The 72,089-nt window shown below is 38.4% G+C and overlaps 1 protein-coding gene, 1 non-coding gene and 2 pseudogenes across 2 annotated transcripts; all 4 read right to left on the bottom strand.

Annotated features, from left to right (window-relative positions):
- Window positions 1-20,902: 20,902 nt before the first annotated feature.
- Window positions 20,903-35,247, bottom strand: TMCO5A (transmembrane and coiled-coil domains 5A). Its single transcript, XM_044229741.1, is given in 13 exon segments — window positions 20,903-21,101; window positions 24,498-24,538; window positions 26,565-26,622; window positions 27,733-27,797; window positions 28,234-28,293; window positions 28,679-28,735; window positions 32,133-32,204; window positions 33,021-33,071; window positions 33,467-33,590; window positions 34,012-34,161; window positions 35,009-35,033; window positions 35,036-35,127; window positions 35,213-35,247. Coding segments are annotated over 13 exon segments (1,029 nt in total).
- Window positions 24,020-24,120, bottom strand: LOC122894754. The gene has a single exon (XR_006381825.1). It is a non-coding gene; the product is annotated as a small nucleolar RNA U13 (small nucleolar RNA).
- Window positions 35,248-49,243: 13,996 nt separating the features above from the next.
- Window positions 49,244-50,547, bottom strand: LOC122892993 (annotated as a pseudogene).
- Window positions 50,548-52,966: 2,419 nt separating this feature from the next.
- Window positions 52,967-55,033, bottom strand: LOC122894591 (annotated as a pseudogene).
- Window positions 55,034-72,089: the final 17,056 nt, after the last annotated feature.

Consider the following 72,089-nt stretch of genomic DNA (forward strand, 5'->3'; position numbering starts at 1 on the left):
GGTGTTGGCAGGGCTGCACTTCCTCTGGAGTCTCTAGGGAAAAATCCTATCCTTGCCTCTTCCAGTTTCTGGTGGCTGTTGACATTCCTTGGCATGTGATCCTATTACTCCAGTCTTAAGGCCAGCACCTTCAAATCTCTCTCAGCTTCATTTCCACATTGGCTTTACTTGAGTGTGTGTGTGTGTGTGTGTGTGTGTGTGAAGAGTCTCTCTGACTCCCTCTCATAGGGATACTTGTGTTTGCATTTAGGGCCCCCTCAAATAACCCAGGTAATCTCCCCATCTCAAGCTCCTTAACACATCTTCAAAGATGCTTGTTCCATATAAGGTAACATCTCTAGGTTCCAAATTTTCAGATGTGAATATCTTTTCGGAGAGCCATTTTTCAGCCTACTACAAATAGCTGATGTTTAAAAACCCTTATTATGTACCAGATACCATGGTAAACAATTTACCTGTATTTTTAATTACATGCACTTCATTACTGTGTACTATTACTCCTCAGTTATACACAACGAAACTGAGTCTCAGAGAGTTTGAGTGACTTGACTCAGGTCACACAGCTAGTAATGCGGTGAAGCCAGGGTGAACCCAAGAAGTCTGACCTCAGAGCTTCTACATGTGACTGCTCAGCTGGATTGTCTCCTCTAACTAATTAGAAGATGGTATATCTGTTTCACTGCGTATAATATATGCAATAAGCTCCTAGTAACAGTGTGTCTTTTGATATCTTTATAATTTCCAAGTTAAGATAAAAACCTTTTAGGGGTACCTGGGTGGCTCAGTGGGTTGAGCTGTTGCCTTCGGCTCAGGTCATGACCTCGGGGTCCTGGGATCGAGTCCCGCTTCGGGCTCTCTGCTCAGCAGGGAGCCTGCTTCCTCCTCTCTCTCTGCCTGCCTCTCTGCCTACTTGTGATCTCTCTCTGTCAAATAAATAAATAAAATCTTAAAAAAAAAAAGATAAAAACCTTTTAGCTATTTTTAAGAAGAGACATTTGAACTGGGAAGAATTTCTGTAACATTTAGACTCAATATCCTGTTGCCTAGAGCAGACAGACCACGTAAATAGCCTTTCTTACAGAATGGATCCTGGATAGGTTCTGTTCCTCTTTGGGTGTGCCACATTTACATAAGCCTGGTCTCTGGTGTGGGAGTCTGGAAGAGCCAAGCTGGGCTCTTACCTGCAAGGCTCTCCAGGAGAACTGATTGCTTTGAACACTTAGAGGCACTTCTCCATAATTTGTTTTGGATGGATTTATTTTATCTTTCCTGGGAGAGTGGGTCTAGAGATGAAATATGAATGGAGGTAGAAAAGAAGTGAGTCTTATATCAATCAAAGTTCGAAATGAGAATGTGTTTAATGGATTCCAGATTAAGTTCTATTCGGCATTTGCTATGCTATTTCTCTAACAGTTTGCTGATTTTCTATGTATGACCTGGTTGTCTAAAAATTCAGCTCACACAGAAACTTCAGCCCTGTGTAGGTTTAAACTTTAAGTTTATGAATCTCTTCCATATGTTTCTTTATGGAAACAGATTCCAAGTTTAAGGAAGTAACAGTGTCAGAGGCCTTAGAGCTATTTCCTGAGCTTTTGTTTTTATTGCCACTGCATTAATGATGGCAGGGCCATCCATGCCCCAATGTGACATGCCTGAGCAGGTGTGCAGATGGCTAAAGGGCTGGGGAGATGGGACTCAGATGGCAGATGGTGATGCCTTGTCAGACTTCCAACTACACTTTGAACATTCTGTCCCTCCTCCGACATGCATCACTTCAGATGGCAACCTCATTTGGAGGTGAATTGTTCTTTGCGGTTTTTTTTTTTTTTCATGTTGGAATTGACCTCATGCCTGGCACTGTGTGAAATGCATTGGCCTAGTTTCTGCCCCAGAGAGGACAGAGGCTTATTGATATTTAGTGTATGCTTTGTCGTATTGATTTTAGAAAATAAAGCCTGAAGAGATCTTTTGATTTTATCAAGATTACCCAGTTACTGGCACTGTTGTATTTACCTTAAAGCAGTATCTCTCCAAGGACAGATGCTTCATGTATAAAGGAATTCCTCAGTCAGATTAGTTAGGATGATTTGTGGAAGAAAGCATTTTGAGGAGAGATGAGGTGAGAAAATATTGATTTTCATCCCTCCCCCACTTTTATAGTCAACACTCACACCTAATCTCTTCAACCCACCTCTGAATTTAGCCCTGGTAGATGTTTCTGGAATGTGAACAGCTTCCTACCTTGAGCTGGCTTTCTTCTTTGCCCAGGGGCTTTCTTTAGCACTCTGGGAAGTTCTGGGCTCCCAGCAGGTACAACCTGGAAGTATAGGACTGTTCATACCTTCAGGACAACTCTTAACCATTGAGAGGCTGGAGTTAATAGGTAAATGCCTAAGTCTCCCCACTCTCTGTGGAATGTTCTGAAGTCACATCATAGTTTCCTAGAGAGTTTCCAGCAGAACTGAGCTCCAGTTGTTCACTGCAGTAACTTGTTCACTAACATAAGTGATAAGGATTTTCTCATTTCCCTATCTCAGTTTTCCCTGTCTCATTTGTGTTTTCTCTTTTTGCCTCTTATGTAAACTGCCTTTACCTGAGTTCTTGTCTGAGAGTCTGTTTTTGGAAGAACCCTTCCTTTGAGTAGTCCTAATGCATAGGTTTGAGAAGTCCTAGAGTAGAGGAATTAACTTAATCCTGTTCCCTACTTACAATTTCATGGGCTTTTTGTTGTTGTTTTCTTAACTATGAAGTTTTAAGTATCTCATGTTCTTTACAGTAGAATTCCTGAATGACTCTGGTTCTTGGAGTATCTGAGAGAGGTATTTCATAAGAGTATCCCATGAAGGAGCCCACGGATTTGCCTTTTACAGCACATTTTTGTCTTTAGGTGGATACCCTTATCAAAAACCTCAAGGTCACAGCTCTGGAAGGGATCTTGGAGTCTAATTGCCTCATTCTGTCACTGGAGAAACTAAGATCTACAGTGATTCACTGTCAGCTAGTTCAGCCATCTGAGATTTTGTAAGGAGTGTGTAGAGAAAGAGGTTTAGGAAACTGTGGCTCACAGGTAAAACTCAGCCTGCTACCTTTTTTGTGTGTGTGTATCAGGCAAGCTAAGAATAGTTACTACATTTTTAAATGGTTGAAAAAAATTTTTTAGAGAACATTTCAGGACATGTGAAAATTAATATGAAATTCTTATTTCAGTGCCCACAAATAAAGTTTTATTGGGACACAGTCACACCCATTTATGTATTGTCCGCAGCTGCTTTTATGCTACAATGACCGAGTTGAGTAGTTGTGACAGAGGCTGTATGATCTGCAAGCCTGAGATATTTACTTTCGGGTCTTTTACAGGAAAAGTTTTCCTGTCCTTGCTTTACAAGGACACAAGACAAGATGAAGGGAAGTGCATAGCCAATATATATATATTAGCATCAGTTCGTAGAGTGTAACAGATAAGTCATTGAGTTGGGAGTAGTGCATGACAGTCCTATTCCTTGCAGCATTGCTAACAAGCTTCACTGGATTTTGGATAAATGACATTATGTCTTTAAATATCAATTTCCTCATTTATGAAATGGAGGGACTGGACTGAAGCCCTTTAAAACTCCCTTAAGATTGAACTGTGTTTTCTTAGGTTCTGTATTTGTCTGTGTGGCATCCATTAATCACAGGTATGCAAAAATCATGTTACAAACTCCCCAACCGATCCCAAGTCCACACCTCCAACCACCTCCTTTATTATCTAATTCTCATATCCCAGGGCAATATTTTCCTGCTCTAGTCAGTCTGGGCCAGGTAGCAGACAACTAGAGGACCACTCCTTATAGTCCAGAAGCTGCCAGCATTGCTCAAAGTAGCCAGTCCTAAGCTACTTTCCCTTTCCCGCCTTGCCTTTTCCGTGGAAAACACAACCAAGGCTCTAGGTCATGTTTCCCCCACTTCCTGCTTCTGTCTCCTGATCCACTCTGGTGCTTCCCCATGTGTCCCTGTAGTGTGCCTTTCTTTCATTTCCAGGGGAACCATGAGTATCAATAAACTCCTTCAGTGGCCTTGACTTCATTCTCTTGTCACTTAGTCACCTTTATAAATTAAGACTTGGGTGCACGTCGCTTAAGCACAAATAATTTATGAATCTGTGCAGTTATCTCAGAGTTCAGTGAATATAATTCAAGAATGTGATTTGTTCCTGATGTTCAATCCAAGCCAAATCCCCTTGATTGCAGCTCATTTCTATCACTCCTCATCTGTGAGAAAGCAAACACAGGCTGCATCCTTGCCACACAGGGAGCCTTTGACTATTTCTAAAGTTCATATAACTTGTTAGTAAGTCTTGTGGTTTGCCTCCTCATAAAATCAAGAGCTGAGAGTCAGGAAAACTTTCTCATCCCATCATTACGGTTTTTCAGTTGTCTCTCTCTCTCACACTGCTCTGAGTCCCTGGAACCTCTGTGTGTTCTACTTAGCCCAGTATGAGTTGTGCTGTGTTAATTTTTCTCTAGATATTACCTTTAATTCTGTCTCTTATGAACATATTCTTTTTTTTTTTTTTTTAAAGATTTTATTTATTTATTTGACAGAGAGAGATCACAAGTAGGCAGAGAGGCAGGCAGAGAGAGAGAGAGAGGAGGAAGCAGGCTCCCTGCTGAGCAGAGAACCTGATGCGGGGCTCGATCCCAGGATCCTGAGATCATGACCTGAGCCGAAGGCAGCGGCTTAACCCACTGAGCCACCCAGGCGCCCCACGTATGACCATATTCTTTTCAGAAAACTGTCTTTTGGACTTCCCCACACTGTTGGCATCATCTTCCTTTTAAGAATTTTCTCTCCATGTGCCCCTTATCAAGTTCAGTTATGATTTACAGGGCATGGGCATAGCACTGATGAGACCAGGTTTGATACGGTAGGAGTGATGGGGACTGTGGTAAACAAATGGCCATATAAGTCTACACTTAACTGTTATTTCTCAGTTTTGAGCAGTTATTGTCACATGAGAATCTTGTCTAGTGATGACAAACTTGTGTTGACAAAACTTTTAATTCTTTTTAAAAGATTTTACTTATTTATTTGGTAGAGAAAGAGAGGGAGAGCACAGAGGGAGAGTGAGAGGTAGAAGCAGACTTTAGGCTCCATCCTAGGACCCTGAGATCACGACCTGAGCTGAAGGCAGATGCTCAACTGACTGAGCCACCCAGGTGTCCCAAAACTTTTAATTTTTTAAAAGAATCCTACAATCTAGACTTTAGATGGCATGTCCAGGATTTTAGATATTTACAACGAAGGTAAATTTTTAAACACTGTAAGAGGAACAAAAATGCAACTGTAAATTAAGCCTATGAACCATTGCTTTGTTATGTCTGATCTATGATAAATGGAAAAATTCCTCCAGACTCATTCTTGCTTGTACCCCAAGTCATTCCTTGGCTCTAGAGCTCACGGCTGTCGAACTCTTTGACTTTTGTTAACATGTAGTTGTCCCATACGCTCTCTTCTCAGGATCTAGCTTCTTGCTATTCCAAGGGTAAATTAGCCAGTCTAATGAACTTATTCATTCTACTGGGAATTTTTCCTGGGGTCTTTCCTTCCTTCTCTTCTTAGATATTTATTTTATGAACAAAGTTATAGGGATAAGATGCTTAGCAGTTCTTGTTTGAAGTTGGGGATTTAAACATGAGAAAGGGTCACAAGTTCCTGGCAGGTCAGAGGGGGATATTTACATACAATGGCAAGTGTCACCTTGTGCTGTCTCCCAAATCATAAGTGGTAGCAAGCTGCCAGCCTGTAGGACCATGTCTGAAAACCTTCTGGACGTGTGTCATTGTACTCATTGGTTGTCATTGTTATCAGTGTCAGGTAAGGACTGCCTTACAGAGGACCATTAACAAACTTAGTCAGTTCTCCCTTTCTAAAGTTGAGAGTGTTTTTTGGGGTTGACAGGTAGCTGTGTTTTTAAAATTGTTTTTCTATACACCTGGTAATTGGTTCCATTTGGCATCTTCGATGTTGCCTGAGCAGAGTTTAGCATACTTAATGAGATTCCCCTGAGCTTTTGAAACATTTAAATGAAACATTTAGATTCCACAAGAAGAGGCAGCTGGTGAGACTTGGTCATATGATCAAGGCGGAGAGCATATTTTTGGGTTTAGAAGTCAAAAACAGATTTTGATCTTCTCTGCCCATTGGCCTGGAAGGCACCCACACTGAACCTGTCTTTCATTCAGTGACAAACGAAATGTCTCCTGCTCCCATCTTCTTTGACTTTAGCAGCACTTACAAGAACCCAGTGAAGAGACTTAGATGGCTAGTTGACCAGCTCTCCCCAGGCCACCCCAGATTCCTCTCAGGAATAATAAGCTTCTGCGCCAGGATTGCACACACATCCAACAGCCCAGCGTGAGTCATTCTCCCCCGCCCCATCAGTAAAGATTGAATCAGCGAGTTGAAAAGAATGGTGGTTTGGTTCCACTCGTTTCCTCTGGGAAGCAGGGTGGAGATGAAGATTAGGACAAACTATTGGAGATGCTTATTTGCAGAATTAATGTGTAGTCGCTTAGACAAGTGATGTATTGATCACAGTGAATATAGCTTTGTCACTAATGAGAGGAAAATGGACTGTTTTTATTTCGTTTTTGGGCAATGTTTTTGCGGCTAGCACCACCATGTGGATGAAGTAGATAAAGCTTGCTTAACAGGCCAGTCTTCTACCTCTGAAAATTTGATTTTGGTATCTTGCCTGTTTTTTGCCTTTCTTCATTTCTTTCTTTCTTTCTTGAAGTGTGGTACATTCAATGTTGTATTAGTTTCAGGTGCACAAGAATGATTCAACATTTATATTATGAAGTGATCACTATGCTAAATCTACCCACCAGCTCTTGCCCATTTCTTACATCTTTTCTGAGTCTTCATAGAGTAGAATTGTTATAAAAATATTTTTTGTAGCTGTGTCCTACTCTGCTGGGTTTTTAAGGACCTTGTGGTTCTACAAAATGACTGAACTACAGCCAGGAAGATGACAGTGGGAGATCCATAGAGTAGCTTTGTATTGGGCAGAGGTAAATTAGAGACCTTGTTTTCGATTAGCTACTGGGCTTTCAAGTGGAAGTTTCTGATTTGGACTCTGAGAAACACCAGAGCCATTCCTGAAGCAATTTTCTGATCTGTATTGCTTAAGAGATACAGGCTGAATCAGAGGAAAGGAAGAGAAATGAAATCTGGTTGTAGGATGTAAAAGAATTTTACCAAACCACAAGGTTTGCTTTCTGTGGGGTGGGAAAGTGAGATGGAGTTTTTTTCTGACTTTTGGAAAGAAGAGAGTCATGTAGAGATTCTCCGTTGACTGTGGCTTTGAGTCTTAACAACATGGTGGAGGAGTGGTTGGCAAAGATAGGAGATAGAAATTTACTTCCATAGTGTTTACTTCCATGCTTCCTTTCCTGTATAGCTGGCATCAAGATCTCTGGTGAGGGGCAGGTCTTGCTTCTCCTTGAGGTACTGGTTGGTTCTTCATTTCTAAATTGACTAGGATGTTAGGAGTAGGCTGTCACAGGTGGAGGTTGGGAGAGCTGTTGCTTTTTTTTTTTTTTTTTTAAAGATTTTATTTATTTATTTGAGAGAGAGAGACAGTGAGAGAGAGCACGAGCGAGGAGAAGGTCAGAGAGCGAAGCAGACTCCCTATGGAGCTGGGAGCCTGATGCGGGACTCTATCCCGGGACTCCAGGATCATGCCCTGAGCCGAAGGCAGTCGTCCAACCAACTGAGCCACCCAGGCGTCCCAGAGCTGTTGCTTTTAAAGATTTAGCACCATTTAGCACCTAATAGATCACTTTTCTAGCCTTATTCTTTCTTTTGCATTGTCCCCTGACCTTGAAAGGAGGAAATATTACCAGCACTTAGAAGATGAAGCTGTGGTTGTAGAAGTTGGAGGAGTAAAAAACAAATCAGGGTGTGCTAACATTTCCTCTCTATGATGAGCTACTAAAGTGATTGGAAAATGTATAGAACAGTCCTTGCTACCTACCACTTACTGTTGCCTTTATACATCCCTTTTTACCCCCTTCCCATAATCAGCCTGGCTCCTACAGCTCTGGATATTTATATGTCTGGGATTTCAGATTAGAAGAGCTTCTTGTGGTTGAATATGGGCTGCTGATGTCAATCTGGAAGGAGTTTCTAGGGTTGAGTTGTGGAAATCTCCTTTGTAGAAGGCCTTTTATCAAACTTAAGTGCCACAGGAAAATAGGTGGGCTAGCTGATCTGTGAAATGCAGAGTTTGGATTAGATTAGAATTAGAGCAGAGATAAAAGAAAAAAGTAGAGAAAACCAATAAGACCAAAAGTTAGTTCTTCAAAAAGGTCAACAAAATTGACAAACCTTTAGCTTTTTAAAAAAAAAAAAAAAAAAAAAAAAAGAGCTAAATAACTAAAATCAGAAATGAAAGTGCGGGCATTAACACTGATGCTATAGAAATAAAAATTATAAGAGAGTACTATGAACAGTTGTATGGCAACAAATTGGTAGCTTAGATGAAATGGACAAATCCTAGAAACACAAAAATCTGCCAAATCAGATCGTGAAGAAGAAACCTGTGTAAGCAGACTGAATCAGTAATTAAAAATCTCCAAACAAAGAAAAGCTCTGGACTTGACGGCTTCAAAAGTTAGTTTAACACACATGTAAGGAAGCACTAATGTTACTCTTCATCAGATTTTTCCAAAAAATTGAAGAGTAGGGAATGCTGTCTAACTCATGTTATGAGGCCAATATTTCCCAGATGATAAAGCCAGACAAAGATAATACAAGAAAAGAAAGCTATAGATCAAGTTCCTTTATGAACATTGATGTAAAAATTCTCAAGAAAATACTGGCAAATCTGGGGTGCCTGGGCGGCTCAGTCCTTCAGCACCTACCTTTGGCTTAGATCATAGTCCCGAGGTCCTGGGATCGAGTCCCACATCGGGCTCCCTATGCACGGGGAAGCTTTCTTCTCCCTCTCCTACTCCCCCTGCTTGTGTTCCCTCCCTTACCGTGTCTCTCTCTGTCAAATAAATAAATAAAATCTTAAAAAAAAAAAGGTGGCAAATCAAATTTAGCAGCATAGTAAAAGAATTATGCACCATGACCAAATGGAACTTCCTGGAATGCAAATGTGATTCAACATATGAAAATTGATCAACATAATACAATACATCAAGAGAATGAAGGAAGAGCCACATAGTCATCTCGACTGATACAGAAAAAAACATTTGACAAAATTCAGCGTCCTGTCATAGGGCAACATTCAAAAAACTAGAAATAGAAAGAAACTACAAAATTGAAAGCCATGTATGAAAAACTGACAGCAAACATCATACTGTGAGGTAAAAGAATGAAGGTTTTTCTCTGAAAATCAGAAATGAGACAAGAATGTGGCTTTTACCATTTCCGTTCAATATAGTACTGAAAATTTTAGCCAGAGCAATTGGACATGAAAAGAAATAAAATATATCAAATGGGAAAGGAAGAAGTAAAATTATCTCTGTTCACAGATTATATGATCTTATATATAGAAAACTCTAAAGATAACACACACACATCCCTTTTAGAACTAATAAATTTAACAAAATAACAGGATACAAAATCAACACACAATAATCAGTTGCATTTCTAGACATTAAAAGGAACAGTTTGGAAGGGAAGTTAGGAAGCCATTTACAATAGCTTCAAAATGGTTCAAATCAGCTTAACAAAGGAGGTGAAAGACTTACACAATGAAAACTACAGAACATTGCTGAAAGAAATTAAAGGAGATGTAAATCAGTGGGAAGATATCTCCTGTTCATGAATCGAAAGACTGAATTTTATTAAGATTCCAGTGTTACCCAAAGGGAGCTACAACTTCAATGCAATCCCTACCAAAATCCCAATGATTTTTTCCCCAGAAATACAAAAACCCATCCTAAAATTCATATGGAATCTCAAGGGACAATGGCTAGCTGAAACAATCTTGACAAAGAACAAAGTTGAAGTTCTCAGACTTCTTGATGTAAACCTTACTGCAAAGCTATGCTAATTAAAACGGTGTGGTACTGGCATATAGACAGGCATATAGACCAATGGATCTAATGGAGAGCCCAGAAATAAATACTTGCACATACACTCAACTAATTTTCAACAAAGATATTGAGACCGTTCAATGGGAAAAGTTCAGTCTTTTCAACAAATGTTGCTGAGAAAACTGGATACCCACATGCAAAAGAATGAAATTAGACCTTTACTTAACATGATATACAAAAATTAACTCAAAATGGATGAAAGAGGGCGCCTGGGTGGCTCAGTGGATTATGCTGCTGCCTTCAGCTCAGGTCATGATCTCAGGGTCCTGGGATCGAGAACCGCATCAGGCTCTCTGCTCAGCGGGGAGCCTGCTTCCCTCTCTCTCTCTCTGCCTGCCTCTCTGCCTACTTGTGATCTCTATCTGTCAAATAAATAAATAAAATATTTAAAAAAAAAAAAAAAGGATGAAAGACCTAAACGTAAGAGTTAAAACTATAAAACTTTTAGAAGAAAATATAGTAGAAAAGCTTCACAACATTGGATTTGCATTGATTTCTTAGATATGCAAACATATCTATCTATCTATCTGTCTATCTATATAAATATATATAGATATGCAAATATACCAAATACATAGGAAACAAAAAACCAAATTGGATTTCATGAAAATTAAAAAAATTTGTACATCAAAGACACTACTAACAGTATTAACAGACAATATTAATAGAATAGAAAAAATATTTGTTGTTTGTCCGTCTAATATCTATTAAAGAACTAATATCCAGAATATAGAGAATTTATAAAACTCAACAGAAAATCGAAGTCTGATTCAAAAATAGGCAAAAGACTTGAATAGATGTTTTCCCAAAGAAGATATACAAATGGCCAATAAGCACATGCAAAGATGCTCAACATAGCTAATTTTTAGGGAATTACATATTAAAATAAAAAAAAATTGCAATGATTAGGATGGCTAGTATATAAAAATACTAACAGAAAATAAGAGTTGGGAAGGATGTGAAGAAACTGGAACCCTTGTACACTCTTGGTGGGAATCTAAAATGGTACAATGGCTGTGGAAAATATTATGGCATTTCTTTAGAATTAAAAATAGAATTACTATATGATCCAGCAATTTCACTTCTGGGTGTATATCCGAAAGAATTGAAAGCAGGGTCTGGAAAAGATTTGTACACCCATGTTCATAGCAGCATTATTCACCATAGCTAAAATGTGGAAGTGAACCAAGTATCCATTGACAGATGGATTAGCAAAATGTGGTGTATGCAACAATAGAATATTTTTAGCTTTACAAGGTAGTTATTTTGACAAATGCTACAATACAGATGAACTTTGAGAGCATTATGCTAAATGAAATAAGCCAGTCACAAAAAGACATGATTCCAGTTATATGAGGTAACTAAATGTTTTATTTTTGATAACTGAGTTTCTGTGATTCTCTGAGTTTTGCCATCTAATACTAGTTATCTGTATAAATTGAGGCAAATCACTTAACTTCTCTGGGACTCAATTGTCTTGGTTGCGTTTTCTAGCCCTCAAACTCTACAAATTTTGGAAGCTGAAGAATTATAAAGGCACATTACTTTTTATTGATTCGTTCTTTGGTTAGAAAAGAACCAACCAACACATGTTCTTGCTACAGAGAATATAGTAAAATTTTGTTTAAGTTTGGGAAGATTAATATGAACTAGTGAGAAATTGAGTTTCAGTATGCATTTTATTTTATTTATTTTCTTAAGAAATTAAAAAAATAAAAATAAATAAATAAATAAATAGAAACAAAATAATAAATAAATAAGTAAAAATAAATTTTAAAAAATAAAAGAAATTAAAAAAAATCTCTACACTCAGTATGGGGCTCAAACTTAGCAATCCCAAGATCAATAGTCAAATGCTTTACCAGCTGAGCCAGCCAGGTGCCTCTCAGGACATAAATTTAAATAAATGCAGTCTCAAAAACAATTTGATTTTGGAGGGGGGATCATAGGGTAGTTGGATTGAGACCATGTTTTAATTAATATATAAGAATGAGCAAGTCAGGGGTGCATTCTGCTCAGGTCATGATCCCAGGGTCCTGGGATCGAGCCCTGTATCAGGCTCTCTGCTCAGTGGGGAGTCTGCTTCCTCCTCTCTCTCCGACTGCCTCTCTGCCTACTTGTGATCTTTATCTGTCAAATAAATAAATAAAATCTTTAAAAATAAAAAAGAATGAGCAAGTCAAAACTTCAGTTAGTACACATCTGAATGAACATAGATTCTAATTTAAGGATACCCAAGGTAATATGGGTTATTATTCTGCCTTGAAATTCATGATTTCATGAGTCTTTGTGATGTCTGTAAAGGTGACATTTACTTGATTATTTTCTTAAAAATAGAATGAAAAGGAATTTTTTAAATTTCTAAAAAATATTTCTTTATTCTGGTAGAGTACAGCATTTTCTGTATGTATCCACAGAACTCTAAAAAAAATTTAGTATATTGCTAGAACTCCTATAGAAGCTTACAAATATTATGTACTTTGGATGAAAGAAGATAGGAAAAAATATAAAACTTTGGTTCATTTGTATCTTCTATATATACATACATACCACATTTTCTTAATCCATTCACTTGTCAATGAATATTTAGGTTGTTTCCGTATCTTGGCTATTGTAAATAATGCTGCAGTGATCATTGGGAGTTCAGATATCTATTTCAATTTTAGTATATGTGCTGCTGAAGTGAGCACCAGATATCTATTTCAAATGGTGATTTTATTTCCTTGGTTATATACCCAGAAGTAGGATTGCTGGTAGTTCTAGTTTTTGTTTGTTTGTGTGTTTTTGGAGAATCTCCATACTGTTTTCCATGGTGGCTGTATCAGTTTATATTCCCATCAATAGTGTAGTAATGTTCCACTTTGTCTACATTCTGACCAATATTAATCTTTTAATTTTTTGATAAATCCATCTAGTAAGTATGAGGTGATAACTTCCTATGGTTTTGATTTTCATTTCCCTGATTATAATTGATGCTGAGCATCTTTTTATACACCTGTTGGTCATTTGTATGTCTTCTTTGGAGGAGAGTCTATTTAGGTCCTTTACCATTTTTAAATTGGGTTATTTGTACTTTTTGTTATTGAGTTGTAACTATTCCTTATATATTTTGGATATTAACCTCTTATTAGATATACTGTTTATAAAAATTTTCCTATTCTGAATGTTGCCTTTTCAATTTTTAAAAATACATTTTATTTTTTGAAGATTATTTATTTGAGAGAGAGACAATAAATAAATAAAATAAATAAATAAATAAATAAATAAATAATTTATTTGAGAGCGATAGTGAGAGAGCATGAGCAAGGAGTAGAGGGAGAAACAGGCTCCCCGCTGAGGACCCTGGGATCATGACCTGAGCTGAAGGTAGAGGCTTAATCAGCTGAGCCACCCAGCAGTCTCTAACAGTTGCCTCTTGAAAAGATAAAGTTGACAAACCTTTAGCTAGACTAAGAAAAGAAAAGACTCAAATATTAACAGAAAAGAAAGGACATTACAACTGATACCATAGAAACACAAAAGGTGTTAAGAAACTACTATAAATGATTACATGCCAATAAATCGGATAATAGAAAAAATGGATAAATTCCTAGAAATACACAATATACTAAGACTAAGTCATGAAGAAATAGAAAATTTGTACAGACTAATAAGGAAGGAAGTTGAATCAATAATCAAAACTCTCCCAACAAAGAAATGAGCAGGACCTGATGGCTTCACTGGTGAATTCTACCACACATTTAAAGAAGAATTTATACCAGTCCATCTTCCAAAAAATTGAAGAGGGGTGAACACTACAACTCATTTTATAAGACCAGTATTACTGTGATATAAAAGCCAGACAAGGACACTATAAAAAACAAAACAAAACAAAATTAGAGGCCAAATACCTGGTGAACATAGATGCAAAAATCTTTGACAAAATACTAGCAGACCAAATTCAGCAAGACTTTAAAAGGATCATACACTATGATCAACTGGGGTTTACCCAGGATTGCAGGTTTGTTTCAATGTATGAAAATCAGTAAATGTGACACACCACATTAGCAAAATGAAAGATAAAAACCATATTATCATCTCAATAAATGCAGAAAAAGCATTGACAAAATTCAACATTCATTCATGATAAAAAAAACTCTCATCTAAGTGGGTACAGAAGGAATATATGTCAATATAATAAAGGCCATGTATGACAAACCCACAACTCACATTATACACAGTGGTGATGAGCCGAAAGCTTTTCTAAGATTATGAACAAGAAAAACATGTCTACTTTTACTACTTTTATTCACCATAGTACTGAAAGTCTTTGCCAGAATAATTAGGCAGGAAAAAGAAATGAAGGAATTCAAATCAGAAAGGTTTAAGTAACATTGTCTCTGTTTGCAGAGGATATGATCTTAAAGATAGAAAACTCTAAAGACTCCACCGAAAAACACGTCAAAACTATTAAATTCAGTAAAATAGCAGTATACAAAATCAACATACAAAAATCAGTTGTGTTTTTATGCACTAACAATGAATTATTGAAAAAAAGAAATTAAGATAATGATCCAATTTGTAATAGCATCAAAGAATAAAATACTTTGGAATAAATTTAACCAAGGAGCTGAAAGATCTTTATACTGACAACTATAAAACACCAGTGAAAGAAACTGAAGAAGACACAAATAAATGGAAATATATCCTGTTTTTATGGTTTGGAATAATTAATATTCAAAACAATCTACAGACTCAGTGCATTTGTTATCAAAATTCCAATGGCATTTTTCATAGAAATAGAAAAAGCAATCCTCAAATTTGCTTGGAACCTCATAGGATACCAAATAGCTCAAACAAACTTGATCAGGAACAACAAAGCTGAAGGCATCACACTTCCTGGTTTCAAGCTATATTATAATAAGCTGTATTATTGCAGCTTTGGCCGTAGTAGTCAGAACAGCATGGTATTGACATAAAAGCAGATGTACAGATCAGTGGAGTAGAATAGAGAACCCAGAATTGATCCCGTACATATATGGGCAACTGATTTTCAGCAAAGATCCCAAGACTGCACAGTGGAGAAAGGATAATCTCTTCAAAATGTGGTCTTGGAATACTGGATATCCATGGGAAAAACAATGAAATTGGATCCCTATTTTATACTATATATTAAAAAACCCCAACAACTCAAAATGGATAAACTAAAAAGACTCAACTCTAAGACCTGAAACCATAAAACTTCTAGAAGAAAACATAGGGAAAGAACTCCTTGACATTGGGCCCTTTGGAGAGAACTAAGAGGAAAGAAGAGATGCAGAAATTTCTTCTATAATCCAGACACCACCAGGAACCATCCTCTGGCACTAGCTAAGATTGCCTTTCCTGCCATCTTCCATAGTCCATGTACTACTGTTTTTTTGTTCTTTTCCTGAGGATTTCTGCAAATCTTTTCTACTTACTTTTCCATTCTGTAACTTATGGCTATTTCTTTTTTTAAATAAAGATTTTATTTGTTTATTAGAGACAGCATGCAGAGAGGGAGAAGCAGACTCCCTGCTGAATAGAGAGCCTGATGCAGGGCTCGATCCCTCATGACCCGAGCCGAAAGCAGGCACTTAACTGACTGAGCCACCCAGGTGACCCTTTATGGCTGTTTCTAAAGCTCTGATCCAGCATTGACTCAAACTTGAGTCAAACATAATTGCTTTTCTCTCCAAATCACTTGTAAGAGTCCACAAAAGGCAACTTGTGGAGGCAAGTATCTACAATCATGTGTGGTAGATTTTAATGGTGACTGAAGTAAGCATGTGGGAGCATACATTGCAGGGCCAGTTAGGAAATCATCTAAAATTGGGTATTAGCTTTTCTGGTTTTCTGAAAGTTTCATGCCCATTTCCATGAACTTGGAGTTTTGGGTATCTTCATGTTATTCAGCTTTCTCTCCTTCTTCTTCCAGATGTGACAAAAATTCCTTGTATTTTATTATTATAAAGAGCATTTCAGCTCTAGCACTTATCACTCCCCCACAAGTCACACTTTGCATAACTGAAGATCTATTAAGGTGCTCTGCTAAAAAAAGGTTTGTATATTTCAAGTGTTACCCTTTCTTTTCTCCACTTCTCTATTGATTTTTATAGGAGCAGGGGGAGAAATATGGAGGCTTATTTCCCCAGAGTTAAGAATTATGACTTTACCTTAGAAGACAGGAGGGTACAGTTGGTTTTGTTTTTAAATAACAATTGCAACAGAATCTCCATTATGTTAGTGCCCCCCCCCCCAAGAGTTGGGAAATGCTAGTTTATTAGAAGGGCCACTGAAGGAAGACATGAGAGACTAGGTTCTTATCCTGGTTCTGTCATTAACTAGTTGTGTGATTTAGGGGAGAGTACCCCACTGGGCCTGAAAGAGAAGTCTCTAAATTCCCTGCCAATTCTATGAATCTCTGAGTTGTCTGAGAGTCTTCCTGGTGTCTAATTCTTCTGTAATTGCAACCATGGTTGGAATTTCCCCCCTGACAGGTGGGTGAACATCCCACCACTCTGGACCCTGCCCCACCCCTGGCTAGCTGTGTGGGTCAATGTTTGAGGTCAGAAACAATTGAATTTTTTATAGGTTAACCTTGGAACCAGATGCAGGCAAAGATTCTGATTTTTTCAACTCAGAACTTTAGTTGTTATATTTGCTCTCAGAACCGGCTTCCTTATTTGTGTACCTGGCATAATGTCTACCTTGGAAAATCATGTTTAATAATGCAAGTGAAACATGTAGTAAAGTGCCTGACATATAATATGCCCTCAGTAAATGGAATTAATTATTTTTAAAGATTTTATTTACTTATTTAGAGAGAGAAAGAGAGCGTACTAAGGAGTGGGAGGAGCAGATGGAGAGAGAGAGAGAATCTCAAGCAGATGCCACACTGAGCATGGAGCCCATCTGGGGGCTCGATCTCATGACCCTGAGATTATGATCTAAACCAAAATCAAGAGTCGGTTGCTTAACTGATTGAGCCAGGTGCCCCAGTAAATGGAACTGATGATCATTAACATCATATCTGTTACAAAGGGGCTGGGCGAGTATCTTGGCACTTTCTGGGTTTGCTGATACATCTTAGTGTGTACTCTGGTCACTATACAGATTGACTCCCAAACTTTGGTTTTGCTAAGTGGTAAATATAATCTGAGTGGGAGAGCTGAATGGCTCTCAGCAGCATTTTTTTTTTTTTTTTTAAAAGGTTGTATGAAGGAAGAGGAAGGCAGATTGATTGAAGAGTTGGGAAGGGGAAGATTTTTGAAACTGGAAAATAAGCATGACCAAAAGGGAATTTGATTCAGTTTCTGAAGAGTGATGAGCAACAGGCATCCTTTACCTCTGTCTCTATGAATTTTTTTTAAAATTGAAGTATAATTAACATACAGTGTTATAGTTGTTTCAGATGTCCAGTTTACTGATTCAACATTTCTTTTTTTTTTTTTTTTTAAATATTTTATTTATTTATTTATTTGACAGACAGAGATCACAAGTAGGCAGAGAGGCAGGCAGAGATAGAGGGGAAAGCAGGCTCCTCACCGAGCAGAGAGTCTGATGTGGGGCTAGATCCTAGGACCCTGGGATCATGACCTGAACCAAAGGCAGAGGCTTTAACCCACTGAGCAACCCAGGCGCCCCCTGATTCAACATTTCTATACATTACTCAGTGCTCATCACAAGTGTGCCCTTAATGTCCTTTATTTATTTCACCCATCCATGAATCTTAAATTTGTGTGTTTTTATAGCACTCCTAGAAGTGGCACTGTGGAGTGAGATCTGTTTTGGGGATCTATCAAAGTGTGGAATCCTGCTTCATGGATCTTCATGAATCTGCCTCTTCATAGGCAGAGATTATGTAAGGAAATCCCTTCACTCAAGACAAACCTTCTGAAGATTTTCGGCAGATTACAATTGTAGGTAGTGCTTCAGCTCTTGGGATCGGGTACTATATCTATGCTGCTGATGTTCAAACATGGCTGGCTATGGTCTATGAACCAGTGAAAAATGGGACAGATTTGCCATTTATCCTGCATCTTCCTCTGTCTGGTCTCATCCATACTTTTCCTTTGCAAAGAGAGGACTTTTGAGATCCTCCATACCGGGGAACAGTGCCCTCTGCTGTTCCTGGGGGAACTGTGCAGGCGTGGTGAAATCGTGAGGGAAGAGGTCTGTTGCAGAGCCAAAGCAAGCTGCTCCGTTTTTCCGCACGGATTTGGACAGCTGCTACACCTAGAGCAAGTCTCCGTGGTAAAAACTCAGCAGGAGAAGCAACAGCAGCTTTCCTCCCCTGTACTTGTTTCTAGGCAGCCCCCGACCCCACATTACATATGAATGCCCCCTTCCCATTTTCACTTCAAACACGGAAGAGTTTCTATTAGTTTTGCTCTTTAATAGAAAGAACTTTTAAAACAGTGATTTTAACGATTGAAACTTGCCTTTGAAAGAACTCTACTTTCCAGTATTATAAAATAAATAAGTTGATACCACTTTAAGAAAGCATAGTTGATTGCTGTGATGAAATAAAGGCATATACCATATAAACTAGCAGTTCATGGGAAAAAGTTTATAACAGTAGGGGATCAACATATTTTTCTTTCTTCCTTTCTTTTTTCTTCCTCTTTCCCTTTTCTCCTCCTCCCTTCCCTCCTCCCTCCTTTCTAATAAAGTTGTCGAAGATACCACAGAATCTCCTACAGTAAAGATATTACATGATGAAAACTGTTTTGCTGAATTTCTCTACCTTCTGAGAACAGTGTGTTTTTTTTTTTTTTTTTTTTTTGGCTGACCTCTGAGCAGACATTTGTTCTGTGAATCCTCTCAGCTACTATCTTCTGGGTATAACGGCAAACAACAGTCAACATTTACTTTTACTTAAACAACAAACAGGGAAATTCTGTGGACTTCAAGCTGGCGTTAGGGGTTTATGCCCTGTATAGTAACTTTTGAGCTGTTTTTTCAGCATTATTCCACTTGGCTACAGCAAAGAAAATTCAGTGAACAATGAAATCTATATGAAAAAAAAGTTTAAAAAATTTTTCTTAAGATAAATGACTCTGAACCACAATGTGGAGAGTACTGTTGTTGTTTTTTCCATGATTCTGAGTTTCAAATTCACGAGTTTAGAAGGTATGGATTTCTTGCTTTATCATGTGGTGGGACACTGTAAATGGGAGCTGGCCCAACCTTATCTTTCCCTTCTGCCAAGAATGAAATCCAGGTTAATGTGGTATAGGCCGTCCAGCAGGAAGAAACTGCTAGCTTCCACTGGATCCCAAAATTCCATTGCCATTCACTGGAGGGATAACTGGTGCATGCAATGTAGATCTTTATTGACATGGTGGAAGGTAACTCCATTTATGGTGGTAGGTAAATAACTCAGAGATGTTTGTACTGTCAGATTACAAGTGTTTTATATTTTACTGTAATAATTGCCAGGAGAAAGGTTTTTTTGTTTTGTTTTCTGAAGTCTGGGATTAAGAAGTAATTTATGATTCTAGGTGACTTGTCAAGAAAGAGAGTTGCTCAATTTTATGGTATTTCTATTGGTTACTTCTATTTAAAACATCCATCTAGGGTAGAAGATGCTTTAGGTCTTTCGATAGAGAATGGCTTTGCTGACACATGGTTTATTTGGTGCTTGGCCTGTCATTCTTCCTCTCAGGCTAGCATAATCCTTGGATCTGATGGTACCTTCTACTGGGCATAGGCATGGGGAATTAATTCCTCCTTTTTTTTTTTTTCCTGTTGTGGGACTCATCATGTATGCACCTGACTTATCTTTTTCTTCTTTTTACCTTCTTTATCTTTATATCCCCAACACTACACAGCAGTAGGGATTTAATTTCTTTTTCTTCATTTTCTCTTTTACTTTCCCTCTGTTCTTAAATCTTGAGCAGTATGAACTCATCATTTTGAGGAACAGTTATTTTGGAATGTATATGTATAGAGATGTTGCCCAACCAAACCAGTTAAGACCAAATTAGAAAACCTCTTTGTCTCTTTTCTTCTTATCTACCTCCCTAGGAGATTGGATATATGATTCATGGATTCATGCTTGACCAATCAGAGTACTCCTATTTCTTTGGCTGCGTGGAGTGTCAGGCAGGGGTAGGCACTTGACCCCAGCTAAGGCAGTTTCTCTGAAGTTTCCTCCTGGAACTGTTGAAAAGACTGGTTTTGCCAAATCTGCTAATCTTGTACTATGGGACTTAGGCTTTTGGCAATGTCTTGCCACTAAAAGGAGAATGCCAATTCAAAGATAGAGTGGTGAAACCCCTTTAATCTTGCTTTGAGACTTCTGGATCCAGCCATGCTGGGAACCTCAGATTTTTAGTTGCACGAGGCAATATACAAGCCCCCGCCTTTTTTTTTTTTTTTTCCTGTGAATTTATAAATTAGTTTAAGTTCAGGTCATTTGTAAGCAAATAATTCTAATGTAAGTAGTGAGCAATCTTTTGCATTGCAGGCAGGGATCCAGTCTTTCAGATTTTAAAGATTTTTCTAGAAAAATTGGTCAACTCTAACTTTGCTTAACATCTATGACATTATTCTAAAAATGGTCTAGTTTGTTTACTATCTGGTACATTTAGCTTATCTGTAGTCCTAGAAATCTATTGACAGAGCTTTTTCCCAGGCAAGGTCAGTCTTGGAAAGGCAACATGGAAAGAGAAGGTGATCAAGTAGACAGACCTCAAGGGAAAACTGAAGAAAACCTTTTCCCTCCACGAACCCCGCCCGTCTCTTAGTCTACAGACTCAGACACCACTTGTCTTTTTTTGCTCAAGGATATTTCTTGGGGATCAGTGAGGTAACATGTCCTCTGTCTCAAGTGTGAGAGATGGAAAGAGGAAGCATCTTAGCTTCCACAGGATGTCCCTGTTCAGTATCTTGGGCAGTATGTTGATAAGGAGATCTGGATTTATAAAACTTATATGGAAAAACAAGTAGCCCAGCAGTCTGATGAAAAATAGGGTGGTGAAAAAGACATGTTGAAAAATCCTGAAAAGAGAAAGTTAGAAACTGTTAACCAGAGGTTAGAAAACCAGGAACAAAATAAAACATTCCTAAATGCATGCATTGCTCCTTCTTGCTATTCAGACTGTTGTCTTTATTACCAACAAGGCCTTGCAAAGGCAGCTCCTTCCCATATGCTGGCTTGCCTGTTACTCTTTCTTCCATTACCATGTTTTATTTTCTTTGAACATTTATTACTATCTGAAATTATCTTGTTTTTTTTATCTTTTGTTTTATTTTCGTTTCTGTTTTGCCATCCTCTTTTCCAAAGCATTGGCAACAATTTGTAACCATCAGCAGGGTATGTGTTTCTGTGAGTCCATATTTTTTCCAACACTTGATAACATCAGATTTTAAAAATTTTGCCAAATGGGTGTAAAGTAATGGTCTTAATTTGCATTTCCTTGATGAACAATGATGCTGAACATCTGTTCACAGGTCTTATGTGTTTCCTCTTGCCCATTTATCTATTAGGTTGTTTGGTTTAGTCTTACTGAGTTGTAGAAGTTCTTTATATGTTCTTGATATCAATCCTTTTCCACTATGTGTACTGTGAATATCTTCTCTCTACTTTAAAATGTTTACTTGCTCTAAGGTGTTGAAGAACAAAAGTTATTAATTTTAATAACGTCTAGTTTATCAATTTTTAATTAGAATCAATGCTTTTTGGTCTTATTTAAGAACAATTCCCTACACCAAGGCCTAAAAGATGCTCCTATTTTCTACTAACACTTTATGATAGTTTAGAATATGTCCACACATTCTTTGGTATCATGCCCTTCAAGAGACTCTTCTTTCTCAGCATGTGGCCGGGACTTAATGAGTTGGTTTCTAAAGAATAGAGTATCATGGAAGTTTGTGGCTTCCTGGATTACATACTAAAGACATTGCAGTTTGCTCCTTACTCTTAGGAGGAAGCCAGCTGTCATGCTGTGAGGATACACAAGCAGCCCTGTGGAGAGCTCCATGTGAGGAAGAGTGAGACCTGCCAACAAGCTGCAAAAGTTGCCAGATGTGAGTAAGCTATGGAGGAACTAGATCCCCCAGCCTAGCCAAGCCTTCCACTGACATTAACTTTGGCCAACATCTTAATTGCAACCTGGTAATAGACCATGGACTAGAACTACCCAGCTAAGTGGCTCAGATTCCTAATCTATAGAAACTGTCATATAAATGTTTATTGCTTGAAGCCACTAAGTTTTGGGACCATTTGTTATGTGGCAGTAGATAACTGATGCCAAATTTTAATTTTTTTTTTTTGACATTTAGTCCTTAATACATCTGGCCTCGCTTTTTAAATATTCTATATAGTAGTGATCCAATCTCATTTTTTCCTCATCTGGATAACTACCTTTTTCCCCCTACCATGTTTATTGAACAATTTTTCCTTTCCTCTCTGGCATGTAATCACTGTCATACATCACATATTGAAGTTCTATATATGCACTGCTCCTATTTTCATTGATTGATTTTCCTATTCTTGTGGCAGTATCACTCTATTGTAATTACTGCAGCTTCATGGTAAGTCCTGATATCTGGGAACGCATATTCCCCACTCCTTGCTCTTTTTAAAAATTATCCAGGTTGTTTTTGACTCTATTCTTCTATATAGAGTATATTTTAGAATAACTGTATTTAATGTAATGAAAACCTTTAGGGCAGTTTGGGTAGAACTGAACTAAGTCCTATTTGAAGAGAATTGATATATTTATGATATTATGGCCTTCTATCCATGATCATGGTATTTCTCTTCTTTCATTCATGTTACTTTTAATGTTTCCTAATTTTTATAAATTCCTCTGTGGTGGTCCTGATTTCTTTTTAAACGGATGAATTATTTTGGCCTTGTGATTTTACTCTGATTTGCACAAGTGAATCTCTACTTTTTCCTTTCCTGTATTACCCTAATCGAGCTATGCTGGTCTGCTGCCTGCTGCAGAACAAATTCACTACCTACCTCCCAGTGAAAAACAGCCCCCTCCCCACCAGTTTCCTGAAGTTTTTCTCTAGAATTGATCTTGGTGACAGGAGTCAGGGTTCATTATAGTACAGCATCTTGGTCAGAATTAAAATGAGAAACAGTTTACAAACCTCTTCCTAGTATTCTCCTTGAAGCTAAATACACTATTCATGAAAAAGTTCTGGGATGACATTCCCACAGAAATCTTAGGAATAATCCAGCTTTCTTATTTCTTGAGTGAGTACCCAATATACCAGTGCCCCATAGGATACTGGAACAGAGCAAGAGGAGAGACCTTTTTAGTTTGTTGTGTTGAGCTAGACTTTTAGGATGTTGCCAGATTCTCTTTGGGATACCAACTCTTTCAAGGCAAACAGTTCCTATCCTGGGAGCCCACCTGGGCAGTTCCATGCGAGGCACTGGTGTCAAATTATAGGCTAAGGCAGCCTGGGAGTTTTAAGGAAATTCTGCTAGCTGTTCTGGGAACATTGTATTTCAGGATAGCCAAATATGTAACACTTCACTTATCTGGTATGAGGGGGTATCCCCCATAAGCAAATTTTCCAGACAACTGGAGGTGATAGTTAAGCACCAGTAATTTTGTTAGCCATTTTGATGGAACTCTTTCTAAATAATATTTCATACCACTTTGAATATATGTCTCTCTGTGCCTTCTTAAACACATTATATTGAACATAATCTGACCTTTTTTGGAAATGCAAGGGTTTCATCGAATGCCAGTTTATTTTGCTATCATACTGATTCCCTCAGGACTAATATCCATTTCGTTGTTTGAATCTTGAGCTCTTACTCAGTTTAACAAGTATTTTTGAACAATTATTATGGGCTGGGTACTGTTGGGTATGATTCTCTTTCACAATCATTGTTTTCTCTTATTTACTATTAGGCTGGGGGTATATGTGCATTTACAAGTTCTCTACTATTTCTAATGTAACATGTTGACATTTTACAATATCAGGGGGAGGCACATCTGACATAATAGTGTGAAAACCCCATTCATCATCCTATAAACCACAAAAGGATCTTCCCATTCATAATCTACTGATGTTTTTGGAGAACCAGATCCATCAATTCAGATTGTTAAAGGGAAGAGGGAGTATCAGTTTGCCATATTTCTCTCAGGCGACAAAATTCCTGTTTCTGATTACTACTAGGCTATTCACTTCTGAAACTGGAAAGTTGAGATTAGGAATTGCCTTTGGACAAGGAAGTCATACATTAGAACTGAGAAACATAGTCATCAATGACACTAGTTTTTTGACTTCACTCTGGGAGTACATGTGTATACAAAGGTCTCCTTGTCTAGAGTTTATTATTTTCATTTTTATTTTTATTATTTCCAGGATGGCTAAGTGGAACTCCCAGTTTTCCAGGAGATTTACTCAAACATATTTACCTACCTTTTGCAGAACCGTGTTCCCTTCTTTTGTAGAGAATGATCCTGGGAGAATAAAGGACATGAATAAATAAGCAATTTCTGGGAGTTATCATCCCTATCAAATAATATTCAGTGAGCTATTAGTTAATGTTATATTTAGATAGTGTCTTAACAATTTTTAATATACATAACATGGAATTTTTAAGACAACCACGTGTGTGTGTGTGTGTGTGTGTGTAATTTTGTATCACTTTATTTATTTATTGGTAGGAATAAATGGAGGCATAAAAACGTAAGATGTGTCATACAGCTAATAAGTGACAGGACCAGGCTTGGAACCTGGGTCCTCCAAATCTACATTCAGGGCTCTTTCAACTCTCCTTTTACCTCCTGCTTAATCCGTAACCCTTAAAAAAGTTTATAAGCTATGAAAACCATATAAATATATTCTAAGAGAAGTTTTCAGAGCTATAAAAATGTAAAGATGAGGATATATCCTGGATTTCTGTGGCATCTCTCTTCCAAAATATTTTCTCAGTTATTTCATTTTCCTTTTAGCTTCCTTGTGAGATAAAAAATGAAGAGGAATTACAGTCACATTTTAAAATTGTGAAAATGATGCTCACAGAATTAGAATTAGAAAGAAACTTTTTGGGTTACAAATTTGGTTCTGTAACTTGAGCAGCATGTCAACTGGTCGGTTGCTCAGGTGGACTCTGTAAAGATTGCTCAAACATCATAGGTCATCAAACCATCATGGAACTTTGGTAATCTTGATGAAGACAACAACTCTGCTTTTTCTCCAATAGTTGGTGAGAAGGGATGCTTTGATGAGTCATTGGTGGACAGATGGTAGGATATATCAGGGAGCATGGAAAGCTTGGTTCTAGAGAGGTGGGGTCCAGTTAATTTTAGGAGTTTTGTTTTTGTTGTTTTTGTTTGTTGTATAGTATGTAAGGTTGGGACTTGTATATTATATCTTGTATATTATACAAGAATGACTTGTATAATATACAAGGTTGGAACCAGAGTGACCCATGACTTCCCAGTGGGAACCATGGTCACTGTGAATGTGGTCTAATATATATCCTAACATCTGGATGACCCCAGGGACAATGGTTGTGGATATTTGCTTTTTAGGCAGAGATGACTTTTTGTTTTCTGACATTATGAAGACCATATATCCAATGATAAAATTTCTGGTGAATGTCAATTCTGGCTCTAAAGCCAATATAAATTACAAAATTAAAGTCTAACAAATGTTTTATCTTTTTGCCCTACGTACTTGCTGCCACAAGCAGGCCAAGAGGTGTGGTGCTCTACATCCAACTCTGTGTCCTTTAGATCTCTGCATGTATGCTAATGGCACCATGGTGTTAAACATGAACAGACACTGAAGCTGTATCATAAGTAATGACTTCTCATTTTTTTTTAAAAAAGATTTTATTTATTTATTTGACAGACAGAGATCACAAGTAGGCAGAGAGGCAGGCAGAGAGAGAGGGGGGAAGCAGGCTCCCCGCTGAGCAGAGAGCCTGATGTGGGGCTTGATCCTAGGACCCTACATCATGACCTGAGCCGAAGGCAGAGGCTTAACCCACTGAGCCATCCAGGTGCCCCTACTTCTCATTTTTTATCTCATGGGTTAGATTAGCTGGTGATGGATGCCCTGGTGCTCTGTGTAGTGAGAGATTTGGGACCATGTTGGGATCACCAGGAAAGAGCACTGTGATTCTGGGAGATGGGAGAAGTGGTATATGTGTCCTGTGTTGGCTTCCTCTCCATACAGCATATCCTCAGTTAATGTTCCTTCTTGCTTCCATCCGGAACTCTGTGAGGTCTTAGGCTAGTTTCTTTGAGAACACATTATTTGGATGGTGCTAAGAAAGGGAAGATCATTGTTCCATAGCATCTTCTTTGTTTGTGTATTTAGGGTTGGAATGCTTTAGAATTATGTCTGATACTATTCTTGGAATCTTAGAAAATGCACATGGGAAAATTGGTATGTGTTTGGTGGCTGATAGTGTTTTGGAAACTCCCTTGAAGGCATTGACACTGAGAGAAGCTGAAGGTGGAATGTAATGCTTACCTTACGATTTTGGCTGTTAGACTCTTTTCTTACAAAATTCATGCTCAAGACTTTTGAACTAGGGGAAAAAGAACCAAGATAGGGACTGAATAAAGTACATACAAATATTCATACTACATCATTGGTATTTAAAAACAGTTTTATATTCTAAAGCTATACTGTCCACTATTATAGCCAGTGACTATATGTAACTGTTTACATTTAATGACAATAAAAAAAATAAGTTCTTCAGTCACAATAGTCATCTTTCAAGTACTCAGTAGGTGACTAGTGGCTACATACTGGATAGCACAGAAAGTTCCACTGGGCAGCCCCATTCTAAAATCTTGGCTTAGCAATAAAGCCACACTTAATGTTCAGGAAGGATCTCAGGAGACTTGAAGGTGTTCTTTAAGGGCAGGGACCTCCAAGTCCTGGTATTCTAGCCTCCAGGTCACAGTGTGGACTGAGTTTACTTAGAGGCTATGTGCAGTTTAGGTCTTTTTTTCTTGATCCCAAGATTCTAAAATATTTAACAAATGGAAATGCTTCCCAACTGATTTAAGATTTAAATTCTAAAGAGGGTCAGGAAATGAAAGAGGTTTTTGGCTTTAGTTTCTCACTGTTAGGACTCTTTTGACAAAATCAAGGATTAGTTTTTTTGGAGGGGGCTTTTCTCTATTATTTCTAATTTTTAATGTTCATAGTTTCATATAGTATATAATTTGGTTTCTTACTATGATAGCCCTAGTTTGTATCTACAGATTAGTTTCATGTCTATTCCATATGGTTGAGTTTCTATATATTTTGGGGAAGTAAAGGTAATATTAATTTTAAGACCTTTTTGATAAAATTTAAGGAATGCCTTTCTTTATCAAGGTGCCAGACCCATAACCCTTTTTACAGCATGTGTTAATGCCTTTAATATAAACCCAAATAACTGGTAATGTGATAAAATTATGAAGGAAGGTGTGGTTTTGCAGTCTTTTAAGAAAGATGGGAGGACCTGCATTTTGGTATGGGTGTGGTTTGTGGGGATCAACCAGCTTGCTAAGAGAGGGGAAGGTTATATGGTATTGAGGCTCACTCAATTCCGAATAGGAATTGGTCAGAGAAAAGTTTGCTCTGACCCAGGCTGAGATGGAGTTACCACTAAAACCAGGATGTTCCTTTGTTTGCCAAAGCTCACACTTCTCTTTCAAGGAACCGAGTCTCTAGTTCTTCTTCTATTTTCCTCAGTGTTTCCTGGTACTTCTTCAAAGGGAAATAAAAGAAACCACAGTTATTAGCCAGAAGCTTTATGCTCTTTCTAATCATATGAAGCACGTTTTCACTACATTGCCATGTGGGTGGTTGGTATTCCCACTGCCATTGTGTCTCCTCTCCAAGTCCTGAGAGAAGGACTACTTTCACTACTCCAGATGTCTCACTGCACTTCACCACTGGGCAGGTGCCTGTGGTTTTCAGGATTATAAATTGAAAAAGTGCTCCTTATTAATTTAAGAGCACATAACTTGTGAGACTAGGGCACTAATAGAATGATTCTGGTGGTAGAGTGTCATCCTCCCTAAAAGCCTTTGTAATGCCCCTTGAAGAATTAATGTTGTTGCAGTGTTCTTTAAAAAGCCTGGTTTCATTTCATTCTGTACCCTAACAAACCCACTGCTATCCCTTTATTGAGAAACTGTACCTTTATGCAGAGGGCCTGGTCCTCACAGAGCTGAGCCACAAATGCATAGTCTTCCATTACCTGGGAAGCCAAAATTCAGTCTTAAATTTTGTTCAGTAAATTGCTATAAGAACAGTAGTGTACTTGGTGCCTCGTAGGTTCTAGGCCCTAAATGTGCTTTTCTAGTTGTTCTAAATATGTATTTCTGTACATATAAACTCATATTTTTTAAAGGATAAACAGGCTATTCTTTATGGTCCCAAAGAGAATTATTTGGGGACAGTTGGGAGAAAAATAGATACTAATTTATTGATACAGATTATGGAAGGTATCCTATAAAAATGTTACAGAGAAGGTGATCTGGGGGACTGTATTCACACAGTCTAGTACATTCCTTCAAACGGTGTGACCAAGGATCAAGATTTCCTTCCTTTGAGAGAAGTAGCATTGAAGTTATTGTCATTACCTTGGCTAGCTCTTTCTCTTGGTCTGCACAGGAAGCTTCCAGCTGTTGTAACTTGACCTATAGAAAGCGAAGGAGACTGGTAACTCAGCCAGGCAAAAGCGGGTTCCATTCTGAAAAGGGATCTTCAAGGTTATCTTACAGGTCGGTCAAGTGCCTCAGGACCAATTTCAGATGTCTTTTTATTGGAGGGGATTCAAACTTGAGGTGAGATGACTCTTGACTTTGAATTTAAATGGTAAATATTAGCCAAATGGAGTACTGGAAGATATATTTCCCATGCAGAGATTACGGCAAGGACCAAGAGAGTGAAATAGCACAAGTTTGGCATATTCGAAGAAGCTATGTGGTGGGAACCTAGGGGAGATTTGTTTAGAATGAAGCGAGGTGGGGAAAGGTAGTCATGTATGAGATTACATAGGGGTTTATAGCTTCTAGAGAGTTTGATTCTTTATTTTAATTGCAGTGAGAAGCCAGGGGAGAGTTTGAAGTTGTAAAGACACAATTTGGTTTGTTTTCTTTCTAAAGAAGAGTTCTTTCTGTGTGTGAAACGTATTGTTTAGGGGTAAGTGTAAAAGCAAGAGGATCAGTTAAGAGGCTGCTTTAGCATCCAGGTGAGGGTTTAGAGTGTTTTTCAAAAGGGTGGTAGTTATAGCACTAGTAGATAGAAAGGAATAGATGCATTTGGGATATATCGTATCAGCAGAGGGGACATACTGCAGTCTTTCCTCCGTTCCCTTTTCAGTTCTGTTGTTCCCACTCTCATCTAGCTACCATTATTTCATGTTTGGACTCTTCTCACAGTTCCTTTCCTCTTCAGGCAGTTACATCTAGGACCAAATAACCAAATGTGCCAAGGACTGTATTTTACTTATTTTATTGTATTTAAAACAGAAAATTTTTATTTATTTTTTTCCAAAATTTTATTTAAATTTTAGTTAGTTAACATGCAGTGCAATACTGTTGGTTTCAGGAGTAGAATTTAGTGGTACATCACTTACATACAAGACCCAGTGATCTTCATAAAAAGTGTCCTCCTTAATGCCCATCAACCATCTAGCCCAGTCCCTACCTACTTCCCTTTCATTAGCCCTCAGTTTGTTCTCTGTTGTTAAGAGCCTCTTATGGTTTGTTTCCCTCTCTTTTCCCCCCCTCCCGTATGTTTCTTTGCTTTGTTTCTTAAATTCAACATATGAATGAAATCGTATGGTATTTGTTTTTCTCTGACTTTCACTTGGTAAGGGCTGTATTTTAAAGATTTGTTTATTTATTTCAGAGAGAGAGACAGAGAGTGAGTGAGCATAGAGGGAGGGACAGAGAAGGAGAGAGAGAGAGAATCCTCAAGCAGATTACATGTTCAGCCTGGAGTCTGACACGTGGGCTTGATCCCAGGACCCTGAGATCATGACCTGAACTGAAACCAAGGGTCAGATGCTGAGCCACCCAGGCAACCCTAAGGGCTGTATTTTAATCTTTTTTTTTTTTTTTTTAAAGATTTTGTTTATTTATTTGAGAGAGGCAGTGAGAAAGAGCATGAGAGAGGAGAAGGTCAGAGGGAGAAGCAGACTCCCCATGGAGCTGGGAGCCTGATGCGGGACTCGATCCTGGGACTCCGGGATCATGACCTGAGCCGAAGGCAGTTGTCCAACCAACTGAGCCACCCAGGCATCCCTAAGGGCTGTATTTTAAAGACAGTGGTCTGAGTCACAGGTTGTTGAGGTAGGCATCCTATTAACTACTGAGCTGATCACCGGCATGCAGGAGGAACAGAAGCAACAGAGATGATGTATATTTCATAGAATTAGAGATGCCACCTGAGAATTCTACAAAATAGGTGGGCAGAAGGGAGTAATTCAAAGGGTTGATAATACTCTGGAATGTTTTAGGGCTGGGCCAAGCACTGCCAGGAAAAAAATGGCCATTGTTGTGCTGGGAACTTTCTATCTAGAGTCTATTGGAATCAGCTCACCTGACGTGGCCAGTATAGCCAGACTTAAAAGTGTTACCACTAGATTCTTGCAGGCTTACATTAGCAAAACACATTTTGGGCAGAAGAAGGAAGAAAATTAATCTCCTGATTATTGCAGAGTTATGGCAAGGGTAGTCAAGGAACTTCATATTCCTTTATAGTCTTAGTTCCAATTTATTCCTGAGATACATACAGAGTCCTGATTTCTTTCTTCCCAAATAAGTTTCCTGGATGGGCGTGCCCAAGCAAGCTTACTTGGTGGCTTTGGACTTCCTTTTTTTTTATTGCTATCAACACTGATTTGTCCAACAGAACATAGGGCAGTAATGCTTTCTTCTTTCATTTTCTATTTTCAGTGTGTCCATATCTTTGGAGGCTTCATGCATACAGTATAGGCTTAAGTATGGACTTAAATGTGGATTTAAGAAGCAAGAAAGATTGAGAAATAGGGACAGTCTGTTTAAAAGTCCATTGTATATTATACTGTTAGGTAGTAAAACACAATTTTTATCTTTATACTGAAGAATTCTCTCTTTATTTGTTCTTAAATATATAAAAATAACTCTCAGTTTAAGAAAAAGAAACCAGGGGCACCTGGCTGGCTCAGTCAAAAGAACATGCAACTCTTGATCGCAGGGTCATGAGTTTGAGTCCCATGTTGGATATAGAGATTATTAAATAATAATAATAATAGTAATAATTATATTTAAAAAAGAAGAAAAAGAGAGATTAGGGAGGCAAGGACAAAGAGATAATCCTACAGAAATGATCAAGTAAGAATTTTATCTGCTCTCTGAATAAAAAAGTCTAAATCTTGTATCTTTGATCAGATGGGTTGTGGTTGTGCTCATGTTCTTAGCTCTGGAACACAACTAAGGAAATGCTAAACACTCTGTGATGCACTTAGCAGAGGTCACTCTGTACTTGAGGGACCAACTGACTGAATCCTTTTCTGGATGGGAGTCAATGACAGGATGTGTAAATTACCTAGCACACAGTAGATTTACAAATCCAAACTCTGCCTATGAATTCATACATGTGCTTCAGCCAGACTTTTAAATAATCACCTTAAAATCGTGAGCCTTTAATGTTTTAGAACTCCAAAAAAGAGAATATTTTGTATATACAATTTCATTCAATTTTCAAACCGAGGCTGGGAGGGACTGATTAAATTGCCCACCTTCTCATATCCTCTAAGTACCTCTGGGGCCAGGATTTAAATGAGGGACTTCAGCTGCCTCTAATATTATTATGTATTTGTGCATTTGTATTCTGCTTTTTTTTATGGAAAAAGAACAAAAATATATGGCTTCAGACTGAAATTCCTTACTAAGGGCAGAGGAGAATTCAGCACTTAGCAGCCAAGGCTTAAGACTGGCATGGCTGAAACTACAAAGAATTTGTCCTAACTTTGACAGTTGTTTCCACTTGAAGGCTTGTTTTCTGGTCATGTAGCCCAAACCCATTCGAGATTGCTTTTTTGTTTACCTTTGACTCTTCTGGGGATCCCTTTGTTTTTTCTTGTTCACACTTGGTTGCCTTATGTGATTTTCTTGTAAGCTGTGGGTTCAATTAGAAAAAATAGATTTCAAGTAAAAAATATATCAAATTAAAAAATATGGAGGACAAAGATATTCTCTGGTATGTGGGGCCAATAACTTGGCCTTGATTGAAGCTGCCAGGAAATGGTCTCTTGGTGGATACTTGGTATATTTGGGAACATCTTTGTTCTACCTCCATCTTCTCATTAGTTTTTTATTTTATTTTTATTTTTTTAAAATTTATTATTATTATTTTTTAAATTTTTTATTTCTTTTCAGTGTAACAGTATTTTCTCATTAGTTTTGACCACCAAGTAGAGTCTGCTCAAAGTAGGAGTACTTCCCTGAACCCCCTATTCCAGGCTGGATTACTCAGGGCTCCAGGCATGGGTCAGAAAGTATGGTAATCATAAAGAAGCCCACTGTATTTTGACCAGGAGTTGAGGTAGAGGGAATACCTGGACAAAGAAGAGGTAACTTTTTGGCATTAAGTATTTTAAAAGTCTCTAGTGAAAGTAAAATTAACCTCTCACCATAAGGGTCCCAGTCCATCCCTTCAACAGATTGTCCATTGGGATCCATTTCTTGTGATAGAATGAGGAAGCCATAGGATCATGGACTACCTGGAATACCCTATGCACTCCTTTCACCGGGCATTTGCAGCCCAAAGCCATGGCACTTAGCTCATGCGGTTCAGCCTCAGGAGAGCGGAGCAGGAGTAGCAGCCATCCCCAGCACAGGTCTCGCTGACATGTGGGATTCTGCATGATCTTTTCCCCTCCCTTGCCTCTTTGTTGACTGGGGGATACCCAGGAACATGAGAGCTCCTCCCCACCTTTCTTTGAAGTTCTGCTATACTGTGGACCAGAGTCTCATTCTTCCTGTCCTGTTGAGAAAAAGAAGCAGAGTATAAGTAGAGTATAAGTGTGCATCTGCACACCATTATCTGTTTTTATTCAGTTGATTGTTCTCCATTTCACCCCAGAGATGTTTTCCTGCAGTAACTGTACCTTCCTGCATAATGGCAGGTGAAGGACCTGTGGTTTGATCTCAGTATGGACACACCAACTTACCAGGGATTGAGATGTCCACATGTAGGCCTTCCTAATAATAATTTTACCAGAGAAACCCTACCCTCCACACATCTCCTTCCCATGGAAGAACACAATCTGCCCTGACTTTGGAGTTGACTATTCTTTGTATGTAAAAAGGGGAGACTATTTTACCTGACAGTGCTGAGGAATCAAACCTATCAAATTGCTCTTCCTACTTTTTACTTACGAGTCTGGCTGTTTCTTCTTCCAGCTCCTGCAAGGCTTTTTCCCTCTCTACTGTGGTGCAATTCTCCTTCTCCCACTCCTCATCTTCAGCCAAGTCTCTGGTCTGGGTGATCTCACTTTCCAGCCTGTATAACATAAACACACACTATGAGGAATGACAGCCTTCGAACTGGTAAAGCATGTGTCAGTTTTAAGGGTACTCAATGATAATAAATACAAAAATCAAGTTGGAAATCCTTTCTTTCCTGGAACCTTAGGATCAGAATCACTTTAAAGATAAGACAAGCAAGATTCCCATGATTTCCACATCAAACACTCCAGTGTTCTTTCAGCTCAGGTAAGCATCACTCATTCTTTTAGGATTCTTTTTGAAAATTGCTATATTTCAGGGTTTGAGACAAAGACAAACACCAAAGAATGAAGAAGAAACTCTTTTCATATATAAGATACAGGTCCCCAGAGTAAGCTGGAAAATTCAATTGTGTTTCATTTCCTCCACCCAGTTCTTTGGGTTAGGAACGTCCCTCATGAAGCCCCAACACTCACCTCTGAATCTCATTTTCTTTCTCGTGGATTTTGAGAAGAAGTTCTTGATTTGCTTCATCTATTCTCTGCATATCCCTTTCAAGGTCCATGTTCAAACTGTTAATGTTCCTCTTTGACTGGACCAATCTTAAGATTTCCACTTTCTCTGACCTATAAACTCAGCCCCCCAAATGGACAAAGGCCAGTTATCTTAAGATCAATAACCTTTGGACCAAAGAGGATATCTAGAAGACATGTAAGTCATTAGCCTGGCTATTTCTGGTAGTGTACTTTTCCTTTTTTATATTTAGGAAATTGCATTTCTTAATTTCTTAATTATTAATTAAAAATATAATTAATATTAATTCTTAATTTCTTAATTATGCTCTACAATTTGTTTCAATAATTCTTAACTCAGCAAGGGTGGTTTTACCCAGCCTTTCTCAGCCAAAGTGCTCAGGATTGTAGTGCATCTCCACTTTGGTTCCAAGAGAAGTTTTGCTTCCTTAAATAGCCTTTTGCATTGGAGGGAGTGGTTTTTCAAATTGTTCACAATGCTATACACTTTTATCAAGTACTTCTATTTGGGTAGCAGGTACATAATTTATGCTTGGACCCTGCTCTATGCAGAGCCACAAGAAGTTTCCACCACCAGTTAGGGCTTGGTCTTTTCCCACCTCCCCCATCTGAAAACTTCTCCACTGCCTGCTGTAAAGCTTGAGAATCTACTATGGGAGTCACTTCATTGAGCATACAGAAGTAATCCAGGCATTCACATTCATGAATGCAGACATCTTTTTTGAAGTAAATTTGAATGAAATAATAGTAACTTAATGCTATCATAGTCTAGAAAGTTATCTGGCACATGGGAACCTCTCAATAAATTTTTCATTTTCTTTTGTGGCACTTAAGTAATTGGTTTCTCTCTAAAATAATTAACTAGAAATAAGATAGTGAGGCAGAGAGACTTTTGTTTTGAGTAGGGATGAGGGATGATTTTGGAATAGAAAAGTTCTACCTTGGAAGGGCTGGTTTGGAGGGGGATTTGCAATGGCTATCACTTCAGGAGGGCAATGGGGTGCTTGGGACGGAGAGCGGTGAGGGATGGATGGATAGGAGCTGAAGGAAAGAGGGAGACTAGAAGATGAAGAAAGGAATCAACAGCAGTCATGCTTCATACCTTGGTTCTTAGATGTGGCTTTGCATAATCATGACTACTTACTCATAATCTAGCTGAGTGTTCTTGTGTCCTTCCATTGTAGATTCCCTAAAATACCAGCAGAGGTGTATCTAATAGATCAGGGGAAACAGGTCCATTTATAAAACACAGTAACTGGCTGAGAGTCCCAAAAGATAGGAATAAAATTAAGTTAACTGGTTTCCTCCCTCCCACTCCTACATTTTGGACATAACAAAACTTAGCCTTCTGAGTCTTCTGTGCATGATAGGATTATGCTTCAGTAAGGATATGGTGAAGATAGAGGGATAATGCTGGAAAATTCAATATATATCCTGCTAGTGCTGAGATGATTCACCAACACAAAATCCTTTGGAAATGTATACATGGCAATAAGAATCAACAGAGGTCATCAACTGTTCTTAAATCTCTTTTTTCTCTCTATGCCCAGCTGCTTCTCTTAACACACCATGGGCATGGATACATGTGCATAACTGCCCTGAAAAATAATCTCTTTGCTTTCTCGCCTGGCTTCTGCAAGGATCTCCAGATATTAAGATCTCTAGTATTAAATAGGACTCAGAAAAAATAAGCAGTAGTAAATAATGTGGCTTATTCTGGTACTTAGTTGCCTCCTTTTCTCCAATAAACTCTACCTCCCTTCTAATGTGATCTTCTTGATTCTGCCCTAGTCTGTTAGCTTCTGAAGAGTTTAATCTTTCCCCACTGGAACCATCCAATAGAATCTCAGAACCTTCCATTGGGTCATGAGTCTGCTATTGACATAGGATGGGTGGGGCAGTATGTCACAGTAGGGTGGGTAGCAATGGTTTCTCATCATTTGTGCCAAGTTCAGAGCCTAGATGGGTACATGTTTCATGACTGAGTCTTCCCTTTGGTGGTGGTACTTTCAGTGGATCTGATTTCTAGACAGTTTGAAGGAATAGCCTCTGTCTGTATTCCTCCGGCAGACTGAGCACTTTCCTTGTTCAAATGTGACTCATGTGGGAGCTCTGGGTCCTAACACCAGTATCCCAATCCCATAAAGTGGCCAATTCACTACTCATTCATTCAACAAACACTGAAACGTTGAAGGAGCACCTATTTTTGCCAGGCACTCTTCTAAGTACTAGTGAGACAGAGTGAACAAAATAGCCTGAAGCACCTGCTTTTATGGAGTTTACATTCTAGGTTATGTGTGTCGGAGAGATGGGACAAGCAACAAAATAAATGAGTAAATTATCTTATCTGGTAGGTACATTTTGGCCAGATTCTATACAATTTGTAACTTTTTGTGTGTGCGCTAGTCACGGAAACCTGGAAGTTTCAGATCTTGACTTAATAAGGACTGCATTGAGTTGATTTGTGGGCCAGAGTGACTTCTTAACATACTGTAGTTTCTAACAAACTATTTGTAAAATTAATGGCCTCTGATGACCCCCATTACCATCTCCCTTCTTCCTGAAAGAAGGCATTTCATTGCTTTATGAAGCTGTACACAGAAGAGTAATTAAGTAACAATTCAGGCCAATGGCCTCTCCTAGGAATTAATGGTAGGGAGAGTTCATTAACCCCAGCTGGTTATAGCTTCTTCAGGAAATGCCCTGGACCAAGGTTATTGTAGCGATTAATGTATTGGATAGAGACTTTAACTGGGATAAAAATAAAGCTCTATCTATCTCCTTCCTGGGGAGGTTTTCTCCTTGAGGGGCTACCAAAGGCAAGCCCGTAGGAGCAGCAGAACCTCAAGCTTGGAGCCTTCTGTGGGATGAAGACAACAGATTGCCATTAGTGAGACCTGTCCTGCTAAATCAAAGTAAAAACAGGGCCTTGGGGGCAAATTAAGGTCCTTGATATAAGCTTTCCTGCTATTTGGGAGGTGGCTTTTGATTAACACCCAGTACAGCTGTTTCCACCTTGTTAACTTTTCCATGCCACACCTGCCCTACACAGAAGAGTGGGGGAGAGATGCAGGGTTTCCTGCAGTCTTGCCGGGGATGGAGTAGCCTTTATGTGGAAGTCTGCTGTGTAGACACCCTCTTTCCACAGGCTGGACATTTGGACTCTTTTTCCTGGGGCTTCACCCTTCTGCTGCGAGGGCCCCGGTCAGATACAAGAGTCCCTGATAACCTGCCCGGGCTCTGGTCCTTTCTGCTGCCTCACAGGGATAGAGACATATTTCTTCTGCTCACTTCAGTTGTCCTTACTTTACTTTGGCAAAGTCTTCTCTGGTATTTTTATAAATGAGCCTGATTTTGAGGCTCATAGCCAGGCAAGGCTCTAGGACCTCATTTTAGATCAGTTTTCAAATACAGAATCAAGTATACTATTTTCCTTATGTCCTTACTTATTTTTAGTGACTATTTCTGTACAGTCTTTAGGCTCATAAAATCTTTGAATTTCCTTTCAGAAGACTTCTCAGAATAGCTTTCTCAAAAGCAGTAACTTGAACTAAATTGAAATGTGAAGCGAAAAGAGAGAGAGAGAGAGAGAGAGAGAGAGAAAATGTACCAGTAGTTAATGTTGTCATTATTTAATATCCAGTAAACTGTGGTAGTTTAAATTGATAAAAAGTCATGTATTTTCTTTTGAAACTAAATCTTTCTAAATTTATTGCACCATTGCTATTACAACAGCAATAACGAACTAAAAATGAAAGTTCATCAAGGATCTCACTTCAGCAAAAGCCTTGTATTTTTTCCAAGTTTTCTTCTATTTTTTTTTTTTTTTGCCTGTTAACAAACCGTCTTTTATAGTTATCGTAGAATAGATATATTTTGCCTTTTCATGAACTTCTCCCAGGTTGCTACATACTTTCTATAATTATATTTTTAATTGCTGCATAAAATTCTGTTGAGTTGATAATATTCATAATCTGCTTCATCATACCTTTCTTACCATACTATTTATCTTTTTGCATACCTATTTTCTCTTGAACACCAGGAGGGTACCTATATTAACTTTTTAGAGCTGTCATGAGAGGTACTACCACAGACTGGGTGGCTTAAACAACAGAAATTTATTTTCTCACAATTCTGGAGGCTATGAATCCTGAACAAAGTGCTGGCAAGGGTGTTTCGCCTGAGGCCTCTTTTCTTGGCTTAGATGGCTCTTTTCTCTCTCTGTCCTCACTTGGTCATCCCTCTGTGTGTGTCTGTGTCCTAATCTCCTCTTATAAGGACACCAGTCGTATAGGATTAGGGTCCAACCTAATGACCTCATTTAAAGTTTATTACTTCTTTAAAGACCCTGGCTCCAAATAAAGTCACATTCCGAGGTATTAGGTATTTAGATTTCAACATATGAATATTGGAGGGGGGCACAAATCAATCTATATGAAGTCTTAACTGGGACCAAATTTATGAATGTTCAGGTTGTTCTCCCTCTCCCTAAATAACAACACTTGAAAGAACACATATGTATAGTCATTGTCTTTTGTCAGGTATAAAATAATATCAAAGTATATATTACACTTATATTTTTACCAGTTTTGAATGTCTTTTCATTAGTGTATCAGTCAATGGCTTTTTATTTTACAGATGAGGAGAATAAAGACAGGAGAGGTTAATTGTCTTATTGGAATTAAAAAAAGATTTTAAGAAATCTGCCAAACCTGAGGCCATGCCTCTCAACATTTTCTGGTTCATTCCTCTGTAAACCTAGGAAAATATAATAGGAAGAGGACATTTCCTCAATTGTACACCTGGTATTAGGGACTAGCAGGTGTTCAGGGTGTCTTACCTGCTAGTGACATGATTTTTGTTTTCACTGAGGTCATTTCAGAGGTAACCATACTTGATCTCTGCTTTAATAACTCTTTGCTTTACTTTAAATTTGCTTCTGTAGTTCGCAGTTAGGAAGCAATCACTAAATGGAGGATTCCAAAAAGGGATAACTAGAGCCTCTGCAACCTAACTTGTAGAAATGTTACACTGAAATCTAGTGTAATTTTATACTCCCTTCTCGTTTCTTCTGTGTTCTGTCTGCCATGTACTGGGAACAACTTTAAACTTGCTGATTGGTCCCCTTTGATCATTATAGAGAAGTCTTTCGTACATTGAGGTGTTAGGATATCTTTAACTTAACAGAAGTAATATTATGCTGGAATATTTATACTATGAATGCCTTATATTTAGCTTAACTTTGGCTATATAGTTCTTCATTCTTCATTTATTTAGCAGATATTTTTCTGAGTATCTAGGTAGATAACAGGGTGTCCCAAAGAGGACTCGAATACTCAGTTGTATGAGGCACTACAGTGTGATAAATGTTATAGACAGCTAAAAATTGCTTTGGGATTCCGATGGGGAGCATCTCACTTTATGAGTTAGGGAATCTTCAAAGGAAAGGTGCATTTTGGATTGAGTCCTGTAGGAAGGGAGTAACTTTATAGAGAATTGGAAAAGATCCTCTAAGAGGAGGCAATAACAGGTTAAAAGGCACAGTATGCTCAGTGAGTGGTGAAAATTCACTGTAGTTTCTGTCTGAAGTAGCACATTCCAGTGTGTGGTACATGAATTATTAGTTGTGTAACTGATAGTTTTATGTGGGTGGAACATGGAGATAACATTTTTGATTTTAAAAATAAATTTTAAGTAGTAATAGTTAAATATTTAGTAAAGGTACAAGTAGTACACTAAAACTTGATTTGAAACATTGCTTTAAATGAGAATAGATTTATTGGGTAAAAACTACTTGGTTTAAAGAAAAATATTAAGTAGACAGTTGTTCTGCAGAAAGAGGAACGTAGCAAACATTGTGAAGGTAGAATGTGAGTGACTAAAGTTTGGGAATGAGTGCTCTAAGAATGTATGTGGCATTGCAGGAAAGGGATAGTGAGGTCAGCTGAGGAGCCCTGCATAGTTGCTCAGGATGTTGGGCTTCATCTGGAGGCACCTCCAGAGACATTAGAGACTCTTACGTAAAAGAGTGACATGGTCATTGTATTTGAGAAAGATAATTCTGGAGCGGTAAAGGATGGATGGGAAGAAGAAGGCCCCAGTGCTTTCTATACTGTACTTTAGGATCAGACATCTCAGGGGAGATATTTTACTTTGTTTCTATTTGGAATGGAAACTCAGGTTTTTATCATGCATTTTTTCCCCCGCTGGAAATTGTATATTGGAGTTTTTTCCCCTTTATATTATTTTCTGTTTGGCTTATAAAGGTGATATTAAATCTTCTTGGTGAATAGAGTCTTATCACACCTGTAATGAGAGGGTTTTTGTCCATAACTCCTCACTGTAACTCATAGCCATTGCTTTGAATATCTGCAGTCTGTAGATGGTTTGGCCTCTCCTTGTTTATTCACATTGTTTTCACTGGGGCTAATTCTTCTTCCCATAAATGGAACTGTGATGATCCTGAGAATTTTCTGGTTGCTTTCAGTCACAAAATGATGTTTCAGTTCAGTAATCAAAGGATCCAGTAACAAGTCATAATAACAACTCTGCCCTTGGTGTGGAGTGGAGGTTTCTGCCCTCTGGCCGCTGAAGCCTACTATGGGTAGAAAGACTGCACTGGGAATGGGCTTGTTGACTTAATCTCTTTCCACAGGGAGCATATCTACCTCTCCTTTCCACCATGTTGGCTACAATTCAGACCAGGTAAAGGAGGAAAGGAGACTTTAAAGTCCATACTTGACTAATTCTGTTAGGCACCGCAACCTTGTCTCATGGGGCTTACTTGAAGTTTAGACCTGATGCTCTCTCTTGTGGAAGTTCTTAAGAAGTTGTTGGAGGTTGCCTAACCACTCTCATGACATAATTGGGAACTCTAGCTCTTACCTGGACAATTGCATGCATGTCTAATTGAGTCATTCATTTGCATCTTCTTCAGCCACTCAGACTTTTGTCATCCTGCCAGCTTCTCTTTGTTGATCACTTGCTCTCCTGGGTGGCTGGGACTGGCTATATAATTTGTAGAACATAGTGAACTGAGTTCACTTTGTGTAGAACTCTGAGAATATAGGGCCATATCTCAAAATTTAAGAATTTTAAGCCAGTGACAGAGCACGTCCTTGGAGCTGGACTTGCAGGTGGCTCTCATGAATGAGACCTAAGACAATTTGGTGCAGGCAGACATACTCACATATTCTTTGTCTAAATAGGATCTGGAACACAGGGCAGCTCCCACTTGTTTAGTCTGCTGTCAAAGCAGTTAGCTAAACTGTATCATGCCCTTAGATTTTGTAGATGACTCTCTGACAGTGCTCTCCAGTATTCCCTGTGTATTCGAGGACACCTAGGAAGATCTCCTAATAGGCTCCTGAAAACCCTTTTCTTGCATTCATTTCCTATCATCGGTAAAGTAAATCCCCACAAACTTTGTGGCTTACCACAATACAAATTTAATATTGTGTAGTCCTAGAGGCAGAAGTCTGACATGGCTCTCAATGGTTAAAATCAAGGTGTTGGCAAGGTTACTTTCCTCTGGAGGCTCTGGGGGAAGAATTCCTTTTCTTGCCTTTTCCAGCTTCTGAAGGCCATCTGCATTCCTAGGCTCATGGCCCCTTCTTTCTTCTGGAAAGCCAGAGGTGTAGAATCGTGAAATCTCTCTGATTTTCTGACTTTGGCTTCTGTGATCACATTGTCTGCTCTCACTCTGACCTTCTTGCCTCCCTCTTACAAGGTCCTTGATTAATAATTCCTGGTCCAGGATAATATCGCCATTTCAAGATCCTTAAACACATCTGCAAAGACCAGTTGTTATGTGAGGTAACATACACACAGAAGATGGGGACATGGGTGTGTTTGGGGGAGGGGGTCATCATTCAGCCTACCTCACTTATCTTGAGGCAAAGAGAGAAGCAGCCCTCCCATCCTTCCCTTTGAATTCACATCTCACTAGGCTAGGGGGAGTTCTATACCCCATTGTGGTTATAGACACAGCGCAGCGCAGCGCTCTGAAGGAATCTTTCCTCCAATCTTGGCTCTACATTAGTTCTAAAAGTAGGTGAAGAGATTAAGAATCATCTAAGAAGTTCTCCAGGTAAACTATTTATACTCCAGTCCTTACCTCAGGGTCTGTTTCAAGTTCATTTTTTTGTCTTATGCTTTCCTGATTTTACTGTTAAAATATTCCAGTTCCAATTAGTATATCAACACTGGCCCTTACAGAAAGTGTTAGAATAGCATCTAAGTAGGAAAACAATAATGAAAAATTCCATTTTTTTAGTTAAATGAGTCATTTCCCCTTGATTAAAAGTTAATTTAGAAAGTTCTGGAAAGTGATTCTTTTCTTCTGTGCCCTGCTTTGAGTCCTGATACCTTGAAGTTTCCACACTTACATGATTTAGAATAAAATCGCAAATGTTATTTCAAGAACAAGTTTTTTCTTCTTCTTCCTTTTCAAAATGGGATAGTCGAGTGGATAGCTGTGTGTGACCTATTTGACTTTTTCCTCCATAGCCTGACAGCTCCAAGATTCAATTCTGTGCCAGTCTGCAGAACCACTCCTTTCACTGATCTTAGGAATCTAACTCATGTAGAATCTAGCCAGTCCCCATTCCTGTTTTCTCTGACTTTGTACTGCAGCTTGGTAACTGAGCTAGTACCTCATTCCCAAGACCGGTGTCCTATTTTATTCCTTAGTTTTAGGGTTTGGAATTCTGTCACAAGCCTACCTGGGAACACAGTACTGATTTATCCTGCAATTAGACTATTTTTGTTGGAACCTGATGCACGGATCTCTGACCCTAAATTCTTCCTCAAAGCTGGGCCAATCCAAAGTTTCCACAGTTCTCCAAGGTTCTGCCTGCACTAGTGCTCAGGTCTTTATAGTCTGCCTGCTTACTGGATTGTACTGCTATTACCATTGGTTGGGTTTCCTTGGTTCACCTGCCTTGTCCCCCTCTTTTGTCTTTATACTGGCTCTCTAGATCTTAATGCTTTTTGTACAACCATCCTCTGCGTTACTGCCAAATCAGAATCTTAATAGCTGTCCTTTCCAGAATTTTTGTTTTACTCCTGTTTCAGCAGCTTCTCTTCCTGTGGAATATGCTACTGTGGATGGAATGCTTGTTATAATAATATTAATGTATAAATTGGGTTTTTTTTATGAAAGTGAAAAATGAGATTTTATAATGAGGATGTAGTTTGAAAATTCTATGCATGGGATAGTTTGGTGCCAAACACATAAAGCATTTTTGGGAGCTGTTTCACAGATAACATAGTGTTCTCGAAGAGTGAGTTGTGCTACAGTTCAGGAGAGAGGGTGGTCACCTTTAAATTCGATCTTTTTCTTCTGGTACTTATTGATTTTTGTTTGGGTCCTTGTCATTTCGTAGACCTTTTTCCTATAAAAATGTAAATAAACAAAAATAAAGTGAATGTTTTCCTAAGCTGATTTTAGTTTTTAACAAAACATCTCTGAGAGGTCAAATTCAAGATAATTTCAGAATTCTAAACAGGTTTTATAACCTCTATTGGCAAGAGCTCTGTATTTGCAGAATCCATAAAGCTTTTAAGGTATAGTTGATATTGAAACAATAATGACCCTGGAACAGGATATTTCCTGGAGATTAATGACCAGCTGGGAGGGGTTGATGGCCTGAGGTGTAGTTGAGGGCCATTAACCTCAGACAGTCATTAAAGCCCAGGAAATGTCCTATGTCTAGGTCGTTATTGTTATTATAAATTGAAAATGGAAAAAAGAAACAGGCATACAGATGATCTGAAGGGCGCCTCCATTTCCAATGGTTTGAACAAGGAGCGTTCTAGGAGAATTTATTCCCCTGTCCATTAGCCAACCAATCTCTCTGAATCCTCTGTCACATTGCCCTTCAAGTGATGGGTCTTTGTGCTGGAAACCCCTGAATTCTCTAGACACCTGAATAGAGAAAACAGTTCCCTTGTTGTAGCTACCTTTGCTCAGAGTGAATGGATTAAACAAATAGTAATGGTGATTAGCTTTGCTCCTGGTCTTAATTGTACCCTACATTGCCTTCTACTTGCTTACCATGGGATCAGCTGTTTTCTTCTCTATTTTGCTGTAGTAAACTTGCCACAGTTAAATTTTTAAGCCCTTGAATATGTTGTCTGTGCTTATTTCCCAGGTTGCTGAGGGCTGAAAGTGCACGTTATTTGCTTTGCAGTTGTGCTGTCTTTAGTCAAGCTACATAAGGCATCCTAGTCCAAGTCCTTATTAAATTTCCGAAGAGTACTATAATTCAAAGATATCTTCAATTCCCAACCAAGAAGCGATGCTTAGTTTTGAATGCAGTAAATTTCAGCTTTTATACTAATCCTATGGTGGCAAATTCACCCTCCTTTTTTTTTTTTTCCCCAAACAAAATATTCAAAATGGAGAAGTTACCGCTTTAGGGTTTCCACTTAGGTTTCATAACAATGAAATACTCAGCTGGAATATTCTGAAACAACTTGCCAAATTTATTTTATTTGTTGGCTGTAAGAAATTTCATGTAAGATTTACCACTCCCTCTCCCCAAAAAATCAGAGCAGTATGACCTGAAGATCATTAGGCTATCATTTCATTTAGTCAGTAGTCACAAGGTTTGAGTCATGTGTTGGATCAGCTCAGATTCACTGATGACTGTAAAAAAATGAAGAAAATAAATAAAGAAAAACTCAAAATATTTCCGTTGATAACACTGGTCAGGAATATCAGCTTTATAGAAGAATAGCATTTCACTGGATGGTGCTTGGCTGCCAATATTGTTATGAATTTTATAAATATACAGCCCATTCTCAAAAGGCTCTCTTTCTCCCTGTAGTGGTACCTGAAATTCCTGTTGCTTATGACTTTGGTCTAAGATATTGAAAGTCCCAGTTAAAACACAAATGCTAACTTTTCAACCATTGATATTAACTTTAAGTTGTTAAATCTTCCAGACCACAAGTAGCCTGGGGATTCAACAGAATCAAAATGGCTTACCATTTTGATTCTGTTGAATCCCCAGGCTATATCTATATATCTATATCTATATCTATATATAATTTATTATTATAAATAATAAAGGGAAGTATCATAAAAGTATTCTTTTTTCAAATCCCTGTCCATGTAATCTATGAAATTCCTTTTCTTGCAGGATCTTCAGAGTAATTCACATTCTCTTTGATGTTCCTGAAAGTCTTCCTGTTCCACCATTCCTTCTCATTTTAACAGGTTTTTATCAAATGTGTTTTTTTGTGCTAGTCTGTGCTCTGTTATTTTCTAAAATCTCTTTATGCTGACATTTCTGGTGAGGTGGGCTGACTTTCATGCAGGCTGCAGGATTTGTTGTTGCCTTATGGTGGCACAACCCAGGAAATGAATGTCATCGTATAGCGTTGTTAGTGTTACTCTGGTGAAATGTGGAAGGATGCTCTTCCCACAAGCTACAGCTGTTTTTGTTTGTTTGTTTTTGTTTTAACAATCTGATTTGAGTTTTTATTTATTTCATAATCTGCCTGTTAATTTCCTAATTTATTTTAATTTAATAGTTCTCTTTCCCACCCCTTTGACTTCCTATATTGCCCCTTCTAGTGGAATTTGGTGCAAGTTATTATGGAGATAGTACAAATGATGTCGTCCATGGTGACCTATAAAATCACCCCCCGGCCCTCTACTGTTGTCTAATTCTAGGTATCTTAAATCTGCCTTTGGGATGAATCTCCTCCATATTTCACACTGCTGAATAGTTCCAGGGGTCTCTCTCTGAGTGGTTATGTTACCACATTTCTACTCCACCAGTCACTGCTTATTTATGAAGGCCCTACAGTCATCCTGGGTAGTATACACAGAAGCACCCTGCCGTATCTGAACCCATGCATTGCAAAGGAGAGACTAGAGACGCTTTGAGGATTCTGACTTCAGATTGTTTTTTCAAGTATTTTTATTTCTTTTATTGTGCTTCTCTAAGGGATACCAAAAGGTGTAATATCCTGAGTGCGCAACCACAGTATAATCTAGGCAAGGGAGAGAAAATGAGACATCAAATAATGACAATCTGGCTGCCCTTATTCTATAAGAAGATGAGGGCATGGGAATAGAGAACTCTATTTGTTAGCGAGTTTCAATTTATTTGGGTATACATTTCTAATTTACTGCTCTTCTTCACTATATTATGGTGTAATTATGTTTTATAGTACTTCGTTGTAAGTAATTAATAACAGGTACCTTAGTAATATGTTGGCTGGATTACAGAAGGTTTCAGTCACTTTTAATTATTAGAGTAGTCTTGTTTTGTTTCAAAATCTTAATTTTAAACTAAATTCAAAGCTTTTTCCCCCCTTCATTCTACACAGAATTGACTTCTTATTCTAGCTTCTGGCCAGGAGTTTTTCTATCATGTTTAGCAAGGTAGAAGGAAGGAAACAAGGGTAAATTCTTCCTATTTAACTGCCTGTGATGAGGTTGAGTTCTCTGACTGGTTAGTTGTCCTCATTTATTTGGTTCAAGGTAATCATTACTGTGTTTTGGGGGCAGGCATGTTGTTGGTCCTCTCATATGTAGGTTCTTCGGAGGGTTTCCAAAGTCCTTCCCTTCCTAATGTATAGTTCTTGATGTGTTTCTACTTCCTTTTTTAGTATATGTGCTGCCAAAGCGAGCACGTGTTCCTACTTCCTTAATCCCTCCAAAAGTTGTCAAAAACTGAGGTCCCTTTCCTGTCGGTCAGTCTGCTTGATGAATTCTGGAAAGACAGCTAGAATTCAGCAACTTTTCTCCTGTCTGTTGACCCTTTGGAAGGTCATCCACCTGTGACATGTCAAATAATGGGGCAGATAGCTTCACAGCTCCCCCTTCTTCCACCATGCTCTCCAATTCTCTATGGTTCAGGTAGCCCTGGTATGCTGGCCAAACAGACTGCCAACTGGAAAATAAATCGCCCAGCTTCCCTTTCTGTAGACATCTCCTGTTCCTAACACGGATTGCTTTTGAACCCACTTTCCATGGTTTTAGGTAACAAGATAATCTACTTCCATTCTCCCTCTTGGAATAGTGTCTCTTTAATAGGCTACTCTCCTCATTATGCTCAAGGTTCTCTTTTTACACTGCCCAGGGAGAGGTGGTAATGCTTGGTAGTAAGGCTTGTTCTAAACTGAGGTCTGTTAGTAAGCCCTGTAAGGATATTCTACGTATCAGAATATGGGGGTCTTAGCATGTTTTAGTGTTCAGGTTGGTATTAGATGCAGTTCTGTGGAACCTAGAAAATTCCCAGTCGATGACCTGTTTCAATCCAGAAAAGCATTTTATGAAATAAGATCACTTTTGCTGTTCCTCCCCTAAAGGAATGAAATCAGAGTCAGATAACCAAAGGTGAATAATATGAACGATTTGGGGGAAATTTGCTGGCTCAGAAAGTGTGCAACTTGCCAGATATCCTACAAAGAGTCCAGAGGGATGAGACTCGTTTTAAGGACAGCTGGCACAATATATCAACAGTTAACAGAGAAAACAAAAGTCGCATTCTGCTCCTGTTGGCTCTGAGAACCTGATCTCTCTCCTGGAATGAGTAGAACTGAAAATATGAAAATAGAATTAAGTTTCAGGGGAGTGGAACAGAGAACACTGATGTGCTTTGAGTTCAGGTCTTCAGGCTCTGATACATTACACTCCAGGATGCCAGAACCAACAAATGGGATTTCTCCCATCCAAGTACTAACCAGGCCCGACCCTGCTTAGCTTCCGAGATCAGACGAGATCGGGCGCGTTCAGGGTGGTATGGCCGTAGACAACAAATGGGATTTCTGATTACATTTTGGTCATCACTAAGAGTACTTGATTTTTTTCTGTTATTGTTGTTTCACTTTTGTCTTCTCGAAAGTACAATGAGAATTCACAGAGAAAATGACCCCTCCCCTGAAAAAAATCAAATGGAGGAAAAAAAGAAAAAGAAGGAAGGGAAAAGGATTTTGAAAACCGTAGCCTAGTAATTTTGATGTTACTATTAGCATAATTTTTGACTGGACTAGTAAGTAGATGGTTTATGAACAGTTATCAAGAGAGAGTGATCACTGAAAGCAGCATGAGTTTGAGAAGAACATTAGCTGGACTGATCAGATATATTTTCCCTTTTTTTAGACGAGTAATTCAGAGTAAAGTTGAAATATAATGTATTCTAAATTCCATAGGGTGTCTTAACCATTCTCTCATTGCATTTTTCAAAGGTATGATGGGGAAGTGTGGGCAGATTGTTGTTTGCATAGGTGGATTCAGAGTTCTTTGAGAAAAAGCTCATTCACTTAACAAATAATTTTGAATCCTTGTTGTATTCTAGGCAATGTGTGTAGCCCTCAAGATAAGAGACTAGAGAATTGACACTCATTAAGTGTCTGCTGTGTGCACTTATCCTAGGTGCCCATCCATGGGATCTTTTTTACTTGTCTGAGAGGTGAGCTTCATTATCTCTATTTTCTATATCAGACAAGAGCACAGCTAAGTAATCCAAGTCTCCTGCAGCATTATAAAAATCATCCCTTCACCACAGTGTAAGATTTTAAAAGCATCTGCACAAGGGTGCACACTATATAAAATATATAAGGTTGCTGCTGCCCTGCCAAGCACTTCTGGTCCCTACTCAGGTCCGACTGCAATGCTGGTGGTCCCAATGGTTCTATCAAAATAAATCGTGTTTGAAAAATAAATCATTTAAAAAGACAAGTCACAATGCCTCAGAACCATATCTCCAACTCAAACTTTATCTATTTAAATGTATTGTTTGCCTTTCACTAATAAACCTTTATTTTACTTGTTATAACTGAAAAATAAATCTTCCGCACTGAAGTATCTTCCTTGCCCAATTAATCCAAAGGAAAAAAAACTGAAATGATTAGTGAAGAAAAATGTAGGGGCTAACACACCCTTTTAATATGTTTTTAAATATTTTTAAGGTTTAAAAGTGTTTCAAGTTTGTAGTACCTAGTAGGAAAAACATTATCTGAATGAATACCTTAATGGCAAACCATTGTAGAATGTTTCAGTTGCATAGGGAGCAAAGGGGTAGGCATTCTCTTCTCAGCACCCCAGCTTTCTTCATGAGAAGGTCGGAGGTACACTGGTTTGTATTTTTGCAACATCCATTAGGTGATTGAAGTTGCTTTTCCTTCAGCTGGGGCTTTATTTGTCAGAAGGGCATTATGCTTGACCTCCAAATTTGGCTGACAGTTTTCTGATGAGATTCATAACCTTTGGGTTGTTTTGGTATTTTGACATATTCGCTGGATTCTGGGCCACCTCCTAGAAGGCCACCATAACTTCTGGACCCTGCATGGCTGCAAGAACTTCTGGATTACTAAAAATTTCATTGAGCCCAGGCATTCCTGCCATTCCAGGCATCCCCCCTGCCATTCCAGGCATTCCTCCAGGAAAATTACCAGGCATTCCCCCAGGAAAGCCACCTGGGAAAGAGCCATGCTGAGTTCCTGATTGTTGTCTGGCTTCTTCCTCCCTCTGGGCTCTCTCTTGTTCTTCCGGAGCCTTCTTAACGCTTTCTATTCTTTCTTTGATCTCTCACTCTTCATGTTTTCGGTCATACTTTCTCTCATGTTCAGCAATTTTCTGGGCCCTCGGTTGAACTTCTTTCAACATTGCACTAGCGTCTTCATCACAATCCAGTTTACAAGCAAGGGCAAGATCATATGTGGCTTCTTTCCAATGGCCAAGAAGTCTGTGTGCTTTCCCTCGCCACTTATAAGGCTGAACTGAATCAGGATTTATTTCAATAGCTCTGTCATAGTATTGAATGGAAGCATTTGGCTTCTGTAATTTGATGAAGACACTGGCTCTCTTGGCATGCAGAATGGCCAAGTGAGAATTTAGTTTGATGGCATCTGTGAACAAGTCAATGGCTTTCTTGTAGTTCACCATCATTTAGGGGATCAATGACCGCCACTTTTTATTTTTTTTTAAAGATTTATTTATTTATTTGACAGACAGAAATCACAAGGAGGCAGAGAGAGAGGAGGAAGCAGGCTCCCACTGAGCAGAGAGCCCGATGCGGGGCTCGATCCCAGGACTCTGAGATCATGACCTGAGCTGAAGGCAGAGGCTTTAACCCACTGAGCCACCCAGGCGCCCCCCGCCACTTTTTTATCATTTGCCTGATCCATCATTTCCTCATTCATCTCTACATTTTCATCTCCCATTTCTTGAGGGGCATCAATATCTGGTTCAATCACACCTTCATTGCCAATTTCTAGATCACTTTCCTCACTTCATGGTTCATCTGTCTTAATGTTTTCCTCTGCCTTCTTACTATCTGGTTTTTCTTCCTTGATACTGTCTTCTGATTTAGTTTTATGAGTAGCAGGTGGTATTTTACTCCCCATGTTTTCCACCCACTCCTGCAGGAAACGCGTTTCCTCAGTGCGCAGAATGCTTGGATTGTGCTTACACATTTTCATGAAGGCCCGAAGCTTGCTCACTTTGTTGGGGTCCATGGTCCAGAGGCAGTGGGAGGCAGCAGGTGCGGCTGAGGTTGCGACCTGATTCCAGGTGCGAGTACTCTAAGTGTTGGAGTCTTAAAGTGTATGTTTGTCTGTGTGTATTTATATATGTCTTTCTTCAGTCTCTCCTTGCCCTCTCTGTGGGGGCTAATTTCAGATTTTGCCCAGGAAGCTCCTGAGGTTTTCAGCCAACAAAAGTATGTGTGCAGAATTATATTTCCACAAGAGTGCTTGAGGGTGCTCTTCTTATCTCATCTTTGCTTCTGTGCTGGATGATTATCACAATTTTGGGTAAATATTTAGGTGAAAAATGATATCCAAAATATGCTTCAGTTTTACTTCTTTGATTATTAATGCAATATATTTAAAATTTTTCCTATTAGCCATTTTATCCTCTTATTAAATTGTTCACTTTTATGAGGTAAAACACCAATTTATATAAGTAATTTGTATACTTTGTCATATACATATTTATATAATATACATATAATATCTACATGAGAAACCTCACCATAAAGGGGAATTGGGTAGGAAAAGAAACTTTAAAAGATCAGCACACTGGATGCCTGGGTGACTCAGTTGGTTAAGCATCTGCCTTCAGCTCAGGTCATGATCCCAGGGTCCTGGGATTGAGTCCCACATTGGGCTCCCTGCTCCTTGGGGAGCCTGCTTTTTCCTCTTCCTCTCTCTCTCTATTTGTAATGAATAAATAAATAAAATCTTAAAAAAAAAAGTTAAAAAAAGATGAGCACACTGTCAGCCCACAAACTGTAGAGAGTTTTCAGGGTGGCCAGTGTGCCCCAACCCCCTTTTCTGTTTGCCCCCCAAAAAGCAACACTTCAAAAGAGTATAAAGTTCAAAGGCCATTCTATTCATAAGCTATTGAAGATTTTCCAGCATTAACTGATACAAAGCATGATGAGATGGCATTTTTAGAGAGAGCAGCTTCAGACCCAGAAAAGGGTGATGAGGTGAGTTTATTTAATGTGGCAAAATCAGTGGCAAACACAATTTTCTTTTTTCTTTCAAGGAGGCAGGAAAGCAAGTAAATGGTCACTTCAGCATAAGGGGAACGTGATGATTCACTCTGTGAGTGGTTGGGAAAGGGATAAAGATAGGACAGGGAGTTGGTCTCAGAGGTCTCACAATCTTAATTTGTTTGTTCACTTCTGAAAAAAAAATTAAAAAATAAAGTTTTTCAAAGATACCCTAAAGCTGAAAACCTGAGCCATACTCTCTTTTGGCTAACTCCTTCTGGAATAACCTTTCTTTTTTTCCTTTTTTTTTTTTTTTAAGATTTTATTTATTTATTTGAGAGAGAGAGAAAAAAAAAACATGAACAGGAGGAAGGGTAGAGAGAAGCAGGCTCCCTACTGAGCAGGGAGTTCGATGTGGGGCTCCATCCCAAGACCCTGAGATCATGATCTGAACTGAAGGCAGACACTCAACAGACTGAGCCACCCAGGCGCCCCTAATTTGGCTGGTACACTGAACAGAGCAATGAAGTTTCCCTGAGTGGGTCTCTTTCTGGGCTCTGGTTCTCAATAAGGCAGGCCCCTACCACTTTCCCTCTTCTGTGGTGAGGGCAGTATGTGTTAAGCTGAAAAAGTTACTTTCCAAATGTGAGAAAGGGGTTAGACTGCTGCTTCAAAACTGTGGAATTATTTGGAATGTTTTACAAATGGTCGCTACATCGACAGCAACAAAAAAGGTAATTACAAAGTGTGTCCATCACAATATACTTTTTTAAAAAAGATTTTATTTATTTATTTATTTATTTGAGAGAGAAAGGGAGAGAGCGCAATGAGGGAGGGGCAGAGGGAGAGAGAGAATCTTAAGCAGACACCCTACTGAGCACGAGCCTGTCCTATGACTCCCAGGGCTAGATCTCACAACCTTAAGAACATGACTCTGAGATCATGACCTGAGCTGAAATTAAGAGTTGGACACGTAACTGACTGAGCCACCTAGGAGTCCCCATTACAACATACTTTTTTTTTTTTTTTAAAAAGATTTTTATTTATTTATTTGACAGAGAGAGATCACAAGTAGGCAGAGAGGCAGGCAGAGAGAGAGGAAGGGAAGCAGGCTCCCTCCTGAGCAGAGAGCCCGATGCGGGGCTTGATCTCAGGACCCCGGGACCATGACCTGAGCTGAAGGCAGAGGCTTAACCCACTCAGCCACTCAGGCGCCCCACAACATACTTTTAAAGACACTTCACATTGTGCTTACATTCTCTTAAATATTATTCCCAAAGATGCTCAGACTCCAGACCGACTGAAATCTGTAGGGAGAGGCAGAGACTGGTGAAGAAGACACAGGAGTTAGGGTTGAAAAAGTGGCAAAAGGAGAAAACAGCCTTTCTGTTAAACATGAGCCATCAGTTTCAAGGCCAGTTTTGGGCAGGCTGGCCTCAGGCTGGAGCCAGTGTCCTTGGGGAGGAGCAGCCACAGGGTGGGGCTGGGGTGCTGTACGTATCATTCAGGTCAGGCAGAAGCTGATCTGGCATCCTTTGTGTACAGAGGTGCTTCTCTTTGGTGCATATCTGCTTATCTTCCAAATCCTCAGTTATCCTCTCTGGCTTGGGTACTTAGCTCTCCATAAACTCAGCATCAGTCTCTGCCTGCTTGAATTTAACAGTGAGAATCTTTATTTCTTCTTCTTTGTCTCCCTTTTGAGAGTACTTTTCTTGTGCATCACTCAGCCACTTTAGGTTCCGGTCCGTCTGTCTTATCTGCTCATCCACCTCCTGGCAATGGGAGTCTGCCAGCTCAGCTCATTCCTCTGTGCATTCCAGGTCCCCCTCAGTAATCACTAACTTCTGAGCCACCCCTTCATACTTCTAGTCTGCTGCTTCTGCAGTGTGCTCAGCTTGTTTGAGTTGGATTTCCGGAGTTCCATCTTTTCTTCATCTTTTAAGGCTCAGCTTTCAGTAATCTTCATTCCACTCTTTTTTTTTTTTTTTCCAATTTATTTATTTTCAGAAAAACATTATTATTTTTTCACCACACCCAGTGCTCCATGCAAGCCGTGCCCTCTATAATACCCACCACCTGGTACCCCAACCTCCCACCCCCCCGCCACTTCAAACCCCTCAGACGGTTTTTCAGAGTCCGTAGTCTGTCATGGTTCACCTCCCCTTCCAGTTTACCCAAATTCCCTACTCCTCTCTAACACCCCTTGTCCTCCATGCTATTTGTTATGCTCCACAAATAAGTGAAACCATATGATAATTGACTCTCTCTGCTTGACTTATTTCACTCAGCATAATCTCTTCCAGTCCCGTCCATGTTGCTACAAGAGTTGGGTATTCATCCTTTCTGATGGAGGCATAATACTCCATAGTGTATATGGACTACATCTTCCTTATCCATTCATCCGTTGAAGGGCATCTTGGTTCTTTCCATAGTTTGGAGACCGTGGCCATTGCTGCTATAAACATTGGGGTACAGATGGCCCTTCTTTTCACGACATCTGTGTCTTTGGGGTAAATACCCAGGAGTGCAATTGCAGGGTCATAGGGAAGCTCTATTTTTAATTTCTTGAGGAATCTCCACACTGTTCTCCAAAGAGGCTGCACCAACTTGCATTCCCACCAACAGTGTAAGAGGGTTCCCCTTTCTCCACATCCTCTCCAACACATGTTGTTTCCTGTTTTGTTAATTTTGGCCATTCTAACTGGTGTAAGGTGATATCTCAGTGTGGTTTTAATTTGAATCTCCCTGAGGGCTAATGATGATGAGCATTTTTTCATGTGTCTGATAGCCATTTGTATGTCTTGATTGGAGAAGTGTCTGTCCATATCTTCTGCCCATTTTTTGATGTGTTTGCCTGTTTCGTGTGGGTTGAGTTTGAGGAGTTCATTATAGATCCTGGATATCAACCTTTTGTCTGTACTGTCGTTTGCAAATATCTTCTCCCATTCCGTGGGTTGCCTCTTTGCTTTTTTGACTGTTTCCTTTGCTGTGCAGAAGCTTTTGATTTTGATGAAGTCCCAGAAGTTTATTTTCGCTTTTGTTTCCTTTGCCTTTGGAGACGTATCTTGAAAGAAGTTGCTGTGGCTGATATCAAAGAGATTACTGCCTATGTTCTCCTCTAAGATTCTGATGGATTCCTGTCTCACGTTGAGGTCTTTTATCCATTTTGAGTTTATCTTTGTGTATGGTGTAAGAGAATGGCGAGTTTCATTCTTCTACATATAGCTGTCCAGTTTTCCCAGCACCATTTATTGAAGAGACCGTCATAACTCTCATCAGCAACTTTCTCGGCTTCCTTCAGTTTTTGCAGGGCATGGTCCAGTTCCTCTTTGAGCTGGATGCTGTGTTTCAAGGAGACCACCTGAGCCTCAGCCTGCTCCTAGGCCCACCTTTCTCCTCTACCTCCTGCTACAGGTGCTCGGCCCTCTCCTCTGCCTCATCGGCTTGCACTGCAGAACCTGCAACTTGCACTTCACTACTTCAGTGGTGGTGATCCCGGCCATGGTACCCCCTCCCAGCACCAGCGCTCAGCTTCCTGCCTTCTCTGCTCAGAGCCGCAGCCGCTTCTCTGTAATGCTTTTTGGTTATATGAGACAGAAAGCCACTTCAAACTAGCTTAACAAAAAATGGGTATTTCCTGGCTCACTGATGGCTCCTGAGAACTGCCTTATGTATTGCTGAGTTCAGGTACTTAATAGCATCAACCAGACTCAGACTGTCTGTTTCTCAGCTTGGATGTCCCGGGGACTGATGTAATTCAGGCAGACTTTTCCTCTTTGTGACAGAGTGACGATGCAGAGATCCAGTCTTCTCAGTCACTCAGTGAAGGAAAGTTCTCTTTTCTAGTCACTGTAGTACAGTCTCTCAAATGATCTCACTGGGTGGACACAGCCATGTGCCAATTCCTGAAACAGTCATCTGCCCAGGAATACTGGATGTGGGAATGTCCATATTTACCTTGTCCATCCACTTTTGGAGGGATAGAGACAGTCTCAGATAAGTCAAGAGGGAGCACATTGTTAGCCCAAAGGAAACTGTTCTGCTAAAAAAAAAAAAAATCTAAAAAAATTAGATGTCTGTTATAGTTTTAATTTTGTTCAAGCTGTTTTCTGATATAAAGACAGAGTATTATGTGGTCAAAGTTAAGTTTTCCTATAATTTCTTATCTAACTTTAAAGCTTAAAAAGTCACAGAATCAATAAAATTACTTTCTATTTTCTTCAAATTTATATGGTTTATATTTTTGCACTTATCTTTTAAATAAACTAGAATTAAATAGACTTACAAGCAATATAAATTACTAAATATTTAAATAGTATTTATTATTGAAGCTGATTTATCACATTTACAATATATAAATTTTAATGAACATTACTTTCTGTTTTTAAGTAATTTGTTGACTTTTTTCTATTTTTTTAAGGTTAATTTTTAAGTAATCTCTACAACACCCAGTGTGTGACTCAAATTTATACTCCCAAGATCAAGAGTTGCATGCTGTACCAACTGAGCCCAACCTGGGGCTCCTTTTCTTTCTATTCTTACGCCAGCACTATAGCATTTTAGTTATTGTCACTATGTAATATGCTTTGATATTTGGTGGGACAAATAAATGGCAGATAGCTTAAATGACAGGGAATAGAAAAACCTGGAGTCAAGAATTTTACCTACCACAACAGATTCTGTTTTTACCCAGAAGAGGCTGCCTGTGCAGTGGGCTCTCTTGAGCTGAAGTTAAGGATAATTGAAAGGAAGGGAGTAAAAAAGTAGGGACATAGGGCCATGGAATCCAAACATCACTCCGGCTTTAAAATATGGCAGTGCCTATGTGTTACAAAAGATGTGGTCTTCTCTAATTGGAGCTCAAGGCAAATTACTATGTAGGCAGTTTCTTTTTAGCACATTCTTTTTTTTATTTATTTTTTATTTTTTTACTTCTCACTTGCTTTTGACATCTCCAAGTTAGGCTGTTGATGCCACTCATGCTCCAGAGAGTGACGCCAGTTAGACGTTAGGCTTTATGAGCTTGCTGCTTCCAGGTCTATGCCAGGGGGAGAAGGTGGTACCTAGCACTGAGAAATGACCTCTCACAGTCACAGCGAACCCTGTCATGAGGGCTGCTGGAGACCTTCAGTGAACAAAGGGGCCCTTTGCCCTCCTAAGAGCATTACCTAAGCGATGTCCTTTTTATTCCCCTTAAGGCTTTTCCATCTCTACTATGGATCAGAAGGGAATCTTAGAAAGGGTATTATGCCTCTGCTTAGCCATCAAATATTTATTAAACTTAGTATTTACTGGGCATTGTTTAGGAATTTTAATATAAATAAAATATTATCCCCCTTTTTAAGGAGTTCATTGTCAGGTCCAGTAGTTCTTAGTTCCTTGCATTTGCTTTCCCAAAGTTTAGGCTCCCACTTCAAGGCCCTAAGGCACTTGACATTGCCTTCCATATTTAAACAGATTCTCTAACCTTTAGGGTTCCCACTTATGCCCATTTTGTGGCAGGAATGACCACCCCCCCACCATCTCCTCTTATCCCAGGCCCAAGTTTGTTTTAAAGCATGCAGTATTAGAGCCTTTTTTGATTTTTTCCTCATGATAGAATACTTCATTTTAAATTCAGTGTGCCCCTTTTGCTAATGTTGATATAACAAGATTTTCTTACCCTGGACATCTTAGATCTGGACTCTTCAAAGCCTGAGCTTTACCTTATATAGCTCTATTGTTGAGTTCTTGGAGTTTGGGGTACTTATGATTATATTTTACTCTATTCCTATGAAATTCTGTTGTTAACAGGGACATTCTGGTGGGTCAGATGAACCTTGTAGCTGTGTCAAAACTATTTTACTCTCAGGAAGGCACAGTGGCTCTGGGTACTTCTCTGTGGCCAGGGATATGCTTCTTTCTTCATTGATCCTGTTAAGTGACAAGATCCTGTCTTTTGGGATGAAAAATACCCATGTGATTATATGCACTGATTTATCATTCAGTGATCATATTAGCTATGTCGCCTTTTGCATTCTGTCATCTGGGCCCCCCTGAGCTGTGAAGCTATTACCCTTCTCAGGAAGGCACTGACTTACTCATCAAGGGGGACTACTTCCTCTCTATACTGCTCTGTCTCCCTGGAAGCCTTCCAACAGGACATCAGCATTTACAAATTGATTTGCACTACCTTGGCCAGAATGTAATTCTAATTCCAATTTCTTCTACAGGCCTCCTACAAAGTTCCAACATTCCTGAGTTTCCCTTTCTTCTTGTCCAGTAGTTGCTTTTTGGTTTTGTTTATTTGCTGTTTTGTTTTTTTGTTTGTTTGTTTGTTTGTTTTTTTACAAAAATCTACCTTTTATCAAGCTTATTTATCCTTCAAAGCTCTGTTCATTTTCTAGCTCTTCCAAGAAACCTATCTGAATACTCAAACTGACTTCAAAGTCACAATCAATTACATGATCCTAGTTTGGTGCCTAATTATTGAACACCTTGCATCACAGGGTAAGGTCATAGGCCTTAGAGACTGTTCTGCTCTGTTTTCAAGCTGCTCAAATTTGGGCAAATTATTTACCACTCCTAGGTTTCAATATCTTCATTGGTAAATAGGGCTAAGAGTGATCTTTCTTGGTGCCACTAGAGTCCCTGTACTGTACTATATGTTGTAGATGATCAAGAAATGAAGAGGAAGTTGCTTGCAGCTTCTTTTTGCCAATGATAGGTTTACTTTAGAAAGTATTTTCCTGTGGCTCTAGGACAAAATTTCTTTTTCTATTTTAAAGATTAATTAATTAATTAAATTTATTTATTTGTCAGAGAGAGGGCAAGGGAGAGCATGAGCAGGGGGAAGGGCAGGCAGAGCCAGAAGTAGGTTCCCTGCTGAGCAAAAAGCCTCATGTTGGACTTGAACCCAGGACCTTGGATTATGACCTAAACTGAAGGGAGATGCTTAACTAACTGAACCACCCAGTGTCCTAAGACAAAATATCTTATTAATGTTGGTTAAGAGTGGTTATAGGCAAAAATTTTATTGAATTCTTAGATTAAGGATTAGGGACTTAATGGATCATGATCTTAAAATTTCTGAATTAACTATATAATGAGGTTAGCTCAAATAATCTCATTGGAGCTCAAAACAGGGTAATAACAGTTGTCATACACTTGCCTGACAGATATCAAAAGAATGGATAGCACATTGACCAAAGTGTGTGGTCACATATAAATTATATTACTTACTGAAACGTTCAGAGTGATTGGCTTTTCTCATGAATGATACTGAAATGAATTTAAACAGATTTTTAGGAAGTTTTCTTTATGCATTGGTTTTTCTTAGATTTACCTAGCAATCTTTGCGGTCATGTTTAATCATAGAAATTTAAGTGAGGATTGATTTAATAGCAGGGATTGTTTTCAGAGAACTTGTTTTAATGTTGTTTCAGGAGAGTTACTGGCTAGCTCTAATTTGGGTTATTGCATAGGACAAGGCATTTCATTTCATGCCCTCATATTCTCCTTCTTATGAAGCCTTTCTGCCTAGCTCATAATTTCTAGTTCAAGTTCTGTCACAAGTGAATTGTGGGACCGTAGGACCTTACATTTAAACAAAGGGATGAATTAGATGATTTTCAACAATTCTGAAAGTTAGCATATTTCCTTTAACATCACCATCAATTGTGTGTGTGTGTGTTAGAAGAAATAATATATTAACTGTATATAGGTTTTATGTATGATATTTTATAATAAATGGTACATGTGATTTTATGCCATTTTCATAACTACCACAATCAAAATTTGTGGTTAAGCCTTTTATACTGCAGCATTCAAATTTTCTTAGCCACTGACCTTTATAAATGACTTAATGGTATATTGGTTTTCTTGCTTTTAACCCTCTCCTTTTTAGGACTTAGAGTATAACCTTGTCGAGAGTTCTAGGCCTTTGTTTGCATTTTCATTTCCTTTTTGGTTAAATTCATGTACATGAAATATTACATATATAACATGATATATTCAATACATGATATATTACACATGTGCAGTATATAATCCAATTAGGAGAGCAATTACATTTAACATAATATATATAAATTATACTTTCTATATATAACTTTTCCTTAATTGAATTATATATTGACTTTAATTTGTATTGAATATATGTAATTTTATTCTTAATCGAATTGTATATTGAAAGCCAGCTGGAAGATTTTGTCAGATAAATGTTCCAGCTTGAAGGCCAGTCTCCATGATACATAGAATCATCATTCCAGCTTCTATTAATGTGAAGAATTTTGAATTATTTTGAGTGATTCAGCAGCTTCTGTTGCCTCTGATTGCATTGGCTGTGTGAAACAAATTTATGTAAACTGAACACAATTTTAAAAATTAATGCTTTATTGGGTGTGTGTGTGTAATCTTTTGAACCAATTCAAATCTCCTATTCCAAATGTTGAAATCCAAGTTTAAGGTAAGAATTCAACCTGATTAGTTCCAACAATAAAAATAACACAACTGATGTGGTTGGATGGATGTTTACCTTCAGATGTTACCAGTTTGCACATGTGCAGGAAATAATGACTGTTGGCACTTCACAACTTTTTCTGCTGCCTGGAGGTTGTCAGATTTTTTTTAGGCATCTGTTCTGTGGATCTCAATTGTAGAAATGTTACAATGGGAAAACTATATCTTGGGAACAAGAAAGCATGGTGTAGTATAACTGTTAATCAAGTGTAACTTACTTCCCCTAACTGTCCTGCTTCCAAAGGCATGCTTGTATTATTTATATTGGTTTACCATAAATACGGTCCTTAAAAGATTTAAGGGCTTGAAAGTCACAAATACTGGTGATGCTGGGTGTGACCCAAGTAAAGGCCACCAGATTGGTTGAAAAGCTTGGTGAGAGTTTCGGTATCCTCTCATTCCTCAGAGGATCCTTTCTGTTAAGGTATCAGAAGCTTTCCCTTGCTTCAGGAAGCCCATTGTCCTGTCCAGGGAGAGAAATTCATTTGGTAGGGCACTTCATAGATCTCTCTTGATCCTCCTGGACAGAGAAGAGAAAGCCCAACACCTGACACTTGGAAAGCTTAAGCCTCTGAATGAAAAATTGCCATGAATTTGAATGAAGATAAGAGGAAGGGGACAGTGAAAGATGGTCCAGTGGTGAGGGATCGTCGGTGTTGGCGGCTGCCCATCCCTCTTATCTCACCTAATGGCGGGTGCCTGCCAATGTTTATTTGTCCATTGCCATTCACCAGCTGCTCCTCTACCATGTTGTTTTCCTTCCCAGATGGCAACACGATGTTCCACGATAAAACTGACACAAAAAACAATGCAAAATTTGTCTAAGAGAGGTTCAGCAAGCATGAGAAAAACATCTGATAACTCTCAGAGCTCGCCAAGTTCGCAGCTTACAGTGCCAGAGTAATTATGGGATGATTTGAACAGAGGCAATGCATGGGGAAGCCACTTCCAAATGTATCAGGTAGGTTTCCAGAAGAGGCGAAACACTCAGCTTTCTCGTTCCTCTGGCACCCTGACAGAATCAATGAGTGCTGCCTGTGGCTCCCAGAAGCCTCGTACATTATGGAATCTGTGCTTTACCCCGTGCTGCCTAATTAATGGCCCACTATTTTAAAACTCTTTTTATTCAATTAGACTCTGCTTTCAATAAGATAAACACTCTTGCTATCAAAATCCCGGGAAACCAACATTTATAGGCTGCCTTCTTGCCAAAGCATCTGCTTTTCTGTTGCCCTTAGTCTTTCATTCTGTCCAGTCTTCATTTGGCTGTTTGATTCTGTAAAAATTGATTGCTAATTTTGGGGAGTAATATGAAAGGAGATAGTTTCTCTGCCATCTTGTTACTCTGAGGGCTACTTTCCCCTTAGTCTCTATATGAGAACACAAACTAAAGAGAATCATTTTATTATTGTAGATTACAAAGAGCCACAGATGTTATTTAAAATGGGGCATTGACTGGGTTTCATATTCATCACTATTACTCAAAGTACTGCCTTTTTTATGGGTTACCATTACTTCATTTTTTGTTAGAGCAGGTTTTTAGGTGAAATACTAAAGACTTCTTTCTTTTTTCATTTGATCATGTGCCTCTTCACTTGATGCAGAGTTGTCTACTAGGGATAATTGCATTCATGTCTGTTTAGCTAGATTTTTTGATAGTTATTATAGTTTATTTAACTTACTTTACAGATAAAACTGAGAAAAAGAGTTTTTAAAAATTCTGTCCATCATTCATGGAGTCTTCCCCAAACTGGTTCAACTGTGAAACTGTTGGTTTTACAATACTGTTATTGCAAATAAAGAATAGAAAATACCCAATAATCTTTGGTGGAAAGTATTACTGTGCTGAATTAATTCATTCTTTCTGACTTACGAGTGGTATAATATATTGATACAATTTAAAAACAGATTTTACATTTATTTGGTCTGGGAAGGAAGTTTTTATTGTAAATAGTATCTAACAGGAAAACCCGTTCAAAAAATGTTGACACATTCCCACATATAGGGAAAGGTTGTTGAAAAGGCTCAAGATTTCCCGAGTAAGACGTGAGTTTAGGTGTTATTGGTACCGTTAACATTGGCTGAATCATTTAACCTCTTATAATCTATTTCCTTTTATAGAAAATGGAAATATGAATCATAGTTACCAACTACAAATGTTGCAAGGGTTGTGTCAGTTGACAGATGCAAGAGTTTTGTAAATTGTAAAGCATGTTGCAGCTCTTCGGCAGTTTCAACGATGTCTTTCTGTTTAGCTGTATCTTCAGAAAGTCTTCCTTCTTCTTAGATTCTAACTTTCCTTCAATAGAGGATTTTTTTTCTTTAATTTTATAATTTGTTCTTGTAGCCTCAAATCCTGGAGGACAGGGCAGTGTAGATTTTATGACTGTTGTGAATATTTGACTTTCTAAGGGCAGAGGAAAGATCTGCATATATTAACTTTCAAGGCCATGCTCTAATTCAGTTTTGTAGGAAGCAATGTCATTTGACATTTCAACCTTTTCACAGGACAGATAGTTGGGTATTTTCCAAGACAACAAGAGCTGAACTTGAACTCTTTCTTCCACTTGACCATATATATAGAGGTAGAATTAATATAATGTCCATATTCTAGTTCATATTCATATTGGGTCAAAATGATTCCAAAGAACAGAGCAAGGTCAGATTGAGAACTTTCAGAATCTTGAGAGGTTGATATAACTAATCAATGCCTGTTGGAGTTCATGTTCATCTAGAATAGAGCAGGGGCTCTTAATCCTGGTTTAAAATGACCTGTATAACATTTTTGCCTGTTTGGTTTCAATTCTTTATGGCTACTCTTGCTTACTTAACTATCTCTGATGAAGTAAGGAAATTAGCAGCAGCAGAACCCATGTCTAAACATTCTGACTTAAATGATTTGGCATGGCTTTTCATCATCAAAAAACTTTTAAGCTCCCCAGGTGATTCTAAGGTAGAGTTAAGCTGAGAATGATACATTTAGATATAAGCGTCAATAAATTATCTACCAGTAGGTACACACATACTGCTTTGGTATTTGGCTAGGTTAGATTCAGCTAGGCATGATTTTTGAGTGATCACTTGAACCAAGATTCTATAATAATGTAAAAAGCATGTTTTTGAGTTATAAATATTGACTAAAATTTTACATTTTCCTGCTCACTAATTTATCTAGTTTTTAATATTGGTGTTTCCACATGAAATATTAAATATGTGTCACCAGGTTTTTAATTTAGAACAATGGATAAAATAAATTTTTTTAAAAGATTTTATTTATTTACTTGACAGTCAGAGATCACAAGTAGGCAGAGAGAGGAAGGTAAGCAGGCTCCCTGCTGAGCAGAGAGCCCGATGCGGAGCTCGATCCCAGGACCCCAGGACCATGACCTGAGCCGAAGGCAGAGGCTTTAACTCACTGAGCCACCCAGGTGCCCTGGATAAAATAAATTTCTAAAATGGTAAATATTGACAAATATGGAATCCATATACACAAAAGCTTTGGGGGACCAAGAGGAAAAGGGGTCCAAAGACCAAAATATTTGAGGACGGCAGCTCTAATCTATTATTCTACTTTCTTTAGTGCTCTGTGTCTATCTAGAATTATCTTGTTTATTTGTGCATATATTATGTGGCTTTTCCTAATTAGAATACAAATACACAAAGTACAGTTGATTCACTGCTGGCCTTCAGTACCTAGAAGTGTCTGATATAAAATAGGTACTGTGGGTTGAATTATGTACCCTAAACATTCATGTGCTTAAGTTTTAATCCCTATTATCTCAGCATGTGACCTTATTTGGAAATCAGGTTGTTACAGGTGTAATTAGTTAAGATGACCTTTTACTGGAGAAAGGTCAGCCCCTAATTCAGTACGATTGGTGCCTTATAAAAAAGAGAAGTTTGTGCATATACACAGGGACTGAAGTTATGCTGCCCCAAGCCAAGTTACTTAGGGAAGCAAGGAGAGAGGACTGGAAGGGATCCTGCTCTAGCACCTTCATCAGGAGCAGAGCCCTGCAGACATCTTGATTTCAGACTTCTGATCTCCAGAACTGTAAGACAATAAGTTTCTCTTGTTCTAAGCCACCCAGTTTTTGGTACTTTGTTATGGCAGCTCTAGGAAATTAATATAGTAGATATTCAATAAAAGTTGGTTAGATGCATGAATCATCTACTGCTTTACATGTACTACAACATTTTTCACAGCAATCTGATTAAGTAGTGCTATTGTATTCTCTTTCTGCATGTGGGGAAACTGAGGCTTAGGGAGATTAAATAACTCACCCAAGGTCACATCTTTCTCTGTCTCCTTTGCTGGAGCTCCTAAGCTCTGAACAGTGTGGTCTGACAGATACACTACATAATGTTATATATGAAAACAGATGGTTGCCATGAATAAGCAGCAGAATGCACAGAAAGACTACTCAGCTTGGAAGCCTAGTATCTGGAATGTCAAGTATTCAATTTCTTATTCAATTTAGCCTTCTTCACCCTGTAACTCCCAACCTGATTCAGGCTCAAAATCTGCAGTGGGGAAAGAAGGCGTGGGGTCTATCTTTGTTTTCTGTTTTCTACCTTGTCCTACATATTTCCTAAGGTCAGGGGGAGGTCAGAGAGAAGAGGGAAAGGGGAAGTAAAGAAAGGACCTTCTTTGTGTAGTGGCCACATGACTTTGTAGCCTTCTGAGTGGCAGATAGGGTATTACTTTTTGTTCTTTAGAGACTTGTATTATAGCATTGTTTCCTGCCAAAAGAAGATGTACCCTCTGACTGACTCTGGTCTTGGTTCTTTCTGTTGGAGTACCTAACCCTGGATGGTAATTGCTTGGGCATGACCCTTTGATGACAACTCCAGTCCTGCTACTTTCCTTGGCATTCATTCTGGCTCAAAGGAAACATTTGGCTCCTTTGTCCCATAAACTCTGAAAGTACAGGCTGCTCCCACTATAGCTCTCTCTTATCCTTTGCCATAAAAGGCAATAGTTCCTGCAATCCTCAAACATTTGCATTCTTTCCAGACTAGAATCAGCCTCTAGGTTCTGTGTCCTCCAAACTGCAGGGGTTGTATGTTAAGCCCTCTGAGAGGTTTTCCTGAAGCTTCCCACACTTGGCTTGAGTGATTGTGGTGGGAAATATCCTGATACCTCTGGATTTCAAAGGGAGTTTTGTGATGTCCTTATAGATAAAATCTTGCTAGGAAGGTTATTATGACCAGAATACTAAAAATACCGGGTATAATATAAATGTCCACATTCCAATCATTGGATCATTTTAAGCAATTCAGCTGTTCTTACTAAACATCTACTATATGCCAGACACTGCCCTAGGATAAGAGCCCCAATTCCTAAATTCATGTTCAACAAATTTTTTTGGACAGTAGCCTGGTATGTATGTTAATGGACCTTGGGTGAGGACTAAAGGATGGGCAGAGCAGTAGGAAGATAGACTGAGGAATTCTGTGGGTGTGTGTGCACTCACATGGCTATGCTGTCAGCCAGGTTGAATACCTGGCCGGGCACTGGGCTTATCACAGGAATAAATTCAGAAAGGCCAGTCTGAGTGGTCATCCCATGTTTCCATATGAAAACTTGAAGGGGTTCATATTGCAGCTGGAGTGATAGCCTAGTACAATGCAAGGGGATATTTAATACTAGATTAGCATATTGGACAAAGCATTGTACTAGCTTGGATGGTATATTGTAGAAAGGAAGTGTCATTAGGTAGACAGCTTGGGTCAGATCATCTCTGTATGCATCTCAGCTCTATAATTTAGTGATGTGTGTGGCCTTGGACATAACTCATTTAAACTCTTCAAGTTTTAGTTTCCTTACCTGCAAAACATACTCATTATGTTTAGCTAGCTAGATTTGTTACCTTGTGCCATATATAGTTTGAATAAAAATAGATGAAGCTTGGGGCATCTGGGTGGCTCAATTGGTTAAGTATCTGCCTTTGACTTGGGTCATGATTCTGAAGTCCCAGGATCGCATCCTGCATCAGTCTGCCAGCCCAGTGGGGAGTCTGTTTCTCCCTCTGGCCCTCTCATCATCATATTTACTCTGTCTCTCTCTAATATAATCTTAAAAAAAATAGTTAAAGGTCATAATCAGGGAAAATACAGATAAAGTAGGTAGTAAAGATTGGGGGGGGATATAAAATAAAGAAGTATAGTTCATATACTATATTACAAAAATAATGCATATTAAGGGGTACCTAGTGGCCCAGTGAGGTAAGTGTCTGACTTTTCATTCCAGCTCAGGTCATGGTCTCAGAGTGTGAGATCAAACCCTGCATTGGGCTCCGTGGTGGTGTGGGACCTGCTTAAGATTCTCTCTCTCTTCTGTCCCTTGCCACCTCTAAAAAAATGCTGAAAATGTTGGAGATAAATGTGAATTTAAATTATTAAGAAATAATAATACATATTAAAATGCCTCATAAACTTCAATATTAATTAATAATATTTATATTATTTTCTAGGTTCCAAATACTATCTATGAGTCACACACTCACACTAAGTTTAGGTCATAAAGATGCCTAAAATTTATGCAGAATTTCTTAAATGAATATTATTGAAATATTGTGGAGATGATTTTTAGAATGGGAATCATACTCTGAGATCCAGAGTCTCAGAAGAATAAACGTAGATGTAGCTTCTGTTCTTTCTGAAGGTTTCTTTAGTTCATATTACAGTTTCAGCAAAACTCTTTATTCTGGCTTCTTAGTAACTGAATAATTTGGTGCCTGCCAGACATGCCTTTACTAATCTTTAGGTCTGAAGGATATTAATCTCTTTCTAAAAGACATAACTCTTTTGCCCCCTTTCCTTGCATACACACACACACACACCCCTCCTCTTATGTGCAATTTGGTATGCTTAATAAATTCTAGTGATCAAATAGGGAGTTCTTTAGTCAGTAGGAAATTGTCTAATTTGTCTCTGGAAGAAAAAAATCTTAATTACCTTTTAGAGAATTTGTTTAGTTTTAAATGATATTAGACTGTGGGTAAAGTTTTCCTTTAGGGAGGTGCAAGACTTAATATGTTAAGAGTCTATTAAGAGCAGTGCATGATTTTTGCATTTATTCCACAAATATTTATTCATAGCCTATTAAATACCAGTCAGCATTCTAGGCATTAGGGGTATATCAGTGATCAAAACAGAATGAAAAAGGCAAAAATATCTTATTGAGTTAACTCTTTATTTGGCCATCAGACTATAAATAAGATATATAAGTAAAATATTCAGTGCTAGGACCTAAGAAGAATAAAGCACAGGCAGGCAAATGAACCACTAGAGAAAGGGATGTTCAGTTTGGATAGGTGGTTGGGGAAGGTCTTGGGGAAGGTCTCACTGAGCCTGACTTATCAACTGGCCTGTGGACAATCAGCCTCTGGCCTCTACTGGGAGAGCAAGCACAGAGACCTGTGGGTGGCAGTGGCCCTGGACTAGAGGGCTGGAGAGCACTCGTGTGGCTGGAATGGAGTGAGTGAGTATGAAAGTGGGAGGTAAAGTCACAGTTAATGGGGAATGAGGGGCAGTCACAGAGGCCTTGTAGGCCACAGTGAGGACATCAACTCTTATCTTGGGGCTGATGGAGAACCATTGGAGGGCTTTGAGTGGAGAAATGATATGATCTCACAGTTTAGTGGGGTCACCCTCATTGTTATGCTGAGAATAGACTGCGAAGGTAGAAGTGGAGACCATTCAGGTGGGTATTGGCAATAATCTAGGCAAGAGATGATAGTGGATATTGTGAGAAATGGTCAAATTCTGGTTGTATGTTGAAGGTGGAGCCAACAGGATTTGCTGTGGGACTACTAGATGAAGAGGTGAGAAAAACAAGCATTAGGGAGAATGGCTCTGGGGCTTTTGGTCTGAGGAACTAGAATAACTAAAGTCTTGATGGGAAGCATCTTGGGAGATATATGTCAACCTCTCTTCTCTCCACTCATCTCTCCCCAGCTCCTACCACCACATTGCCTCTTCTACCTTCTTCAGCTCTTTAATCTCATTCACAGATATCTTGCTCCTTCAAGCTCAGGACCATCACATTTCTTCCTGTGACATCTCGTTTACCATCTTGTTTAGTTTTTCATTTTATTTTTGATTTGTATTTACTAAAGAGAAAGAAAGGCATAAAAACTCCTTAAGAGCTAAATGTAATATGGTGAGAATTATGGCCTTTTAATTCAAAGGTCCTGTTTTCTTCTCTTCTTCATATATAATGAAGCCAAAAGATTGATGGACTAGTTATTAGGAAGTCCACATTACTGTTTAGGCTCTCTGATATTGGGTAATAAGCAACCATTTTATGGACTTTAGTTTTGTCATCATTAAAACCCAAAAAAGGATACATGGCTGGTGAGGTCATTTCTGGAGCTGGTAAGTAGATGATTACATCTTCATCCCAGGCATTTCTACTAGTCAGAAATAACATGGCTCCAAGAATGATACAGAATCTTTGGAGTTGGTTCATACTGATGAAATACTGCTGATAATATATAAACAATTTATTGAGTACTTAGTCTATTCGAGGCATGATATTAAATGCTACAGAGAATATCAAAGATGAGAAATTTACGTTCTTTACCATAAACATCTAATCGTAGTCATTTACACAACCAACCCACTGAAAGGCATCATGTGGTATGGTGACAAAAGGTCAAAATGGAAGTATAAAGATCAGTTCTAACTAGAGAATGTCCATTAGAAAAGACTCAAGAAATTGACATTTGAGTTTCATCTTGAAGAGTGAGATTTTTATAAGTAGAGATGAAAAAAAGAGCATTAAGAAAGCTATAGTATGCTCAACACCCAAAGAACAAATAATCCAATCAAGAAATGAGCAGAGGGCATGAACAGACATTTCTGCAAAGAAGACATCCAGATGGCCAACAGACACATGAAAAAGTGCTCCATATCACTCGGCATCAGGGAAATACAAATCAAAACCACAATGAGATATCACCTCACACCAGTCAGAATGGCTAAAATCAACAAGTCAGGAAATGACAGATGCTGGCGAGGATGCGGAGAAAGGGGAACCCTCCTACACTGTTGGTGGGAATGCAAGCTGGTGCAACCACTCTGGAAAACAGCATGGAGGTTCCTCAAAATGTTGAAAATAGAACTGCCCTATGACCCAGCAATTGCACTACTGGGTATTTACCCTAAAGATACAAACGTAGTGATCCAAAGGGGCACATGCACCCGAATGTTTATAGCAGAAATGTCCACAATAGCCAAACTATGGAAAGAACCTAGATGTCCATCAACAGATGAATGGATCAAGAAGATGTGGTATATATACACAATGGAATACTATGCAGCCATCAAAAGAAATGAAATCTTGCCATTTGCGACAACATGGATGGAACTAGAGCGTATCATGCTTAGCGAAATAAGTCAAGCAGAGAAAGACAACTATCATATGATCTCCCTGATATGAGGAAGTGGTGATGCAACATGGGGGCTTAAGTGGGTAGGAGAAGAATCCATGAAACAAGATGGGATAGGGAGGGAGACAAACCATAAGTGACTCTTAATCTCACGAAACAAACTGAGGGTTGCTGGGGGGAGGGGGGTTGGGAGAAGGGGGGTAGGGTTATGGACATTGGGGAGGGTATGTGCTTTGGTGAGTGCTGTGAAGTGTGTAAACCTGGTGATTCACAGACCTGTACCCCTGGGGATAAAAATATATGTTTATAAACAGTAAAAAATTAAAAAAAAAAAAGAAAGCTATAGTATGCTGATGGAAAAGTACGCTAACAAGTTTAGAGAATAGTGAATCATTTAGCTTAGAGGTCAAGGATGTATTAGAAAGTCTCAAATGTTATTACCCAGAGGAAGGTAGCTTGGATGTCCAGGAAATGGCCAATCTGAATATTGTTTCAGGCCTTCACGCCTTGTTTCTGCTCCTTACCATCACTATCTGACCCTGCTCTGTTCCCTGCATTCTCTAATTAAGCTAAGCTCCTTGAACAATGGAATCCTTCTATTGTAGATGACATTAATTTCACTTGGCTTTCTCCAGCCCTGTGTCTTGCTTTGTAGTATTGCTATTCAATCCCAGATCTGCAGCCATAGGACATCTGGAAGCAGTGCTTAGTGAACACCTTTGTATATGAAATCTCTAGGCCATTTCTTAATCACCAGTGAGTTTAAGTTTTCACTATCCTATTAAAATTTCCAGGTACATTTGATTACCTTTTCTTTTACAACTTTGTTAATTAATTTTCCAATATTCTCTCCTTGTGTCATGAAGTCTAGAAACAATTCAGTGATTTACTAATTGCCTTTAACAATTCTATTAATAATCTTAAAATGTATAATATGAAGCACTGCCTTTGTGTGTAAGTTTGGCAATGTAAAGATTTATGTAAGTTGTATCAATAACACAGGAGGAAATGTAGATACACATTTTATTCCTAAACGAAGAATATACATTACTATTATTTAACCCAAATTGGACCATTAGTGATCTTTGTGTATGTAATGTGACCCTACATCAGAGGATTTTTAAGATGTGGGAGTATATGAGAATGGATGAGGAGTATCCTATATCTTTCTTTTTACTAAATGCTCATAGAGATTTAACATTTCTCTTAATTTTCAGTATAGGCAATAAACTACATTCACTTTATCAATACTTGTGATTTGTAACCAGTAGATATCATAGATTTTTTTTTTTTGGCATATGATTGTTGCAGGTCTCTCAAAATGTCATTTATGTTCATCACTACTTTAAATTATTGTACATATTAAATCCACCATTAGATATGAGTGTTTAATAAGTTAGAGAAACATATATCATTATAATTTTTATTTTAAAATGTTTTAATGTATTTACATATAATTGGTTTCTTTGTTCTTTGTGTTTTTTTTAATATACACTTAAAAATATTTTCAGAAGAGATCCATGGATCTCACCAGACTGTCAAAGGAGTCCTTGGCACACAAAAAATTAGGAACTCTGCACAACATAATTTTTGAATTAGATCTAGAATCATAGATAGGCTATAAGATCAGACTTCCCCTTTTGCCACTCCCATTTTCATGAATAAGTGGATGGTCCAGAGTAATGGACACTCTTAACGTGTTGATAATATGGCTGTAGCAAAGGATTGAGCATATTTTTCATAAAATTTCCTTTTCTGTTTAACTAAATGATTATACATGGTAATCAAATACAGAGTGCTTCAACCCAGATAGAAACTTTAAAAACCTGGCACAATCTTGGAAATGTTAATAGGTATATTGTATTTAATATTGTATTTTCTCTGTTGAGTATGTATTTAACAAAGAGGAAATGCTAACAAATTGTTTCTACAAAAAAGATTTATTGGTTTGTCGCTTGATTTGAATAGTTCTTCAAGTAACTATGCTTTGTCATTATGTATGTGTATACCAATACATTTATATGTATAGAGCTATAGTTATGTACATATACATGGATATACATAGATACCAGAATTTTATTTATTGTTTAGCGGAGTCATTTTTTTAAATTAATGATATGCTTTATAGCTAAGACTTAAAATGGGAATTTTCCGTTGCCTTAAAGATTAATGTTTTCTATGTGTAAATTTCTTTGCTTCTTACCTATTGGGGTTTTAAAAAATGAATTTATAAAATTTCCATTAATTAATTTGTCTAGTTAGATTGTATTACTATGTCACATTTCAATTTAGTCATCAATTCCTCAAATATTAGTATAAAAATAAAATTTTGGATCTTAAAATTTACTTTTCAAATGATTTAGTTCTGGCAAAGATACTTGCTCTGTTTATATATTACACTATCTGTTTATCCTCTGACACATTACTTTTGATCATTTGCTGCAACTTCTGGTTGAGAGCAAGTTTCCTATTTTAGTTACTTTATAAAGCTTTCTTGCACTAGGAAAAGGCAGAGGTGATTTATACATTTTACATACCCCTTCCAACAAATAGTCACTTAAAAGATTGATTATTTGTTCATATTTTTTTCTATGCAAATATTGAATAGTTTCGGATGTATCATCTATTATTATCTTGCTGTAATGGGTTTTATTCTATTCAT

This window comes from Neovison vison, chromosome 13, assembly GCF_020171115.1.
Source record: "Neovison vison isolate M4711 chromosome 13, ASM_NN_V1, whole genome shotgun sequence".
Classification (NCBI taxonomy): Eukaryota; Metazoa; Chordata; class Mammalia; order Carnivora; family Mustelidae; genus Neogale; species Neogale vison.